This window comes from Cajanus cajan, chromosome 2 (assembly GCF_000230855.2).
Source record: "Cajanus cajan strain Asha chromosome 2, NIPB_CcT2T_4, whole genome shotgun sequence".
In the NCBI taxonomy this organism is placed as follows: Eukaryota; Viridiplantae; Streptophyta; class Magnoliopsida; order Fabales; family Fabaceae; genus Cajanus; species Cajanus cajan.
The window spans coordinates 45,054,999-45,121,245 of record NC_138518.1 but is presented as its reverse complement, the minus strand read 5'-3'; the positions used below and the strand labels follow the sequence as shown (position 1 = coordinate 45,121,245).

At 33.0% G+C, this 66,247-nt stretch overlaps 3 protein-coding genes and 1 long non-coding RNA gene across 8 annotated transcripts; all 4 read left to right on the top strand.

The window, feature by feature from the left end:
* The first annotated feature begins 13,328 nt into the window (after positions 1–13,328).
* Positions 13,329–15,526, top strand: LOC145954948 (LRR receptor-like serine/threonine-protein kinase ERL2). The gene is made up of 7 exons (XM_083069642.1): positions 13,329–13,385; positions 13,538–13,561; positions 13,671–13,863; positions 14,867–14,958; positions 15,136–15,201; positions 15,317–15,324; positions 15,511–15,526. Exons 1-7 carry the CDS (start codon positions 13,329–13,331, stop codon positions 15,524–15,526), a joined length of 456 nt encoding a protein of 151 aa, XP_082925768.1.
* A 6,943-nt stretch (positions 15,527–22,469) lies between these two features.
* On the top strand, positions 22,470–23,144 carry LOC109804930 (uncharacterized). Its single transcript, XM_020366857.1, has one exon. The coding sequence runs from the start codon at positions 22,470–22,472 to the stop codon at positions 23,142–23,144; it is 675 nt and encodes a 224-aa protein (XP_020222446.1).
* Positions 23,145–26,584: 3,440 nt separating this feature from the next.
* On the top strand, positions 26,585–54,619 carry LOC109804968 (uncharacterized). Of its 5 annotated transcripts, none has more exons than XR_014431480.1 (5): positions 26,585–29,580; positions 30,250–30,544; positions 30,935–31,165; positions 31,473–31,525; positions 33,587–33,757. It is a non-coding gene; the product is annotated as an uncharacterized LOC109804968 (long non-coding RNA). The 5 variants fall into 5 exon arrangements; XR_003804705.2 differs by having other exon boundaries at positions 30,230–30,544; XR_003804704.2 differs by having other exon boundaries at positions 26,586–29,580; positions 30,247–30,544.
* An 8,018-nt stretch (positions 54,620–62,637) lies between these two features.
* Positions 62,638–63,297, top strand: LOC109804929 (uncharacterized). The gene has a single exon (XM_020366856.2). It carries the CDS (start codon positions 62,638–62,640, stop codon positions 63,295–63,297), a length of 660 nt encoding a protein of 219 aa, XP_020222445.1.
* The last annotated feature ends 2,950 nt before the right edge of the window (positions 63,298–66,247 follow it).

Here is a 66,247-nt window from a genome sequence, read left to right as displayed (position 1 = left end):
ACGCCTTGAAAGATTCATCATTCTTTTTACTCAAGGCTTGAAGATCTGACCTATCGGGTGTTAGGTCGATGTTGTATTTGTAGCGCTTGAGAAAGGCGTCGGCCAACTGCCTCCATGTGTGTACTAGATTTCCATCTAGCTGCATATACCAGTTGAGCGCGGTATCAGCCAAGCTCTCTTGGAAGCAGTGGATCAAGAGCTTTTCGTTTGTGGCATATGCAGCCATCTTTCGGCAGTACATGGTGAGATGACTCTTAGGGCAAGTCGATCCCACATATTTTGGGAAATCTGGCACTTTAAATTTGGGAGGGAATTGGATGTCCCTCACCAAGCACATGTCGGCGGCATCTTTGATGTCAAAATCATGCCCCTCCATAACCCTTAGCCGATCCTCAAGAGCATGGAATTGTTCCTTTGAAACCTCGGGCTCTTTAATCATGATCCCCGCCCCAAGGGGTACAGCTCGTGGAGGTTCTTCCTCATGTTCCTCCTCCTCATGATGATGGGACTCATGGTCACTGTGGTGAGACCCATGTACATTATGGTGACGCATGAGTTCCATCATTTGCGCCATTTGTTCTTTGAGCTGTGAGAGCTCGGCTGTAAGCTTCTTATTTTGGTCCTCCAGCGCTTCCATCTTCTTGATTTTCTGCGCGCGTGTGAGGACAGAGAGATGACCAGCCACTTTCTAAAATGAATGTTTTATTCTAATTAGTTTATTCATGGTATGAATACGCTCTCGATGTGAGCTTGATAAGACTCCATCTTTAAGGCGCTGCCTTTTTAAGATGAAGGTTTATCACCCTCCCTAGCCTATGATCTCTCCCCAACGGAGAATCTCAATAGTCATGGGTCCCTTTTACTCATATCGAGAGGGTATTGGTGATCCTAAAATGAATAATTGATGAGGATGCATGAGGTATTATTGATAATGATGCCTATGCTCCTTACTTTTATTATATTTTCGCACATTGGTTTTTCCTCTCATGTCATGACATATTCATGCATGGGGATTATTCTTTAGACCTTATCACGAGGTTATTTATTAATGCACAAACAATTGCACATAAGCATTTACACAAACAATTCACTCATCCACGAACAGTCACGAGCGAATCACGAGGTAGGGGTTTCCTGCAGAAAGGTGCATATTCAAGGTGGTTCTAACTGTTCTCACCGGTCTGAGGCCCCCAAGGTGCCCCCATTATAGGGACCCAATTCCTCTCGTCGTAAGCCGATGGAAAGCTCCAACGCACTGTCGGACTCGAGTTCATGGTTATCACCTTGAGTGATGCTTTCCGACAACGGTCTACGGGCACCTATAGACCCATTCGACAACCGGCCGTACTAACATCCACTCCCTATGGCTTACCACTCATGCCCCCGGGTATAGAGGGAACTGTTGTGTGCAAAGGTTCGTGTGCAGTTTGTATTTCAAACAATTGCGGAAAATTAAACATACAACAGTTATTAAAGCCATATAAATAAAGCATGTTATCATACAAACAAGGGGTAATAAAGTAATTTTAACTATTATTTGTTAAAAATAATCTGTCACTAAATGGGACTGACTCTCGAAGCTTCCCCAGTGGAGTCGCCATCTGTCGCCACCGGCCCGAAACGGGCTTTCGGCATTCGCGAAGGATGGTTGGACTCTTTTATTTGTTTAAAAATATGGATTGCTAGAATGACTTATTCTCAAACTGAGACCTTGTCAAACGAGCAATTTTATTAAAAGGCTCACCAATCCATGTTAATCCCAAGCGGGACCCTCCATGGATTAGCGGTTTTCATAAAAGGAAGGGTTCATGGAGTCGCCACCAATGTTTTACTCAAAACATTGGAAAAAGAGGTTTAAGGCAATCGATTCAAAAATCGACTTCGGCCATTACAACCAGAGTCGGGTAAGGGAGTCGGTTACGCGTGGGGAAGGTGTTAGCACCCTACAGCGCCCCTTTCGGGTTCCCTATGACAGATTATTTAAAAATAATAGTACGAAATTACTAAATTACCCCTATTTATTCTAAGCAATTGTAAATTAACTATCTACATGATGACAATTTAAATATGTACACACAGAAAGCGGTAAAAGAAGGGACTTTAAAGAGATAAACCTTTGAAGCGTGCTTTCTTATATATCTTGACAGAAATTGGGAAGCGTTTTGGCGTTCCCTCCCTCTACAAAACCGCTCGCTCCCTCCTAAAAAATAATTTTTGACTTGGAAATCCGATGGATTTCCCTTCGACTTAGTTTGAGACTCAAGCAAAATGCTCAGAACTCAAAAACTTTGTCGGATCAACTCTCCGAGTGATTTCTAGGCAGAGCACTGCTCAAAAAAACCCAGAATACTCAAGAAGAGGGTTAAAACTCAGCCCAAAAGTGTAAAATGACGTCCCATTGATGTCATATTTATAGGGAAGAGGCTCAATACGGTTTATGAGGGTCAATACGGTCAACATTGAAATTTTGAACTAATACGGCCGTATTGAATTCAATACGGCCGTATTGAAGTTCAAAAAACCTCAATACGGCCGTATTGAAGTTCAGTGCGGCCGTATTGAAGTTCAGTGCAGCCGTATTGAATTCAATGCAGCCGTATTGAAGTCCAGAAACTTCAATACGGCCGTATTGAGTTCAGTGCGGCCGTATTGAAGTTCAAAATGTTCAATACGGCCGTACTGAACCTCTGGGAGGCCGTATTGGGCTTCATTCCTCCCACTTTTCTTATTTTAGCTATCCTAAGACCTCTAAACCTATAGAGAACCCTCCTTGGGCCTTCTGGAAGTCCTTCTGGCTGATCTTCCTTCAGTCTTCGAGAGTCTTCAAGCTTTATTTCCGACCCGGACAATTTTAGGGGTCTACATTGGGCACAGTTCTCAAGGCGGCCAGAGAAATTTCGAATAAGACTCCTTTGAGCACGAAAATTCTCTATCTCTCTCCCTTCTATTGTATTTCTTGAGATTTGTGTCGCAACTCTATTTTCTCTCTCCCTCCTATTGTATTTCTTGAGATCTGTGAGACATATTGTAGTGTGAAAGGTCGCCACAAAGCACCTTCTCCATATTTGAAGATTCAATAAAGCTCGTTCAAGAGGTATTTCAGTCAATCTTTTTCTCTCTCTTTTATTTTTCATCTTTACCTTTTTTTTGTCATAACAAACTTCATAATGTAGATATTTTGGGGTTAATCGTTTAATTTATATTTTAAATATGTAAATAAATATTAATAAAGGGGATTCAATATTTAATTTACTAATTTTTATCATATTAACTTCATCATAGGGTACCGATTGAGGGCGTTGTAGGGGTGCTTAATACCTTCCCTACACGTAACCGACCCCCGAACCCAATTTTGGTTATCAAGGCCATTATTGGATCTTTAAAAACCTTTTCTTTTTCCAATGTTTTGAGTAAAATATTGGTGGCGACTCCATGAACCTATTTTCAAAACCATTAATTAAGGATTAGTCTGGTGTCCGGGCATTCCTTAATTAATGAGACTTTTAAAAGGATGTCTAAACATAGGTCGCAAGATCAGAAATTTTCGGGTTACGACATACCTTAGTTGGATCCACCAAACTCCTTTTAGTAGAAATCATGCATGACCTAAAAACTTCACTTCACCTAACCAAAACTCACACTTTGACAACTTCATACAACTGTGTCTTTCTCAACACATCCATCACTAGCCTCAAGTGCTTACTATGCTCCGTTAGGGATAGGGGTAGATAAGGATGTCATCTATGAAAACAACAAAAAACTTATCTAAGAAGGATCTGAAAATCTTATTCATATATTCCATAAAAGTTGTAGAGGCACTTGTCATGCCAAAAGGTATCACAACATACCCATAATGATCATACCAAGTCCAAAGGTAGTATTTGGTATGTCATCATTTTTCACTCTCATTTGATGATACCCAAATCTCAAATCAATCTTGGAAAATACTGAAGCTTCCTTCAGTTGATCTATCAAGTCATCTACCCTAAGTAATGGATATTTATTCTTGATAGACAACTTATTTAATTGTTTGTAATCAACACATAGTCAAACACCATCATCCTTCTTTTTCACTAAAAACATCAGTGCACCCCACATAGACACACTTGACCTAATCATCTATTTCTGCAAGAGATCCTTAACTTATTTCTTCAACTCCATTTCTCTATTAGGAGCCATCTAATAAAGAGTTATTGACATTTTTCCACGTGGAACCATGTCAATACAAAACTCCACTTCTCTATTAAGAGGTAACATCAAAACTTCAACTAGAAACACCTTAGGGAAAACCCCTAACCACCTCAATTTCACTTATCAACTATTCACTCTCTACATTGAGAGAGAAGAAAACAACATAACACCAGGCTCCCTTCCTCAAGAGATCATCCACCTTATTAGTAGAAACCAACCTGTCTCTTTCATCTTTTGAAAATATCAACTCCTTCCTAGAACAATCTATAAGGATATAATTGGTAGATAGTCAATTCATACTTTAGATCACATAACTTAACCAAAGGCAAACAAATCATATTTTTCTTGTAACAATGCTATAAACCTTAACCAAACATCTCAACACCTCAAAAGTCATCACAAAAGTAGAAGCCAGAGTATATACAAACATCAACACATAGAGAACTAACAAGAAACTTCAACCTTTCTACAAAAGCAACATATATATATAAAAGAATCTGTAGCACCCAAGTCAAATAGGATAGAAACATTCTTACTAGCAACTTTTCCATTTCCCTTCACAAGATCAAAGAAAAATGGAACTCTCAACTCTTGTTAGAGCAAACACCCAACCTATAACAGTCGATCACTCCACCCTTGGTGCACCTCTACCTTGATTGGCCTTTTTCGAACAATCCCTTACCATGTGACCTAACTTTCCACATTGAAAACACTTGAACTCCGTAAAAGAACAATCCTTCATCAAATGGGCTCTTCTACCTTTGAACCATTAAACATTGGGAACTCCTCCCTAGGGTGTGATAGGAGGTCTTCTTGTAAGAAAAATCCCCTAATACTAAGGAGATTTGTCTTAAAGTTTCCTTTTTCAACCACCTTTCTCAAAACCAGTTGGCCTTTCACATCTCTTCCTAAATCAACATCAACAACACATGACATAATAAAATTACAAATTTCTCTTGCCTTAATTACTTCAAAAATGAAGAAACTCAATAGGAATTGGAGAACCACAAACTTTAGAACGACAACTTCTCTTCATGATTGCAAGCTTTGTATCTTGAAACACAACTCTTATAGCTTAAGCTAATAATCAGGGGAAGAAAATGAGCCTTGTAGTAGATTTGGTCGAAGATCAGACTCTGTCTACTACGAAGCATTTCTCTGTAGACTTTGAAGAAAAATGAACTTATAAAGTTTATGCTTTCCTAAAACCTTATATATTTGTCCAAATTTTTTCACTTTTATCAATTAAAACTTGGGGAGCCACCATATGGTTGGGGTGTTATTGAGTGGTACTGTAACACCCTATTTTTCAAAAAAAGTTATTATTATTATTATTATTATTATTATTATTATTATTATTATATGGTATTTGGTCAAAATTATTTTTATAATTATAGAAGAATATTATTTTGTACGTTTTAAATAATTATTATTTTGGATAATTATTTTATACGTATTAAATAAGTATTTTTTATTAACATTTTAAATAATTATTTATATGTTTTAAGGGATAATTCGGAAGTTGATAAATTATTATTTTATTATAAAATCTAAAAAGTTGATTTTATATAATATTTTAATATTGAAATTATATTATTATATTATTTTCAAAATAAGAATAATAATAATATTTTTATTATTATTATAGAGAAAAAATATTTTATATAGTATATGTATTTATTTTACTTAATTATTTTGAGGAAAAGGAGAAGTGGGTCAGGAAGGGTAATGAGTTGGGTTGACCCGGTCCGAGGGAATGTAAAGAAGGGGTTAGCATATTAACCCTCATTAGTCTCATTTAACATTTTCTGAAAGAGTAAGAAAAAAAGAAAGGAAAAACAAGAGCTCTGAGGAGGAGTACCCAGAAAGAGATCAGGAGCAACTTCCACTATATCAAGAGTATTTTGATTAATGCAACCAGGTACGGGGGAAAATGAGAGATTTATGTGTGTAGAGTCGCATGGGGGAATGAGTAGAGAAGAGTTCCCGTGAAATTTTTAATAATTTTATAATTGTTTATGTTTGAAGAATTGTTGGTATTATGATATTCTGTATGTGTTTATGATTATGAATATGTGAAGAATTGTTAAAATTGATGTTCTAAGAAAAATATTGAGTTGTTTGAAATGTGCCTGTGAGTTAGGATTCATGAGGGATTGGAGTTTTGATAATTGGTGGGTTGTTTTGTGAAATTGATGATTCAATCGAGTTTCATATTGATTTATAAATTTGGTTGTGATATTATTTGGTAAAATTGATGATTTAGAGGATTATTGGATTTATTGGGATGTGCTCTAAAAGTTAAGGTTCTTGTAGATTAATGAACACTCTTAATTATATGAATTGATGAGTATTTAGGAGATTTTTCCTTGTAGATGTACCTTAGTACTTTTGTGGTATTTTTTTGTGTGATTAACCAAATCAATTTTCGTTTATTGGGTTAGAAAGTAGACACTTGGGCCTATAATTTAGACTTTATAATTGTGTAAAAATGTTAAGAATTGGTTGAGTTATGCGAGTTATAAGTTCGGTCTCCATTCTAGTGCGCGAAAGATTAAGTTTCATTTTGTCAGCCATGCGAGGTGACCTTAACGACATTTTTAGGCTTCGTGTTCTTCCAAAAGTTGTAGCTTTGGGTGTTATATTTTTAATGGCTTTGGAATCACCCAAAAGAGGATGTCTAAAACTCTAGATATGGTTGTTTTAATGAATAGACATCAAGTTGTCAGCGTGAATTATATCTTTTCCGGTTTTTGACTTTTTTAGCTAAGTAGATGATTTTTTTTTAGAATTTCATGTCTTCATAAGTGTTATAGATTATCCTCTTATGTTTTTTTTTAGATAGGCTTGAGCTTATTTGGATGAGTATAACTCTTTGTGTGTTGTTTTCTTTGATAGATGCCAGAGAGAGACGTATGTTGTTTTGATATTCTAAGGTGTTATGGTTTAATTGATGATTTAATTATGATACTAGTATGTTGGTATGAATTGAATGTGATGTGGTTGTGGATATCCTCACACTTATGTCAGCGTGGCACGACCCTGGGCATGAGAAGCTACAGGGATGGCGGGAGCATGACATAGTGTGGGACGTGTGAGGCAATTAACACGTATGTCAGCGTGGCACGACCTTGGGCAAGATATGCTACAAGGGTGGCGTGAGCATGACATAGTGTCAATCGCAAGATTTGTGTGTGACAATTGGTATGAATTGAATGTGATGTGATTGTGGATATCCTCACACTTATGTCAATGTGGCACGACTCTGGGCATGAGAAGCTACAGGGGTAGCGTGAGCATGGCATGGTGTGGGACGTGTGAGGTAATTAACACGTATGTTAGTGTGGCACGACCTTGGACACAAGATGCTATAGGGGTGGCATGAGCTTAACATAGTACAAATTATTTGATGTGATGGATTGGTGTGATTGAGAATTATGATGTAAAGATGATGCATGATTGATAGAATTATGATATATAGAAATGGTTGTAAATATTTCATTATGTAATGAGTTATGATTAGATTACATTGTGGTGTGTCTGTGTGTTCTTTACATACAGATATTTTCTTTTCTCACTGTACAATTTGTGGATGTTTTAGGTGAGAAAGATTTGGCTAAGAATGACATCCAAAATGTCAACAGTTGAGTTATGGGTGTACTATGATATTGTGATATCGGGACAAAGGATTTTTAGGACATGGATTTTTTATATGTATTTGGAGTTATACTTATTCTTTTGAAAATAATTTGTAAACTCTTATGTTTTATTTCTCAAGTTTTATTTTTAATTATTTTAGACATTGAAGAACATTTATGAAGGTTTTTATGTGGACCCTTTTACCAATGTTGAAAATTTTATTTCTTTAGTTTATTTACATTATTACAATATATGTGTTGGGGTAGTAAGAGTGTCATAGGTACACATTTGAATATACTTTTTCGAATTTTCTCTCAATCTTATGAAAATTTTAAGGAAGAATTTTTTTTTAAAATATGACATGGTTGTGGTGATCTCGAATTAGACACCGTATTTCATCTAAATAGAAAGCCTAGATTCCTATGTTATTAGCAATCCCATCTTGTAAAGTTCATTGGTTATAAGGGTATTATTTCAACCCCCACCCCCCGCCATTTGAGAAAGAAGATATAAGTAAATTGCAATCATTATCTCATCCTCTAAAAAGTGAAGTTGTTCTTTCACTTTCTAAGTAAAAAAATCTTCACAATGATTTAGAAAATGAGTACTTGCAATTACAAGTTTTCTTTCTTTGTTGTTATGTTTTTTTTCCTAAAGGTATTTTTCTTTATTTGCAAATATCATGGGCCAAAGTAAATGGCATGAATTGAAGACCAAGTTTAACATGGAAGAAAAAGATATTCTAGATGATCATGAAGATTAGAGTAGTCTTCGTCCTCGTCAAAGGAGGAAAAGAAATAACAATACACATATAGTAGATGATAATGAAAAAAAATTGATATGGAAGTTTAAAATATTAAGCAAAATTTTGCTGACAACATTATGCATCAGGAGATAGCTAAATCAGTCGAACTTATGAAAAATGGAGATGTGATTGGTTCCCCTATTCAAACATCATTTCCTTTGGTTGATTAATCTATCCAACCATCAAGCTTTCAAGTGCCACCATCAAATCTTCAACTCTAACCATCAAGTTCTTAGGTTGGATCTACAATTTGACCAAGATGTATTTATAAAAAATTTGATACTAGTCATCCCTTGGCAAGGCTAGACCATGTAAGTATATATGCCTCTTGATGTGACATCATTGTGGAATTGTAACCTTACTACAAAAACTTTTTACAAGGAAGATCTAGCTTTCACCATTGATTAGGCAATCATTAAGAAGGTTGATCCAGTTGAAGGATTAGATTCTACATAAGTATTTTTACAATGATCCATTGTTATTGTGGATCATTGGGAGAAGAAATGGGAGAAAAATGATGTCCAAATGGATAAAATGAAGGCAAAGAATGCTGAATTCAAGAAATTGAATGTTGAGTTAAGTGAGACAAAGAAGAATTTGACAAAGACCAAAATCATTCAACGTTGCAGTTAAGGCTAACCAATCTGATTTTGCAAAGGTTGGAGAGTTGTTGAATAAGGTGAAAGTTTTAGAAAATGAAATAGAGACCAACTTTTTTCTCCTAGGAACAAATAGAGACATAATCACAATTAAAGCCAATCAAAAAGTTGCTCAGAAATATTACACTGAAAGTTCGAAAGTAACACCTGCCAAAGTTGTTGGCGAAATAACTCCTTAGATGATGGCTCATGTTGAGGTTGTTAACTTAGTTGACTTAGATCCTGACATGCAAGACCATAAACTGAATCCAATTGATGAACTTATTGAATTTCAAATTGAAAAACAACCAAACCAATGCACCAAAAATGGAAAACATTTAAACCCAGACCTCAAAGGTAAAATCATGGCAATTATTATTGACAATTTTGAGCTTTTTGCTTGGTGTAGTACAAATATGCTTGAAATTGATCCTAACTTCATCAATCATAAGTTGGCAATCAATAAAGAAATCAAACCAATAACTAAAAAAAGCAAGATAGGACGGGGATGTAGAGAAGTAGTGAAGGCAAAAAAAAATTGTTTAATGCCAACTTTATTGGGAAAGTTAAATATACAACTTGGTTAGCCAATGTTGTAATGGTAAAGAAGTCAAATGGGAAGTCGCGCGTGTGTGTTGATTACATAGATTTGAACAAAGCCTATCCTAAGAATGCATACTCACGTTCCAAAATCAACAAATTAGTAGATGGTGCTTTAGGCTATGCTATTTTAAGCTTTCTTGATACTTATTCTAGCTATAACCAAATTATGATGTATCCTCCAAATGAAGAATATAAAACATTTATCATTGATCAAACAACTTTTGCTATCGAGTCATGCCTTTTGGCCTTAAAAAAACTAGAGCTACTTACCAAAGGTTGATGGAAATGGTTTTCAATGATTAGAAAAATGGTTTATTCCTAAAATGGTAGAAAAAGTTAAACCAATTTTTAATTTATTAAAAAAAGCTTACAGGTTTTCATTGGGATGACCAATGTGAACAAGATTTTTATGTCTTCAAAAAATTTTGTCAAGTCCTTCAATTTTAACCAAGCCAAACCACCAAGTTGACCTTTTGTTATGTTTAGTCGTTGTTGAGAATGTTATTGGTGTCGTTTTAGTACAAAAATATGGTTAAAAAAAAGTCCTTATTTATTTTATGTCATATTTTGCAAGATACAAAAAGAAGATATCAAACCATTGAAAATCTTGCGTTAACATTGGTAACTTCATCTCGATGTCTTTGTCCTTATTTTCAAAGTCATCAAATTTTAGTCAAAGCTGACTACCCAATCAAGAAAATACTCAAAAAGTTATAAATAACAAGACGTATGATTGCCTAATTAATGGAGTTTTCTGAGTATGGAATAAGATATGAAAGTAGAGGATCACTAAATGCTCAATGTTTAGCCGACTTTGTTGTCAAGTTAACGCCAATGCTGGAACATAAGAAACAATGGTAAACTTTGCATGTTGATTTGAATTAAGGCCACAAATGATCAAACAGAATATGAAGCCTTATTGCAAGGATTAAGGTTAGCGAAAGATGTAGAGTCAAAAAGTTGAAATGTTATAGCGGAACAAGTTAAGGAACATATCAAACAAAGGAACTTGAACTTCAAAGGTATTGTCATCTATTCACTCAGTTAATTTCTTACTTTGATGACTTTAAAATTAAGCATATTTCCAAAAACAAAACTCTAGGGTTGATGTTTTTTTTAAGTTAGCTAGCATCAAGTGTCCTAGTCAGCACAAGACGATCTTCTAAGAAGTTGTTAAAACTCCAAGTTTTAAAGTCAAAACAATCTTGGTTGATGGGGTTGGGGATGGAGGTTGGATGACAAATATTTGGAATTATCTTAAAGAGGGACTACTGCCAGAAAACAAAGTAGAAGCAAAAAAGATCAAGTTTTTTTTAGCTATGTGTCCCCTCAGGTGATTTACTCTTTTTCCTACCTTAGTTTTTTTCCAATGTAAAGAAATAAGAGTTTTAACTGAGGATGTTTTAGTGAAGTACACCTTGAGTATAAATAGTAAAGGATTATATGAATACAATTGTTATATCTAGTAATGAAACATTTCTTTTACTATGACATGCTTGTTTCAATCAGCTTATTTTGAATCTAGCTTCATTTTTTAATTTGTACTTTACAACATGACTGAGTTCAACACCATCAATTTCTTTAAAATGATTGAGTTCGAAGCCACAATATAATTGGTTGTGTTCAAAGCCAACTAATGAAATTTCCCAACTTTAAAGATTGGTCGAGTTTAAAACCAACTTATAAAATTTTACCAAGTTAAAAGGTTGGCCGAGTTTGAAGCTAACTTATGAAATTTTACCAAATTTAAAAAATTGGCAAAGTTTGAAGCCAACTTATAAAATTTTACCAAGTTTAAAAGGTTGGCCGAGTTTGAAGCCAACTTATAAACTTTTACCAACTTTAAAGGTTAGTTGAGTTCAAAACTAACTTACGAAATTTTACCAAGTTAAAAAGTTGTCGAATTTGAAGCTAACTTACAAAATGTTACCATGTTTAAGAGATTGGTAGAATTCGAAAACAACTCCTACAATTAAGCCAACTTGTAAACTTTTTCCAAATTTAAAGGTTGGTTGGGTTGAAAACTAACTTATGAAATTTTACCAAATTTAAAGGTTGAACTAAATTGAGATCAACTTATAAATTTTTCCAAGTTCAAAATTGATCAACTTTGAAGCTAATAATTTATAATATTTCTAAATTTAGCCGAATTAGAAGCCAAGTATTAATTATGCAAAATACTAAAGAAAAATTTATAGAAGAGAAAGAAATCATCAAACTTTATGTTGTTCATAAAACATTACCAACCAAAATTGATTCAAATAATAACTAAATCTAATATTATTATTTAGTAGACTTTAAAAGACATTACAATGAACAGATAACAAAAATGAAATTAATAGTTAAAGTTATCTAATTGTCTTTCCCTTCTTTATCTTTAGTTTCATCTTCACTGGTATCATCAGGAAGCTCATTCTCATTAACCAACTATCATCAAATACATTTTTTCAATGTGAATATAATTGAGATCAACCCTTAGAACAAACAACTACTTTAGCTTGATGAATAACTCTGACAAAACATTTTCTGTATTTAATCACAACTTGACATTGTGTATAAAAAGTTCTTTACTCAAGTTTTCATCCATCAACTTGATTACTTTTGACTCGTTTTTCAACAATTTCTTTCACATTGGTAGCAACACCATAACATGCTTGATTAGATACTATATCACATTTTCATACTATCACTGATATATCAAGAGATAAATATCACATTCTCACTATAATTGCTAGAGATAAATATCACGTTCTCAAGTTAGATTACATCAGGGGGTTTATAGTAAGATCGGATATTTGTTGGGGGGTTTATTCTCTCTAGCGATTTCTCTTGGCATCGCTTCGTTTCTCACTCTCGAGGAATTCATCAATACTTTTGATTTCACTATAACTCATTGCAATGTATATTGATTTCAGTCATTCCTCTATAACATAGCAATTCCCTAACCATTTTCTACGAGGTGCTTAGTTTCTCTGTTGTTTTCTCTAACAAATTTTGCAGGAACAAATGTTTATTTCATCACAATGTCTAATGTGATCGTAGAGTTTAAATTTGTCTCAGATTTGCTCATGCAAATTTTTTTCTTCTGTTTCTACTTTTAATCTGCGATGAAAGGTTAAAGCACGCTTTGGATTCGGAATAGAATATAATCCAATTGAAAACGGCTACCTAATTAGAAAAAATTGAAACTGCTATGCAAAGGTTTTATTTTGAAATTTTGTTATTGAGCTTGCTTGCTTTAATTAATATTGATAGTATTGAAGATAAATTCTTACACATGGAATCTTCTAATCGTGCTCTTCATACACAAACTTTGAAGGTCATCAATCTAATTTTGGCACTGCAAAATGTATCTCAACCCATCAACTTTATAGGCTATATTGACTCTGAGTATGCTCGAACATCTAGGCCGAATGAAAAAAACAGATTTATATAGTTGTGGCATTGTTCTAATGGCGCTATTTATTGGGACAAAGGCAGCGGAGAACGATTTCGGTTTGCATCAATTGGTACATATGTTACTAGTATATGCATTAAATCTTTTTGGGGGGTTTATGACACTCATCAAACTTATCAATTTATGAAACATGTTTGATTTACTTGTGTTCTTGTCAATTCTTGGGGTTCACACTAATAGTTTAGTTGTTATGCTTGCATTTAGAATATTGAAGGTGTGCCATTCTGGGTAAGTCATAGACAGAATAATGCTAATGTACACAATTTCTTAGCTCTGCTGATGTAATGATGAGTCCCTTTCAGTTCTTTTCCTGACTCATTTTATCATGATTTTTTAGATATTATGTAAGGCAGATAACAACACTGTAATGGAGGTTGTGGATCCAGAGGTGTCTATAACCTGCAATGATCTGGCACATGCTAAGAAGACTTTTCAGCTTGCTTTGCTTAGCACGAAAAAGGACCCTTCTGAGAGGCCTACCATGCATGAAGTAGCCAGGGTGCTGGCATCCCTACTTCCTTCACCTCCAAGTATAATCCATTTACACATTTTCTTATATTTCATGTTTAGTTTCCCTATTTAATTAGGATTTGAAAGTCTAGTACAAGTGTAAATAGGGATTGAAGTTTTGTCTTTTGTAACATATCTGACACATTGCAAATAATATTTACATATACCTCTTCTCTGCCTAAATTCTTTTAATTTCAACTGTCTGGGGAGGGAATGAGTTGAATTTGAGAATAATGTAGAAAGACCTTTGCATTGTCCAGCCTTCAAGTCCAAAAAACTCCTACATGGGGCATGTTAAAGATGTAAAATAGTATGAAACTATTCACGTGCCTTCACATAATAGCTTAAGCTTTTGCAATACTTGGTTCATAAAAATGCAGAACATATTGAACTCATGATGTGGTACTCTGATATATCATGAATTTTGGGATGATGTGTAAATCAGGTTTTCATTTCCTCACAAGTCCATGTATGTATAATTCCTTGTACTACAAGTGATCCTTTTAACAACAATTTGGTGTTAAAACTCGATCCCCATCTTGAGGATTATTTTTTCAATAAGAAAAATGCTACAAGTGGGTTTGGCTTTATGGATTCTAGCATGTTTTATGTTGACTCTTGAATTATATATTCGAGAAGCCCTTTGTATTCCAATCCTTCTTAATAGTCTCTCATCATGTCAACCTCATGGAGCATTTTTACTTTATTTTATAATGTAACAAGACTTGTGTAACAATTTTTGGTCTTTGCCAGAGTTATCTATGATTGTTTCTGCTGATATACATAACTACTTAAGTTCAGGGTGATCTGTATCCTGAGGAGCCCCAAACTTCATAGTCTTTACCTTAGAGAATTCTTATACTCAGATATATGAAAAGGAATTGGTACACTGGAATTATTCGTATACTCTTAGAACATGTATCCTTTCCCTTTTCTTGACGTCTTAGGTTAAAGTATTTTTTGTTATTGTCTTTTTTTTTTTTTTTTTTTTTTTTTCCTTTTTCACCTAAATTATGCTTTAAGTGGCTGACAACTTGACTGTCATGGCTGAAGTTTCGGTCGTTTTCCCATCTTGGAAGCACCTACCAAAACCAACAAACTACTGTCTCTATCAGGTGTTGTTCCATTATTCGGTTGTATTATAAAGTGCATGATGCAGTGTCATTATTTTTACGGTCTTTGTGGAAGTAGCAGAAACAATAGTACAAAGGGTAATTCTAGATTCATTCTTTTTCCTTATCTGTCTATGGCAATTCATGTGTTTCTTCTCATTCATTTGTATTGAATGTTAGTTGCATCGTGAAAGAATTGCTGAAAGAATGAAGGCATTGCAGGAATTAGTTCCCAGCATCAACAAGGTTGGTGGTTTTCCTTATCTCTCTAATGAGTTTTTGTATGCTTATATTTTCAGTAAACAAATACAATTTCCATTTTCTGTTAACTTACAAATTATAATTTCTTTATGCTTCATAGTGCATAAGGTACTTTCATCTAGAAATGACCACTGAATTAAAACTTTCTAAAAGCATACGCATAGATTTTTATATATCTTTATGAATAAAACCTCAAAAGTCATATGTCTAGTACTTAAATAATAAGTATTCAAAATCAGTTAATATTATATACCGTTAAAATGTGAAACAATTTGTGCTTAATTGTGGTTGTAGATTGACAGAGCAGTGATACTTGATGAAAAATTAAATATGAATTAACTAGGATTTCTTTCCTAGTTAATCTGCTATCTATTGCATGCTAACACCAATTTTGTAGTAATTTCATAGCTAATTTATAACTAATTCTTTTAACTAAAGATTAGCTAATGTTTTTGTTGTAGCTATTTCTTGAATTTCTCGCTGTGATTATATATTTTAATCTATCAATTTTGTTATTTCTAATTTAAACTTTTAATATTTTAAAAAAATATTATCAATAGTTAAAATAATATTGTATCACAATATAAATTATTTATCATAATTATAAAACATAATTTACATAGTAAAAATATTTATTTAATATGAATTTTAATTACAATATGATTTATGTACTTAAAAAAATCAATTATTGATAATAAATTTTAGTTATATAAAATAAAAATATATATAGAAAAATATAATTAAAATTGATTTAAAGGAAACATTGATTTGGAGAATCTCATAGAACATGGACATCCACTGCGTCCTGGAATGGAGCACCCAAGTCCTTTGCAACCTTCCCCACCCACACTACCGTCTTCTCCCGCTCCTTCAAGCTTTGCAACGTCATAACAGACAACCTAGAAAATGTAGAACACATGCTCAGAACAAATTCGCAAACTACCTTAACGCTTCAAGACTTCCTCTGACACAGACCTCTAAAAGGTTCAACGCAAAAACACACGAAATTCCTACTAGTTCAGCACGAAGTTGCTAAGGAACCTAAGTCCAGTTCTTCAAAGCATAAGTGAAAATAGCAAACTAATGCATATAAGATGACTGCATGAGGACCAAAAGTGAGGATAATTGGTAGAAATCTCATATCGTCTAATAATAAAATCACAATAATAATGTATATGTATATACGTGAAGAGTTATACTCATTGTATTTCTCGATTTAATAAGATTAAATTAGCTTTAACAAATTTTTTTTTTTTTTTTGAGTTTTCCAAGCGTCTCTTCACTCCAAAAACACACAATAATCTTAAATGGAAGAAGAATATCAAAAGCTTTTCCACACAAAGATCCCACACTCTTAACATGCTCATGGCTCCTAGACCCCACCACCCCTCCACACCGGGAAAAAAATAAGTCGGGGTTGTGATTTGTGAGTTGTGAGAGTGAAATGTGTGTGCAATTTGGGCAACTAAATTCTAAATCGGATAAATTTTAACAAATTTAGAATATAATATACTAAATCAGTTATTGAATAAAAATTTAATAAGTCACACATTAACATGTTTGTCGTCATAAAAAAAAAAAAAGAGTTAGATCAATGGACAAATAATGATTCCTCAAAATCAATGTTTAAATGACAATAAACATACTTATTTTCATATAAGATAAAGTTTTATGAACGTCCATTTATTAGACCGAATGTATTGTCTATTATAGATGAATGTATTTATTATATTATTTATTATGCCTAATATTCTTATTATTTGTTTTTAATGTATACTTTAATAGATTGACAGAATAAAAATTTCTTAAATTCTTGGAACAACTTTAAAAGGATGAGATTAACTTTTAGTTAGAGAAATGACAAGAACAACCCTTGAAGTATGCAAAGTCAACTAAAAGTAATTTTGTATTGACATATACTATATTTTCTTACCTTTTGTATCATAAATGTAACGAGCCGGCTGGTTACTACACATAGCTCAACAAAACAACACCACACAGAAAGATAAAGTATATATATATATATATATATATATATATATATATATAAACATCTAGAATATATACACAAGGTCCAAATCTAGGGCTTGAGAAATAGAAATAGAACATACAAAATATCAGCCCAAATGCTACTCTAAGTAGCTAAAAACAACAAAAGAATAAAACTTCATCTGCCAGCTGCAGACCCACTTCAGAACACCAACTTATTCCTGCTCTACTCCCATACAGAGTATGATCATTGCAGTCCAAACCACATGGAACAACAAAGGGTAAGTTAGTGAAAAGAATCAACATACATATATAAATAATACATGAATGGTAAACAGCTACAGCTATCAGCACATCATCAGCATACAACTCATCAGATATACAACATAAACAACAATAAACACACAATGCATCGTTATGCATATCAGCTAGAATTGATCGCTTGTAAGCGGTATAACTCGACTTGGCCCCTATACCGTAGTCGCTTTGTACACGTGTGCCTCGACCTTGCCCACACACGGGACCACTAAGAACTTAGAGGAGAACAACAAGTTACCACTCCAAGAGTAAGCTTTCCAGGGAGGGTTTTTAACAAATTGGGCTCTAAGAGCACGATAGCCACTCAATCCACACAATGGGATGAGAAAATTTTGAAAACATCTCCTCTAGTCTTAGTGATCAACAGCTCAGCCTTACGGCCTACAACAGCTCAGCCTTATGGCCTACAACAGCTCAGTCTTACGGCCTACAACAATTTATATCAGCATGTAGCACAGCACAGCATAGCAGCAATAACAGCATACAGCACAGTTAAACATCTTACAGCACAACAATATACATCAACTACAACTCAACATCATAATTTAGCATTATTAACTAGTCAGCACAGCAATATTTAACATTTATAGCTCAACTCAGCATATAACAACATCTATCAGCAATTCCAGCATAATTCAACACATATCAGCATATAAGTACACATCATATCCGCGCCCGGTGCACTCATGGTCGCGTCCGGCATGGCACAACCAGAGAGCACCAGGGACTAGTGCGCCTAGCGCAATTCCTATTGCACCCGGCGCCACCTCTGGCAGAGACTCCCAAGGAGCCTCCATGCCCGGCGAGACGGGTCACGCCCAGTGTCACACCAGAACCACACAATACCAAGTCACTTCCTGATATCGCGTCCAGCACGGCCCCACCACGCCCGGCGTGGCCATCCAGAGGCTCACATTCTCAAGCTCGCTCGGCGCACACATCTTTGCACCCGGCGGGCTTGCCCAAATGGAGTCCTCTAGTAGTCACGCGCCCGGGGTGAAGAACTGCGCCCGGCATGATGCTCAACAACAACCTTCAAACTTTCAAAATTTTCTTCAAGACCTGCAAAATCAACCAGAAAACCAACTGCAAACCATCTAAAAGCTCACATTTTCATCAAACATCAGGAAAAACATCCCATTTTCAGTATGCAACCACAAAATCATTACAATCCCCAAAATTCACCCAAAACCCCGAAAACGAGTTTTCATCACAGCAGCTCAAAATCTTTGAAATCTCAGCAATCCGTGAGTCCTAGCTCACTACATCAAACAACCGGTAAGAAATCCTAACTTCCCTTACCTCGGTATGAAGAATCCGAGCTCCGGGAAGAAGGAGAACGAGAGAGAAGACGAAGACGAGCTTGAACGAAGAAGAGAAGAAAAGGAACGTCCACACCTCAGCAAGTCCAAACTCTAAGAATCAACACCTAGACCACCATAGCAACCAAAATCAGAGGATAAGGGGGAGAGAAGAGAATAGAGAGTTTGAGAGTTGAGAGGGAGAGAAGTGAGGAAAAACAAGCCACGAGTCTCACAATAAAGATGATAAACAATATCTTTAATCATATAAAAAGTGATTATTAGATGAAATGCAATAAATAATCATATTAAATACACCAATAGACACATCATTATAGATAAAAGAATGAAAAATAAAAACGTAGCAAGTCCACAAAGAGGATATGACATTTGTAATAATCACCAAGAATTAAACAATTGGTCTTGATGATTAAGATAAATCAATATAAAATCCTTTGTATTCATTGATTTGTCTCCATCCTTCGATATGTGTGTTTAATTCTCTTATGAAAAATTGTTGATGTTTTTTGGGAGATACAACTCAACCTCTTGCTTGTATTTCTCTTAGCTCTACAGGCATCTCACCATGCTTGGAGATGTTTCCCATACTTTGGCACTTATCACACCTGTTAGCATGATCATACGCAACTGTAAATAGAGTAGGACAAAAGAATACACATTAGAGTACTTCAGTTGTTGTCCTCTCCCTATTAAAATGGCAACCATAGAGAGAGTTGTGATAATGCCACATGATTTCCTTTGCCTTTTGATGTGCAACACACCTCTTCAATAAGTTGTTAGTTTCAACTTTCAACAGTGGAAAAACAATGTTCCACATTTCATTTTTTATGTTTGTTGTTGTTCAACCGACATCATGTAAGACATTGTGGCATGCTTGTATATAGTTGTCACCATTTTTAAATTTTAAGTTGTGCGTCTTGGTTTTTGTCACTTCTCTGCACCATTTGTTGCGTCTTTGCTTCTCAGCCTTTACGGCGTCGCGCTTTCTCTGATTTTCGTCATTCCCTTTGATCCATCTATTGGTTGTGCTACTCTACATTGTTCATGTTTATACAATAGTGTCACATGTAGGTTAAGGTTTTGATTCTTTCTTTTCTGCTGCAACATGTCTTCCCTTATCTTAACCCATTCAAGTTCACCAAAAGCCACATGTTCCTTTGATTTGAGAATTCAATAGCAAAGTAAAAATTATTTGCTCTTTCGCAAATTTAGGTCTTTTTGGGTGTTTCTTTATTTAATATTGATTAATTTGAATATTAAATTTACACATTTAAAATTTAAATTAACTTAAATTAAGGTAATTTATTTATTATTATTTTTTATTGGATTAATAATTAATATATATGTATTATTTTGATTATTTTTTTAAAAATATTTTTGTGTTATAATATTTTTATTCTTTTTTTTTAAATACTTAAAGTAAATTAAGAATAATTATATTATAATATAATAAATTTCATTTTTATACATCGCAATACATTTGAAATTCTTCAATAAGTTAAAAAAAACTTGTAAATTTATTAATTTAATTAATTTTTAACAATATATCAATTTAGTTAATATTGAAAAAATTATTTACTTAAAAAATTAAATATTTTTAAAAAAATCATTAAATATTTAATAAATCAAATTAAAATGACTCAACTGACATCGGATTAATTTAATTCAAATTTAAAAAAAAAAATCGTGAAATTCGAATCAATCCAAATTAATTGATTGAAATTGAATTTTTATTCAAACCCAATTAATACCTCTAGGCAAAGTAGATGGTGTGGTGTCACTGTAAATTTTATTTTACATATTTGTACATTGATTACTTTTTAACCGATGTAAAAAGCAATCAATTTTTACATCGAGCTCATTTATTTTGTCTGCATAACCAATGTAGAAAGCTTAAAATAATTGATTTCAATGGTTTGTCTCCCACTTGTGTTTTGAACAAGTTTTGGTTTTGTTCTGTGTTTTATATTTTATCTTTCTAAAATCTAAATTTGCTAATTTTGATTAGTCTCTAACAATCACTTTAAAATTATAAATAACATTTTTTTAAAGATTTATAACAAAATGTAAAGGTGTTACGCATTAACATTATACAAACTTTAAACAGTTGTGGATTATATGGCTGAGGATAATCAATTAATATCATAATACGCACAAGTAACGAGCAATTAATAAGGCTCGTATAATAGTAGGGATCAAACTAAATATAGTAATTACAAATTTTAGAGAGATAAAAAAATTATAGAAATTAAAATTAAAGTTTATAAATTTTGCATGAATTAATGATATATTTAACTCTAAAATTATTTAGAAATATATAAATATTATGAAATTTAAATTTAGGTGAAACAAAAAATGATCAAATGACAGATTAAAATTATATTTTAATATTTTTTTTGTCAACTCAATGCAGAACTTCAAATTTTCTACCAAATTTTTATCAGAAATCCTGCTCAAATTATAAATGAGAAAACGTAAATCAAATTTAAATAGAATCTAAATATACAGATACAAAAGTAAAATATTTAAAATCATCAGAAATTTGATTTAATATTTCAAACGTTCAAATTTAATTCTCAAGAACTACGTTGTCATGGACATCAATCCATATAATGATTAAAAAAAAGTTGGACATCCTAGGTCGTTTAAAATTTATACGATATGTAAATATTTTATGGGATAAGTAAGGTAATATTTTAATATGCTGTCAAAAAGAAAATCTATGCCTCCTTTTTTTTTCTTGGCCGTTAATTTGAGTACTTCTTGATCGATGCATCGCACGATATAAAATCTAATTATAAATTATATATTTTTTATTAAGTAAATGAATGACAATGAATTAAAAATATTTTAACATATATTTTAATTAAAAATATATTTCAAAGTTTTACAATAAATATTTTACAGTGCTACAAAGTTAAATACTCTAAATTATATATTTTAATATAATAGGAGGATGATAATATAATACTTAACATGAATTACCCTCCTCACTCTTAAAAGATGCAAATATTATTCTTTTATATATTAAAATATCAAATAAATGAATTGAATTGTATATTATAAAATAAGAAAAAAGAGAAATATAATATTCTTATCTCTCATGAAAGGATAATGTAATTTATCATATATTTTTATATTGGATAAAATAACTAATTTTAAATAAAATAAAAACTTAACACATAAATAAAAAATATTAACAATTTAAAAAAAAAAATTTACAAAAGAACTTTCAATTTAAAAAGATTTTTAAGTTAGAAAATGAGACAATTAATGATATAGAAAAATCATACTTGATAGGAGTACTCATATCATATACACTAGACACATATACCAAAAGAACCCAATATTTAAGATGTGAAATATGGAAAGTCATAATAAAATATGATCAATCATAAACTTCCATAAAGCAAAATAGCATCCACCCAAGGTCCCAATAAATTAAGGAAACAATGTAATGTAAAGATGGATTAAAATATATGATTCTTTAATTAACGAAAGAATCATATTTTTAACCGATCTACAAACATCACGTTTCCTTCTTTACATATATACTTGTGAAAAGTTCGCAGAGTACTATATTTTCACGTATGTTTGGTTTCCATAGCACATAATTGAGAAAGAATGGACTCACAGCACTACCACTCAGAGCACTACCACTATCGCGTTTCAAGGCTGAATGAGGAGCACACGACGCCTATGGCCGGTGACAGCTTCAAATTCAGCATAAGAGTTTCATCATACTCAATGGATGCAGACATGATGAATACAGGCACAGAACGGTTACTGTACTATTCTCCATCTCAATGCATTCCCTGCCATCACTTCTTTCAAGAGGGTCAACACTTCTTGAGCACACTCTTGTCACGGATACACTTCTCCATTAATGATTCTCTTGAGGAATTAGCACGAGGGGTCATGTCAGCTGTTCAAGATTTCTTCCAAGTTGATCAAGTTGCTTCCCCTTCTCCTTCTTTCCAATCTCAACACCGAGAGATCCCTTTACGCTTGGAAATCTTACAGTTGTATGATGGCATTAGTGCAGCAATGGAGGAGTCCATGCAGTGTTTCAAAATGATTCCGGCTTCCAACGAAGCCATCCAAACGTTGTTGAAGAAATCCACGGTTGTGATGGGGAGTGAGGGTTGTCCTATATGCCTTGAGGAGTTGGATGTTAATGCTGAATGCTGCACAATGCCATGCCATCATGTCTTTCATTTACAATGCATTGTCACTTGGCTTAAAACCAGCCATGTGTGTCCCTTGTGTCGTTACCCTTTACCTACCCTCAAGAACTAGCAAAGCATTTCAGTTATGTTCATGTAATTTTGGTTCAACAAGACTTGCATTGTAATGTATTTCTTTGTTGACTATGTATCAAGACCATGCAATACATTTTTGGTTATTCTATTGAATGGATTATTTTGGTTGTTATTCGTCTTGGTTTTTTGTTTTTTCCTGTGCATTTTACGGTTTGACTTTATCTTTTAAGTTTTCTGCAGGAAAATAAAGAGGAAATCATATTTTTCAATATGTACTTGTATATACTATATGTTGACACGGAAAATTTCCTTAGACTTGTGCATAATCTGATATAAGAACGTTTTAAGCCTTCATCTCAATCTTGTTTACTCGTGTAAATGTATGGCCTCTAACTATTGTTGTAGTGGCTGTTGTGTGTACGTGCGTTTAGATATTGTCTATGTACGATAATCCTTGTGTTTCATGTTTGATTTTGTGTGCGTGGTGTGTTTATAAAATAACTGAGGACATTGAAAATGTGTTTCATAAGGGGGCAAAATTTGAAAGAAACTCAAATTTGTTAAGTTGTTATAAAAGTGGCAAAGCATATCATAAAATGTCAAGGTAGGTGTGCACTTAATTACTTGACAGAGAAACCCGCTTTAAGGAGCTTGGAAACAATGCATATACAAAAGCTACAAGGGGACAACGAGGTTATTACCTCTGTTTCACATTGAAGTATTCAAAACTCTATGGGTGCTTGTTGCTAAGGTAATGCAATAAATATGTTTTGGCTCTAATATCTCTCACTTATCCAAAACATATGCAATTGCAAGTGTAATCTCCCAAGTGTTATTAGCTTGATGGATTAGCATTTTTGTTTTTTTAAGGGTGGATAGAAAATGAGAGGTAGATGTCACTTACACTATAATTGAATTGACTTATATTCTTCACTTGTGACAAACATGTGCTTCCCAGGTCATTTTACTCCTACTTATAATTGTTTTAGTTCAAACTTCTTATCAAATAGTATTTACTGATTTACTAATTCCCAGTCTAACTATTTTACTTCCACTCTTAAGATTTAACAATTCTTTTAAGTCACCAAATGGCTTATCACTTAGTTTCCTTTAAAGGTGATACAAAAGCATGAAACTCCACTGGTTTTAGCTCTGTTATGCAGAACTGATATGGTTTTGCTGCATAATGACCCATTTGTGACTTAAAAACTATTATATCAAAAGTTATAGACAGTATAAGATTTGGTGTAAGGTTTAAACTTACACTTGGTGTCAATGGATCCTAACTCATTATAAAATGTCAAGGTTGATGTAATTAAGAAGGTTGATGTGTACTTAATTACATGACATAGAAACCTCTTTTAATGAGATTGGTGATTGTGCTTGAGAGTCTTAATTAGAATCTGTTTGAATATAATTTAAAAGGGATTTTGAGAACCCTCCAATCCTCCTAGGATCTCTTAAGCTTGTGACCTTAAACTCGAGTAGTTGAGATAGCTTCTTGCCTTTAATAGAGTTCATGTTGCAAATGTAATGATTGAGATAAGGTAGTTCTACCTATATGTTTTGGCCAACTATTAGTATTAAAGAAGTCTTGGAAGCTTTTGGAACTTCTTAACACTCCTAACATTTAAGCAATAAAAATAAAGACTAGAAAATGAAACAATAATTACAAAGGGTGGAAGTCTTAAGTAAACACTTAAAAGCTATTAAGACCACTTCCACAAAGAAAGGTCAATTTCCAACAAATTAAAGCAATCAAAAGTAAAATCTTATAGTCTCCCAAGTGTTTCTCTCTTTCCTTGGAGTTTACTATCAAACTCTTCTCAACCTCCAAGTATCATCAAATGAGTAGATTCTCTTAGAATTTCATCAACAATTCAAGACACTACCATGTGATAAGTGTTATTGATTATCCCTTCTCTTGAAAGTTAGCATACAAATGGACTAAAGGAAATTTGAAAGACAAACAAGAAAAGATACAATTAGAAATGGTTAAACTCAAGAAGAAATAAAATGAAAAACTCAAATTTAACAAAATAACAAACTAGAATTATAGGTATTTTTAAAGCTTACACACAAAAGAAAGTCAAAGATTGTTCCTAGATTGGATATTACAAAAAATGGTAATAAGACTCAAAAGAATTCAAGTATTTGTAATTGCAATTTCAAATCATATTTTGTGGGACAAATATTAGAATGAATTGTATTTTTTTTTTTTAATTTCAACCTCCACTAATTTCTTTTCTACTCAAATTGAAATATTTTTCTTGTAGCTTTTCTTACACCTTGATTTCTTTTTCATTTAGAGTTAGTTGTGACTTTTTTTAATCCAAATTTTGTCTCAAAATATTTTCAAAATAATTTGAAATTAAAAATTGTAATTAATTGAAAAACAATTAAAATTCAAATCGAATCATTTGGTAATTTTTACTCTAGATTGGCATGTACAGGGAGTATTAGGCAACTAGGTTCAATGTATCATATACATGCATGCACTACACTTTTGAATTTTAAATTTCAAATTAAAATCACCAAAGATTGAATTCAAATTTTGAATGCAAACATTTTTAAGTTCTCAAAAATATTTTTAGACAACTATGAAGACACAACAAAAAATTAACTCTAAGAATTTGATATTGATCTAAGAATATTTTTGGTGTGTGTATTTTTTTTTACCCTTTTACTCTTTAATTTGTTTAATTACCTTTTATTCTTTATTTAATTTATTTAACTAATACACTGTTTCAAAGCTAATTGCACAATTTCTTAATTTTATTATTTTTATTTTATTTTATTTTTTCATCTTTTATGACAAGATACTAAGGACCTCACTTTCACTAGTTAGTAATAAAATAAATAAGGCTTAAATATCCTTTTGTACATGTTTTTCGATCCTATAATTTTTTACTTAATTTTTAGTTATTGTAATATTTTCTGTTGCTGTGTCTTTTTTTTAATTTTTTTATATTTTGAATAACATGTTAAACATTTAAAAATTGTTTCAAGTGAATTTAAGTCATTTTATGTTTAACGCATCATTCAAAATAATGAAAAATGTCACAATAAGAATTATAATAAAAAAAATGTGTACATGGATCAAAAGTTAAGTAAAATATTTTTTGGAACCAAAAGAAAAAAAAAGTTATATTTTAGAGATAAAAATATATTTAAACTTATATTATTTTTTAAAATTGTCTTTTAAAAAAAAAAGTATAATCTACTCTAATTTCTTTTCTTTTTTCATATACAAAAACTACATACCAAATTATCCACACACACCACAAAAATGATAATACACATTAATACTTTATTTGTTTAAAGAGAAATAGATAAAAAGTAAGACAAAAAAAATAAAAATAAGTGAGATTATTTATTTAAAAAAATAAAGAATAAAAAATTAAAAAGTGATTATTTTCTTATTTATTTATTTTTCTATCTCTTCTTTTATATATATATATATATTATTTATCTTTAATTAAACAATCAAATTTTTATTTTATTTTATTTTTATTTATTTCTACTTTTTTTTTATACTTTATTTCTCATCTACTTTTTTTTTCTTTTCATTTTTATCAAACATGCATCAAGATCTTCTTCAAGCAATACTGGCACCAAGTGAGGAAAGTTGTCATGGGTATGAAAACCTTCACAACACCTGGTCCTGATGGCTTCCCGTCGTTCCTCTTCAAGCAATACTGGCACTTGATTGGCAAAGATCTTTGGGGCATGGTGCGAGATGCATTCAGTAATGGTAATGCTGATCCAAGGCTATTAGACACTCTAATCACCTTAATCCCTAAAGTGACAACCCAACAACGTTGAAGGAGTTTCGCCCCATCAACTTATGCAATGTTGCTTATAAAGTGATCTCGAAAGTCCTCGTGAACAGAATGAGACCACTCCTACAAGATATTATTAGCCCCTTCCAAGGTAGCTTCCTACCTGGCCGAGGTACGAAAGGCAACTCCATTCTTGCTCAGGAAGTCCTTCATCACGTCAATCGCAACACCAGCAAGGTGGGGTTGGTCGCAATCAAAGTGGACCTAGAAAAAGCGTACGATCGTGTCAATTGGGAATTCCTACGTCAAACCCTGCTAGATTTCAGATTTCCCGTTAGAATCATTAATCTGATTATGTGGGGAGTCCGTGAGACTTCTCTAACTATCCTTTGGAATGGTTCAAAGCTAGACCACTTTCACCCATCTCGAGGTCTTCGTCAGGGCGATCCTCTGTCGCCATATTTGTTTGTGCTATGCATGGAAAAGCTGAGTTTACAGATTAATCATAGGGTCATGAAGGGGGAGTGGCTCCCGATCACTCTTTCACGTGGTGGTCCTCCCCTCTCTCATTTACTATTTGCAGACGATGTCCTTTTGTTTGGAAAAGCATCCACTGATCAAATGTAGATAATAGCAGCTACTCTACAGGCGTTTTGCATGGAATCGGGCCTCAAGATCAATTTGGGTAAGTCTAGGTTCCTTTGCTCGAAGGGAGTCAGCCATGGACGAAAGGAGGATCTAAAGGTGAGCTTAGGTATATGCCACACCAACAACCTTGGCTTGTACCTAGGGTTTCGAACACCACGGGGAAGAGTGACATCCACAGAGTTCAACCACTTGGTGACACAAATACAGGGTCGGCTAGCATCTAGGAAAGGTAAGCTTCTAAAGAAAGTTGGTCGCCTTTGCTTAGCAAAATCCGTATTAGCTGCTATCCCGAAGTATACAATGCAACTTTTCTGGTTGCCACAAAATATATGTGATACCATTGATAGATTGTGCAAAGCCTTGCTTTGGTCAACGTCGGGATCTACCAGGTGTGGAACATCTTTAGTTGGAAAGAAATTATAAAACCAAAATCCGAGGGTGGCTTAGGCATGAGAGATACTAGAGCTGCGAATATATCCTTACTGGGAAGCCTTGTTTGGGATCTTTTGCAGACTACTGATAAGCCTTGGGTGCAGGTTCTTACACATAAATATCTCCAACAAGGCTCCATTTTGAATCACTCCCCTCCCCCTGGAGCTTCCTATGTGTGGCGCAGCATTAACAAAGCTGCTTTGGCCTTACAGGCATCTTTTGGGCCTCGCCTAGGCACGGGACAATCACAATTTTGGTACGCAAATTGGCTTGGGACCGGCCCTCTATGCCAACAGGTGTCTTTTATGGATATACACGATTCCCAGCTACGATTACTCGAGCTTTAGGACCCAGATGGTTGGCAACTACAACGTCTACACACGTGCTTGCCTCAACATCTTGTGGAGCGAATTCAACAAATCACAATCCTTGAGAATCAGGTGGGCGACGATAGAATTGCTTGGTTTGGAAGTAACAATGGAGTGTTTTCTGCATTGTCAGGTTACCATTATATCCTAGGCCACGGTAATCCTACAGATAGGATTTGGAGAAAGCTTTGGAAGCTACCAATCCCTGAAAAACTAAAGTTTTTTCTTTGGCAAGTTTTGCAAGATGCTCTTCCCACGAACCACAAAAGATTTACGTGCCAACTGGCTCTGTCTCCAGCTTGCACGCGTTGCTCTGCGATTGAAGAGACCACCCTTCACGTGCTCCGCGATTGCCCACATTCGAGGGAACTATGGTATCGGATGGGCATTGCTTCTACGACAATGATGTCAACTCTCAACCTACATCCTTGGCTTTGGCATATTTTCAATCATGAAAAGCGACTTTTGATCTTATCTACACTTTGGTGCAACTGGAAATGGCGAAATACCCAGGTAATCGCCAACACCTCCTGGAGTGTCACGTATGTTAGTCAACTAGTTCGACGACAGAAGCTTGAGTGTCATCTTTATTGCTCAAAAACACCCCAGGAGCAAGATGGTTACTGGGCCCCTCCTGGCCAGGGAGACGTGAAACTTAATGTGGATGGCTCTTGCTCTAACCAAAAGTCAATGGGTGGCGGAGGTGTTCTCCGGGGTGGCCGTGGAGATTGGCAATTTGGATTCTCCACATGCTATGGCCAAGGCAGTCCTTTTCTCGCAGAAATTCTGGCAATAAGGGATGGACTGATGCATGCTTGGAGGTTGGGGTATAGAAATATAACCTGAGACAATGACTATATGGAAGCAGTAGATGCAATCAATATTTCTTATATGAGAGAGCTATCACTGCATGCGCATAAGGATAAACTTTTGCAAATACAAAATATTTTAAAGAAGCACTGGAGAGTGAAAATCGTGCATATCCCTCGGGAGTGGAATACAGTGTCGGATTGCTTGGCTCATGAAGGGGCCAATGGTTTGATTAAAGAATTCATTACTCCTCCACCCCTAGCCCTTGAAGCTTTCCTTCAAGATCTAGCGAATGTAGGCTAGTTAGTTACATACTGTTTTTTTTCTTATTTTCCTTTCTCTACCAAAAAAAAAAACATGCACAAAGAAAGTTTGCCCTTTATGACATGGGATTGTGCTGGTTCTCTCTTTTGCGTCTACAACAACGATGCCAGTAAGCTCCACTCTCTGCTCTGTTCTGCGTTTTGGACTTTTGCAACCTAACCTTCCCCATTGTTACCAGTTGGAAATTTTGGATCAAATACCGACCCAACATCATTGATCATTCTAATCTTTATATTGTAGTGTTACTTTGAGTGCGTTCTTCGTGTTAAAATATGTGAAACTCCATCTTTCTCGTGCTACATTGTGTAATTCTTCCCATCGCTCTTCATTTTAGTTTTTCGTTATTTTAAATCCCTCTGAAAATGGCACCATATTAGGGTTCTCTGTTTTGGGGACATATCCTCTAGTTTTCAAAAAAATTCATTCAATACTTATAGCTATATGAAAATCATTTGATTTGATTTTGCTCGTGCTTTTGTTTTGTAAAAATTTAAGAGTAAAATTGTCTAAAAAAAAATGTGAAGATGAAAAAGTAGTTATAATCTTGTATTTCCTTTATATAGTGATATAGATGAATTTTTAAAACTTCACATTCTGCAGTTCTAGTGACTCACTAGATAAATTTGTTGACTCCTTAGTTGGGCTTCCAAAGTCCCACTCAACATTTCCTTTAAAGTTGACACATGTATCAGATGAGTTCAATGCTTTGTTGCATTAATATGCTCTAACATAATTGTAACTTTTATTGTTTACTTCAGATGCTTTTTTTATGCAGAAGACATTTTTATGTCACTGTAGATAACATCGTTAGAAGAGTCTTTGTAAATCTAGTATGAGAAAAGCACAAGCTTTAAGCCTCCAATTTCAATTGTCATTGGTGATGAAAGCTGCCACCCCATGGCTCTCGGACATGCTTTGGCAAAGGAGCTGTTGAGTATGAGAGATCACTTTAAATTGGTGACCCCGAATTCAAGTGGAAACCTCCTCAAGATGAGTGGCAGAGCATTACTTTGGGTTGCACATCTAGTACTACTGCTAGTCCTGATGGTGTGGTGTTATACTACCGTTTGGGGGTATGAATGAAAGTGTTGTGTATCATGTTTCATTGCAATGACTAGTGTCTAGTGCTATCCTTGGATACTTGCAGCTCTTTGCGTGACTAACATTTGTCCTCGGGTTGTGTTCATGCTCCGCAAGGGAGTGATTGAGACTAATTTTGTTAAGTAACATGATGTTCATGCCTTATGGATGTTTTCTAAATCTACCTTGAAGTTTGATGCTATAGTTAATGTTTGTAGAAGAAATAGATATGGCCTCATTGACCACAAGTTAATCGGTCTCTTAAATAATAGTGAAATAGTTGAAAACTTAAATTAGTTTACACCAACTTAAATAATTGTTGTTTTTACTAGCTTAGTTTTTTAAGTTATCTTCAAGATTTTTGATTAACCTAGTGATTTCAGGTCTGCGTACACGTGTTCGCTTTGGGTTTTCTAAACCAAATGGCAAATGGTCTTGTAAAAGACAACATCTACGTGTGTGGAAGGTGTTGCTGTAGTTTCTGATCATTGGATATGATGCTTCTGCAACATACAAAAAGGAACAAGAAGGTTTTTCCCAAGAGGAATTGCTCGAGAGAAATGCTTTAACAGCTAAAAAGTTCACTCAATTATCAAATGGAAAGAGGTCTTATGGTGAGTCCTTGAGCTCAAATTATAGTTTCTCTGTATTTAGCTGGAGCTTTGGTGTTAGGACCATAACCTATTGATTGTGAGTCTGTGATGACAAGTCAGAAGCAAATTATGTTAAAAATTTTGGTAAAATGTGAATTCAGTTAGATGAATTCATGTTTTGGATTAAAAAGTTGTTTTGAGAGTAATAGAACTTTCAAGTCTTATAAATAAAGAATTATTGAAGAAGTTAATTTCGTTATACTATGAATATTCATAATTTAAATATTATTATATCTTATATTACTTGTTTTCTTTTGTTAATGGCCAGATCAGGGAGGGTGACATGGACACATTGCAGGGAACACATGTACAAACTAAAAGGTAACATCTTCTCTGATCTATTAATTTTGTTGTAGTTGATTGTTACCGTGAATACAAAGGGAAAAGGAAAACATGCATTTTTCTTGTATTGACGTTTAGATTCCTATATATACATGTTTCATTTGACATTTACTTTAAGAAAATGTTATCAAGTGCTGTTATAATACTTTAACATTCAGGAATGCATATAGAAAATATATAAGAAAACTAGAAAAGTATTAAAAACTAAAGAAATTTTATTATAAATAATTATATTATTATAACTTAATTATATTCTAATTAAATTTAAAGAATACAAACTTAATTAACATTATTATAATAAATAAAAATGAACGATAAATATTAACGAAATAGGAAAAAGAAATCACCTTGCAAACGGGCCTATAATCTAGTTATACTAATTAAGAAATTGGCTTGTGCTTTTAGTCCTCCAACTTTAGACTATATATTCTTTTGGTCTCCCAAATTTTGAATTTGTGTTTTTAGTTCTAAAAATATAAAAAATATTATTTGGTCCCTCAAATTTATTTATTTTTTATTTCTTTTAACTTTAAATAATATTGTTATTACTCACTAACATAACTAATAGTGATAAATTGAAAGGAACTAGAAATCAAGGTTGTCAAACTTGAGAGTCTACACAAACTCGTGGAGCTCTCGTAGACTCGTAAGAGTCTACCTAATATTAAAAGATATTAAAAAATACGAACACACATAATATGATATCACTAATTCAACATTCTAAGTCTGAAATAAGTCAAATAACAACAATAAAATGTCATAATACAAATCTTAACCATACATGAACAACCGAAAGTCCAACATACGTGACGAACAACTCATCGAAAATTGCAGGGACGACGCCAGAAGCTACAACGACAGCACTGGGCGGATAGAACGAAGTCAGACGGTGTTGTTTTCGTAAGCGGCTGATGGAGAGAGACCGAAGAACGCAGCGGAGGCAAAGTGTTGTTTTTGTATGTGGCGGAGGGAGAGAGATCGAAGAAAATAGAGAGGGGCTTAGAAACCCTCTCTGAAACGACGTCGTTTTGGGTATTTAGAGGGCAAAAAATTAACCTAAAGTTGACTCGCAGACTCGCCCTCAAACTCGTGATTCTGAGCGAGTCTACCCGAGTCCACCCGAGTCTATCAAAAACCGATTCTATTCGTGAGTTAACCAGTTTTGCTACCCTAGACTCGTAAACTCGTACGAGTCTGAGTTAACTTGCGAGTTTGACAACCATGCTAGAAACATAAGTTTTAAATTTGAGTGATTAAAATAATATTTTTAAAAAATTTAGAGACTTAAAGCACATGTTTTAAATTTGAAATATATATATATATATATATATATATATATATTCCAAATTTAAAGAACTAAAAACATATTTAACAATATAGATAATATAATTTAAATATTGAAAATATTTTTGAACTTTAATTATATAAAAAATTATCATCTATAATTTATAATTAAAATATTAATTGATATATTATTATGTATTTTCATCGTTATGTATTTCTTAAAAGTTTATGTGATTGCCATTGTTTTCAAATTAAATAATTATTTTGCATTCTCAAATTTTCATTGTTCAATTTTTCAGAAATTGAAAAAAAAATAATTTTAAATGATTTTTTAGAATTAATATTTAAATATGCAATAATGCTAAAAAATGATTTTATAAATTTATAGGTATCATTATAATCAAGTCAAAATTAAAAATACAAAATTATGAGTTTTATTTTATTTTAATTTTTTAGAATTTCTCCTATTAAAATAAAATTAAGTATGAATTGTTTAACGATAACATCATACAGGAAGAATCACCATTCACACCTTTAGGCTTTAGATTTACTAAGCAACTATGTGGGTTTCTCCAATTGAAAATGTTCTAAGCAAGCTCAGAGAACTGAATGTTGTTATCTATATTGTTAGGGATAAACCCACTCCTAAATCCAATATTTGTCATCTCATTATGTTTTAGCTTGAGTCTTTTTTAGAACTGAAATTATTATTATTGCGCGTGAAGAACATGACGTTTCTTTAATTGATGATTGTAGCTGCAAATGCTAAGGGAATCTGTTTAAGGCGATCTAGGCAAAGGAGGATTATGACACACAGGACCATGTTGCTGCATTTTTGGTACAATTTTTTTTTTTTTTTCATTATGAACATTTGGAATTTGGAATGCCTTTAATGAAAAGAAGATATCTTCTTTAGTTTAGGGAAAACAGTGATTAATCATTTTAAACTTTACCTTTTTTACAAATAGGCACCATAAAATAAAATTTTATTTTATCTTAATTAATTTTTAAATTTTATCTTATTTGTAAACAGATATCATGAAATTTAATTTTGTTTCAATTAATCTCTAAACTTTATTTTTTTTATCTATAAACACTTTCAACTTTAATTTCATTCTAATTGATTTTGACATTTGATCATTTATTATTTTTACAAAGTTTTTATATTATCAATTTAGAGTTAAATTATTTATCTTAAATATTAATCATTCACTAATCTTTTTCTTTTTATGTTACAATTTTTTTTTGAAATACAATAAAAATATGAGTTTAAAAAAAAGAATGATAAAATCAATAAAAAAAGCCTTTATTTGATTTTTTCTTCTTCTAAATTATATGGTATTTTAATATATATCAAAATAAAACCAATATATGTGTATCAAAAAATTAGTAAATAAGTGTGATTTAAAATAAATAAACGATTGATATTTTTTTTATCTTATCAATTTACTCTCAATGTAATACAAGAGACTTGCAAAAAAAATTTTTAATCAAGACAAAATTGCAATCAAGGTGTTTATTTGTAAAAATGCTAAAATTTAAGGATAAATTATAATAAAATAAAAGTTCATAGTGTCTATTTGCTAACAAGACAAAATTTAAGGATCAATTAAAATAAACTTAAAATTTGTGGTATCTATTTACAAAAGAGGTGAAGTTTAAAGGTGCTAAATACTTTTTACCCTTTAGTTTATGAGTAATTTTGTAGCATTATATTTCATGCGAGTAGTAATTACATATAAAGAGGAGCATAAAAATGTATTAACCCGTAATGGTTCCTACATTTAATGGTTCAACTACAAGTTGTGAAAAGACATACAATTTTCTACCTAAGGTTGACATGCACATAAATCCTGGATATACAAGTGATAACTTATATACATAAATGTGTAAAGAAGGTTATCAATAACAGATAATGGTCTATGGTGGTAAGCCAAAAATCCGCCATAAACATATGGCGGATGGCGTGGTGGCTTATGGCAGACAAAATTTATATATATATATATATATTAAAAACAAAACCATAAAAAAACAAACTTTTTGGATGCATGACTTTAGTGTTGGGTGCTTACTGCATACCATTGTGCTATAAGTAAAACAAAATTGGGAACAACGTTATAGGTTTAATATAGAAAACAACATAACAGAACATGATAATGAAATTCTAAAATATAGATAACTAAATTCCAAAATTTTAAAAAACTGAAAACAAAAACATTGAACAGATGAAGAACAAGAATCACATAAAATAAGAGAGACAGAGAGAGATGATGATGAACATATGAAGAAATGAAAAATAGATGGAAAAAAAACAAAGAAAAATAAAGAAATAGAAGGAAAAAGAAAAAACAAGCAGAAAACAAAAAGAACTCTTATGGGTCACCGGATTTGTTGGCCGAAAAACTTTATGGAGCTTACGCCCCTATGGTTCAGGTCGCTGGAGGCTGGTGGTCTAAGAAGGCTCACCATAGTTGTTTGTTCGCAATTTAGGAGCTTCACAAGAGAAAAGATGAGAAAAAAAAAGAGGATGAGGAGGAATTCGGCCATGAGCACCATGAAGCCATGGCCATGGCGGATATAGCGGGCGCCATGGTGAATATGGCGGGTTCCATGGCAGATATGGCGGACGCTGCTATATAATGGGAAATAACAGATAGCGAATGGTGGAGGGGTTCAAAAACTCCACGTTATACCTTTATGGCGGCACCATAACGGTTATTTGATAACATTGGCATCGACAACTGAAATTCTATACAAGACTATGTGTATGTATAGTAATTCGAAAACTATAATGTATAAACCTTGGTTGTTGGTTAAGCAACACTACAAAACTATTAATAAGGTAGCACCAAGCTACATTGCCAACAACATGGCTCACAAAATGCCTCCAACCTAACCTTGCCTTGTTCCCTTGTAAACATAATCATCGTAGTTCAACCACAAGGAAACATACAAGGGTAAGTTAGATTACAAAAATAAATATCATATAGCAAGTTGGGGTTCTTCATCATCTCTCCCTTCCTCATCTCCAGTGTCTTCATCTCCATCTCCTTCTTCTTGCTCAAACTGCTCCTCATCTCCTTCAGCTTCTTCCTCTTGCTCAGACTGCTCCTCCTCCCTTGGAAAGTTGGGGTTGTCCCCAAGCCATTGGAACTGCTGCTAAAACATCTCAGGGAATGGCCATTGAAAAGGAAGGCCCCATAAAATTGTTGTTGATGTGCATGGTACATATTACTATTAAAGGATAGAAGTGCCAAGTGATTTGCCAAATTTTGTTGCTCAATATGTTGAAAGTGAGCAATCATGAAAGTTTGTGTGGCAGTCTGAGGAGGTGGTGGTACTTGCCAATGCTTGTGGGTCCTCACTCTAGAGGTTTCAGGCTGATTGTCGCTCTTGCAATGAATTTTGATATAAGCAACATTAATTGGAGGGCGGATGGATTTGCTTAAGTGACTAGGAATCCGGGAACTAGCAGCTTGGCACAATCCCATGATAAGTCCCGGAAATCCCAAAGGCTTTGAGACACAAGTAAGAGGTGGTGTAGACAGAACAACCCGGTGAATCTCATCTGAAATAATAGTCGCCACATCCACTCCAGTCTTACTCAAAATAGAGTACAACAACGTTGCTCTTGGCATATTCGAGTCTTAAATATGAGACATGGGATAGATGTTGCAATACAAAAATTTTTGCCATATGTGAGCAAGAGTGGTCAAGTTCTTACGGAGTATCTTGACTTGGTTTCCTAAGACACCTAAAGTGTAAGTGCAACCAGGTAAACAAAGGAGCTTTGCCACTTCATCTGCTTTGAAACTGCAGGTCTTTTTCAATCTGCCATATCCATCCAGCCCATCACCTCCTAAGGAGTAAGGATTGTTTAGAAAATCATTAATAGCATCCCTATGATAGCTGACTTGAGCCCCTTTTAACCAACTTTAGAGCATTGACATAAAAATCCTTAATGATCTCCTCACTATATTTTTTTCTCCAGAGTTTCCAATTTAGTCCATTTTCTCCCTTTTAATTTATTGCTAAACTCATCATATTTCCCTGCATTCAGCTCCACCCTTCTTTCAGTAACTATCTGCCTAAACTCCAGCTCTAAGTACCTTTGTTGTTTAGACTTGGTGAGAAAACACTGCCTATCCATTTTGATTGTAGCTGTAGGTTGTGGAGGCGTCTGCTCATTTGACTCTGAGTCGCTAGGGGGTGGATTGGATGATGCCTGACCCTTTCTTTTCTTCCTTGCAGGGGTTTCATGGGTGTGAGAGGTAGTCTTGGTCCTTGCCATCTGCATTAGGTGACCAAAAGTAAGATAAATAACCATGAAAGCAACCATTACTACAAAATAAAAGTGTAGCATAAAAGGCCAAATAAAACAAAGGTATTTTTCCAAGCCCATGTTAAAAAGAGTCTACTCTCTTCTCACACTTTTCACATTCAACTTCTTTCTCTTATACCCAACTTCATCTCAACCGTCCTTCACAACACGTTCACTTAGTCTCCTTGTTTTCTTCTTTTCCACACACCATCACTCTTCTAGATTCAAGGTAAGTTTTCAAGTTTTCTCTCTCTCTACTCTCTCTTGATTTCTTTTGTGCTTCCATGCAAATATTGATATGCATGCCCTAGTTAGGGTTCTTTGCTGTCTATCTCACTCTCAATCACATTCTCATTTTCACTCTTATCACCATCAACGAATTTCAATGCATGCCCTAGGTTTCAAGGATCAATTTTTATTATTAGGGGTTTATGGGTGAATGATATGATTGATATAAAAAATTTGTTGTTTGTGCTTCATTAATACCAAATTGTTTGTTGTTGAGCAAATTACTTTTGGTACTACAGTGGATAAACTTGGAAAATCATTGTATGACTTGCAAGGAATAATTATGAGAAAAAGAGAAAAATTTTAGCCCTTGCACTCAAAGGGCTCAGCCGTTTTTTGGCCAAAGCGCTTAGCCCTTTTAAAGGGCTGAGCCATTCATGTGTTGCTCTGTTTTCATTGGCTTTTATACTACACTTTTATTTTGTATTAATGAACACTCTCCTGGATTAATTATTCTATTTCTGGTCACTTAATGCAAATGGAAAGGACTAAGACTACCTCTCACACCCATGAAATCCCTGCAAGGAAGAAAAGAAAGGGTCAGGCATCATCCAATTCACCCCCTAGCGGCTTAGAGTTAGATGAGCAAACGCCTCCATAACCTACAGCTACAATCAGATTGGATAGGCAAGTTTTCTCACCAAGTCCAAACAATAAAGGTACTTGGAGTTGGAGTCTGGGCAGATAGTTACTGAAAGAAGGGAGGAGCTGAATGCAGGGAAATATGATGAGTTTAGCAATGAATTAAAAAGGAGAAAATGGACTAAATTGGCAACTCTGGAGAAGACATATGGTGAGGAGATCATTAAGGAGTGTTACATCAATGCTCTCCCCTTACAGAGTCAGGATCAAACACGAAAAAGTTGGATAAAAGGGGCTCAAGTTAGCTATCATAGGGATGTTATTAATGATTTTCTAGACAATCCTTACTCCTTAGGAGGTGATGGGCTGGATGGATATGGCAGATTGAAAAAGGCCTACAGTTTCAAAGTAGATGAAGTGGTAGAGCTCCTTTGTTTACCTGGTTTCACTTACACTTTAGGTGTCTTAGGAAACCTAGTCAAGATACTCCGCAAGAACTTGACCACTATTGCTCGCATATGGCAGAATTTTTGGTATTGCAACGTCTATCCCATGTCTCATATTTCAGACTTGAATATGCTAAGAGCGACGCTATTGTACTCTATTTTGAGTAAGACTGTAGTGGATGTGGCCACTATTATTTCAAATGAGATTCACCAGGCTATTCTGTCTACACCATCTCCTACTGGTGTCTCAAAGCCTTTGGGATTTCCGGGACTTATCATGGGATTGTGCCAAGCTGCTAGTTCCTGAATTCCTAGTCACTTAAGCAAATCCATCCGCCCTCCAATTAATGCTACTTATATCAAAATCCATTGCAAGAGCGACAATCAGGCTAAGACCTCTAGAGTGAGGACCCGCAAGCATTGGTAGGTACCACCACCTCCTCAGACTGCCACACAGACTTTCATGGCTGCTCACTTTCAGCATATTGAGCAACAAAATTTGGAAAATCACTTGGCACTTCTATCCCTCAATATTATTATGTACCATGCACATCAACAACAATTTTACGGGGGCCCTCCTTTTCAATGGCCATCCACTGAGATGTGTCAACAGCAATTCCAATGGCCTGGGGACAACCCCAACTTTCCAAGGGAGGAGGAACAGCCTGAGCAAGAGGGAGAAGCTGAAGGAGATGAGGACCAGTCTGAGCAAGAAGAAGGAGATGGAGATGAAGAGGCTGGAGATGAGGAAGGGAGTGATGATGGAGGAGAAGATGATTGAAGGATCTTCTGAAAAGTTTGCTTTATTTCACTTAAGTACTTTAAATTCCAGTTTTTACTTCTTTTGCAGCACTTTACTTTTCAATCTTTTGGTTATTTTCTTATCCGCTATTTGGTAAGTAATTTTGGTGGTTTTGTTAATTAGTTTACTTGGATACCTTTTTGTGGTTGAACTTGTGTTTGGTTCATGGTCTTGAAGTAAGGTTTTGTTGGACTTGAATTGATAATCTTTCTAAATTGAGCGTTTTCATGGTTCAAGTTTTCAATGAGCATTGTTTTCTAATATGGAAGTCTACATTATTGCACAAGTGGTTGTACATTTTTTACTTAAAGTGTGTGCTTTAAGTATGTTCAAGTGAAATTGAAACAAGTCTGAAGTTGTTGAGATCTAGAGCACTTAACCAAGCCATGTGAGTGAGTGGGCCAAATAATTAAATTTAGTGTTTGAGAGTCATCATTGATTCATGCGTTCAGTTTTGTTTGAGTCTTCTATGAGTTACAGTTGGGTTATGCATGGAATTGACTAAGGAAATTGTTCATTATATTTAGCTCAGTAACCAAAAAGTTAACCCATGGATTGTGTGACACCTTCTACCCAACATTAATACACAAAATATTGTTTCTTTTTCCTTTTTGAGTAAATAAAATCTTTCATAGTTAACATCTTTCATGGATAAAAGAATTGTCTCAAATATCATAAGGTAGAAGATTCATATTCGTAACTCATAAATCATAACAAGTCAACATGTAAGTATTAAAATTCAAGAAATCATATAAAAAAAATATAGATTAATTCCAACAAAGGTGGCAGTGCCTCCTAGTTAGGAATTAATTTATAACTTTCAATTCATGTAATAAAAATAATATAACGAAGATGTACATTTTGGTCTTTTCTCAAGAACGTTCAAAATTACAAAAGAAGAGAAAATTAAAGCTTTTTAAAATAATAACATCCAAAAAACAAGCCTAGCTATGCTCGAGGTCACATCCTATCAGAGCATACCCAACTGAAGCCTTAAGCCTCATCACCAACATCTTCATGATGCTGATCTCCTGCAACATAATTTAAAACAGATACAAGAACAACAAGGGAGTGAGAAACATCTCACTCAGTTTCAGGTGAAGAAATAAAGGTTAGATAGCACATACACGTACAACATATATAAGTCACATGTACACAATACACATAAATAATCAATATCACATATATACCCATTTATCATGCTATGCTGTCATGAACTCAACTCAAATGCATGCATGTGGCGCCATAAGGAAGTTTCACAATTCATCACTGGTGACCCTGAGGCACACTTGTACAACTGTCGGTGACCCTAAGGTACACCTTGTTAGCATGTTACAACTGTCGGTGACCCTAAGGTACACCTTGTTAGCATATCACAACTGTCGGTGACCCTAAGGTACACCTAGTTAGCATATCACAACTTTCGGTGACCCTGAGGTACACCTTGTTAGCATATCACAACTGTCGGTGACCCTAAGGTACACCTTGTTAGCATATCATAACTTGTCTCAATAGTCCATTCTTAGGTCCCATGTCATTTTTCCATATTTCACATGGTCATGTCATAAATACTCCTCATAAGGTCCGCATAGGAATTCACAGAGAACATTCTTTTTCATATTAAAACTTATTTAATTTTAGCATTAATTCCATATTCATTTATTACTTTCAAGGAACAAAGTAACAAGGAACAAAGTAACAAGGAACAAAGTAATAAAGAACAAAGTAACAAGGAACAAAGTAACAAGGAACAAAGTAGCACAGAACAAAGTAACAAGGAACAAAGTAGAGCAAACAGAAAAATAGAACAACAGGCAAGGGATTGGGGGCCAATCCGACAATCAAACTATCCAACATTTATCCCCACACCCCCGAGCGAGGTTTCTCACGCCCCCCCTTACCTGGATAAGCGGAGTTGAAACTTGGGTAGGGCCTCCTCCTCTGGATTCCCTCTTTTTCTTCCCCCCTCTCTCTCTCTCTCTCTCTTCCTCTCTCTAAGATTTCACTTTCTCACTCAGTATAAAATTTTCACCCCCCATGCCCCTATTTATAGGCATCCTGGCGCACCCGGAACGACCCGTTCCGGAGCCTTCAAATATACGTAAAATTTTAAACTGGAACGACCAGTTCCAAAATCGGAACGGTCCGTTTCCAAAAAGCAGAACGACCCATTCTGAAATCAGAACGGCCTGTTATGGGGTTCGTGTTAACCTTGATTGACCATAAGCAGAACGGCCCGTTTCTACCTTAACTTTCTAGGCATTTTTATTACTCTAGAACGGGCCGTTTCACTTTGGGAACGACCCGTTCTGGAAAAACCCAATTAGGCGTTTTTACAAATTTGGAACGGCCCGTTCCACCATTTGAAATGGCCCGTTCTGGTCCTTCAAAATAGATCACTTTCATCCTTTGGAACGGCCCGTTCCACTTTTTGGAACAGCCCGTTCCGCTTTTTAGGAACAGCCCGTTTCGCTTTTCGGAACAGACCGTTTTGGGCCTAAAAAAAATCAGAATTAACTTTATATAAAATTTTCATAAATAATTTAAAATTAATACAAACCTCTATAAAACCCCTTTAATTAACAAAAATAACTATATAAAAATAATAATATTCAACATTGTATTAGTAGAAAATTCGGGGTGTTACAGATTGCATTGTCCCTTAATCAGCCATTCCTAAACATAAAAGAAAATTTTGTTTCTTCTTCAAAACCCTTGAGCCTATATAGAAAAACCATGAATGCCCTTAAGCCTTGATTGGTAAGAGACATTTTCATGAAACAAGTAGGTTTGCGCCAAGTTGGGGGTAAATGTACATAATGTTCATGTCGCTAGACTTGTACAAACAAAGTACTGTTCTTAGTGTCAAAAAGAAAAACCAAAAAAAAAGAGAAAAGAAAAAAAGAAGTTTACATTTAAAGTTCCTTGTCACCATTCCTTTGATCAAATGTAAGATCCTAAGAGAAGGGAACCAGTAAATATAGTCAAGAAGGATGAAATAGAAGGAGTAAGAGAATTCAAGCAAATACAAGGATTTGATAGAAACCTATATGAGTGAAAATGTTCTCTTGCCAAACAGGCCTCTTAATTCCTAAAGAAAAACCAAGTTCTCTTATAGCCAGGCCACACTACAACCCTTTCAAAGTCCTTAGTGACCCATGTTTAGCTCTAACAATAGATTTATGGGAGACATGTAACAAAGCAGAATTAGTGTGTTTTAGTGTATGAAAAGAGAGAAACACTCACCTTTCATAGTATATTAATGAGAGATACACAGTTGTGAGGAAATTCTTAGTGCTCTTGATTGAAAACAATGGAAGATGAATGGATATTTCCCTTGAGTATGCTTGATGTTCATAATTTTTGTTATCATGTGGGCACCATCTATAGTAACTTGCATGTAAGCACACTAGATTTTGCAAACAGTTCTCATTGGACTCTTGGAAACCATGTAAATGCATTAACATATTTTTTGGGTGAAACTTAAATTGATTCACTGGGTATATAAGCTAATATACTTTTGTTTAGTTTAATCAAACCTTTTTGTTTGAGGAAAAACAAATTTCTGAGTTGGGGGTAGCTTGATAAGTGTCTAGTTGGTCTAATGAAAATATTAATTTAAGACACTTATCTAGCACAAATTTCTTGGATATAATGGTAAAATTATGGCAACTACATATGGAATCAAAAAGAAGCTCTTAATTGAAGTCATTATATGGAGTGCTGATTTTTTAATAAAAAATTCCCTTTATTTTGTAGATTTTGAAGATTGGAACAAGAAAGAGTTTTTGGAAGTAAATGGCTTTTTAAAGGGCTGAGCGCTTTTAAGGTCGCAAGCAATTAATGGAGTAGAGGAAAAAGGGCTCAGCGGATTTAAAGGGATCAACCCTTTGGATTACTTAAGGGTGAAGGAGTCTCCCAAGCGCTCAGCGAATAAAAAGGGCTTAGCCCTTCAGATTTCTTCATGAAGAAGGATTCTCCAATCTGCTCAACCATTTCCAAGCGTTGAGTGATTCCTTCTCTTTCTTGCCTACTCTGTTTTGACTCCAGCAACTATAAAAGGGCAAAGGAGAGAGAAAATCCATATGATAAGTGGCACGAAAGAAGAACATAGAGGAGAGACGAAACAGAGCACCTTGGAGCTTGTGGGAACCACTAGTACAAAAATGACTTTTAAAATCGGGGTTCTAATATCAGTCATAAGGTAGCCGATTTTAAAAGTGACGTGATGGTAATTTTGTAAATAATGGCATTACTTTTAAAATCGGCTACGTTATGATCGATTTTAAAAGTCTCTCACGCTACTTTTAAAATCGGCTCTTGAAGAGCCGATTTTAAAAGTCAACTTTTAAAATCGGTTATTGAACAGCCGATTTTAAAAGTAGCATCAGAGACTTAATCTATACTATCTCCGCTCCCATTCTCTCCCTAGCTCCATTCTCTACTCTTTGCTTCAATAGTTCATATATTCTTCTCTATACTCTCTCGGGCTCTCATCTGAAGTGTGCAGCTTATCATTTTCTCGGAAGAATACAACATCAAGATAACATTCTCTTCTCATGTCTCTTATTTTGTTTTAGCTGGGCGAATTTGAGTTTGGAACGGCCCCAGAACGGCCCGTGCTGCAAGTAGAATGACCTGTATTGCAAGTAGAAAGGCCCGTGCTGCAAGCAGAACGGCCCGTGCTGCAAGCAGAACGGCCTGTACTGCTTGCAGAACGGGCCGTACTACAAGCAGTACAGGCCATCCTGCAAGTAGTACAGACCGTTCTGCTTGCAGAACGGGCTGCACTACAAGCAATACAGGCCGTTCTACTTGTAGAACGTGCCGTTCTACTTGCAAAACGGGTCGTTCTGGTGCCGTTCCAGACTAAAGCTTTAGGCATTTTTCCAATTCCGAAACAGGCTGTTACAGTTTAGGAACGGCCTGTTCCAAAATGGAAAAAACACTTTTAACATCGGTCACTGTTGACCGATTTTAAAAGTGAGACTTTTAACATCACTCACTGTTGACCGATTTTAAAAGTTCCACTTTTTAAAATTGGCTCTTTTAAAATCGGTCAGAGAACCGATTTTAAAAGTCAAAAATGACCGATTTTAAAAATGTTTTTTCCACTAGTGAACGCGGTTCTTAGGATCAATGTCTCTTCTTCTACCTTTCTTCTAGCTATTTCCATCTTGTGATTTCTTCTATGGAGAGCTAAAGCTCTTGGATTAGAATTGATGTAATCATCGAACTCTTGTGTATTCCCTTTTGATTCACACACACACACACACACACACACACACACACACACACACACATATATATATATATATATATATATATATATATATATATATATATTACATCTATTATTCAGTGCCAGTGATTTGTATTCTGTTCTTAATTCTTTGATAAACTGATCATTTATCTTTGATCTCGGATTTAGAATTTGGTTGGAAAACGTTTTCTGAATCTAGATTTGAAACAAATCACCTATTAGTTTTGAAAGCCAGGAATGGTTTTGAAATTAATTGATGGAGTTTAGGTTGAAGCAATGGAGTGATTCTTGCTTCTTGTGACCTTCTCCGAAATTTGAAGACCTTTTCCTTGAGCTTTCCACGGATTGAATGATGGAGGAAGATGAATGGAATGATAGGAGAATCCCTAAGCTAAGGATGGAAGCATCCAAGCTAAAGATCCAAATGAAAGCTCACTTTCAAGCTTAGGAATGGAGGTTTTCCTAAGACTAGGTTTAGTGAGATTTTGGTGACTCTTGGAGAGAATATGGCTGAAGTAAAATTCAGAATTCTCATTCATTCAAAAGTGTTTACAATAGTGAAGGAGTCAAGCATTTAAAGCCACGGATCATAGGAGTCTTTGGAGCCATCACATGTGCACTCAAAAGTGGCGCCAATTTGAATTCAAATTTGAATTTGAATTCAAATTGGACGTCCACTTATCCTAACCCATGTGCAGCCCTTCCTTCTAGATTCTTAATTGCATTTAGAGGTAATTTAGGGTTCATTTGAGTGTACACATGTGCAGCCACCTTTGGCACAAAACATGTGACTCAAATGAAACTCTAATTACTCCTAAATGTAATTAACATTCTATGATTCATGCTTTATTACTTAATCCTTCTAAATTCCTATTCTAATGGCCTAAATACAATGGCCAAGCAAATACAATGGAAAGGAAAAATTACAAGAATGAAAATGAGCCCAATATTGGGTACCAAAAGCCCAAAGGCCCATGAAGCCCAAAACTAGGCCCAATAAGCCTATATCCTAAAATGCTATCCTAAATGGTCCAAAATACAAGACCTAAAATATAGGAATCCTATACTAACATGATATATACAAGACATAAGAAAATAGCTAAAACAAGATATGGCCCATGAGAAGTTCAACTTGGGCCTTCCAAGCCCATCGGGCCCATTGGACCTCGACTGGCCCAAATCTTCATATCTAGCCCATTCCTCTTGGCTCTTTCAATGTGTCACCCCTTACTTTCCTAGGCATGATTCCATCATCCCCTCCCTCTTGAAAAGGATTTGTCCTCAAATCTCGAGGATCCATGGAATAAGAATCATTACCCACATGCATATTATACCAAGTATAAGAGGTGAAATGTGAAGAAAATGGACTATGGATCCTAAGAAGAATCCTTCCATCTATCCTAACAAAGAAACTAAACTTTTGAAATTAACATTCCTACAAATGGAAAAAGGATCCTCTTCTAAGCATAACCTAGAAGGAAATCCTAAACAATTTTGAAACATATTGTTTGGTAGATAAAAAGATAATGTCTTGTGAAATCCTGAAAACTCATATAAACTATTTTTGTCTTGTAGGGAAGGAGGCAAATTAAGTTCAAATAAAGAGGAACTTCCCATAAGATAAAAAATAGAATATGAAATATAACAAGATGTATCCATCAATAAATATATTCCAAAATTTGGGTGCTTTATTAGAACAACTATGGTAGAAGGAGTCCTAAAGAGAGGAAGGCTATCTTCCTTGGGCACCTCCAAGGAAGTAGCACAAGAAGTAGAACTAAGTGTAGTCCACTCCTTCTTCACTACATCTTGAAGTTGAGATTCATTTTTCTTTAAAATATTTTGTTTTAGAATCTCCACTTCATGACTAGTGGTAGCATAAGGGTAAGAGTTAAGGTTTTTATGTATGAAGAGAGTATTTTGCAAATGGTTTTTAGAACAACTCTCTTCACTCACAAGTCCTTTAGAGGAAATGTTTTCCTTCTTACTCGTCCCTAAGAGAAATGCCTTTTTTCTTTCTTTTTCTCTTGTTTTTCTCAATTTTTCTTTGGCTAAAAGTTTTTCTTCCTTTTGTTTAAGAATGTGAATTTCTTCCTCTAAAATTGCAAGTTGTGCTTCTCTTTCAAGTTTTTCTTTTTCTCTTTTTAACACTTATTGCTTTGTCCAAGGTGTTAGTGATTTAAGCCTTTGAGTAGGATGTGAAAATTTTTTTGGAGAGCTTGAATCACTACCACTTGAGGAATATTTTCTCATGATTAAACAAAAAAAAAAAAAAAGAATTTTTATATGCTATGCAAAAAGAAAATATTTTTGGTCTTTTCTAGGAACAAGACTAACACTTGGAAGTCTAAGTGTACAAATTGCACTATCAAGGGAGGTGAGCTACTAAGAGCCACTTAATAACCAAGCCTTTTCAAGTGGAAATCACTAAACTTCCTTGTGATATTCTCAATTCCACAAAATTTTTCACAAAATTTTTTTAATGTTGGATGATTTTCTCAAGTGTTTTTGATTACAACTAAACGTGAGAAATTTAAATTCTACACATGCTAGTCGAATTAATAAAGCAAAGTAAACAAACTAAGAACAAACAAATCAAAGGAAACAATATTAATCAACTAGTCGAATTTTCCCTAAGTGGAAGCTTGAAACATATGAAATTTCCAAGCCACTTCCACTAGTACTACACGTGAGTGACTATAAGGGATTAGATATACCTGACCAGCTTCTTAATACTCCCTCCAAGCTATTACAAATTGATTGAATTTACAAGAAAAATGCAAGAACTTAAACTAGTCCTAAAAAACAAAGTTGTGACGGTTTTGTGACCACTTTAGTGATGGATTTTCAGCCACATTTTTCCATCACTTGTTTGAATGCTTTAATCCACCTCCAACCTTGGTCCTTTGATGCTCCTTGAACCTGCACAGTGAACACAACAAATAGGTGAAAGAAGGCTGCTCACAAGATGAAAGGATTGATCACTCTTGTGAAGGAAAAATTTAGGAGTTTAGGTCACTAGTTTAGGTCAAATTTTAATGTCCTTGTTTCAAAACTCCTTTCCTATCCTTGTTGAGTCAATGTTTGGTTCTTTAGCAAGGATTTGATGCAACTTCCAGCACATAATTTTAACAAAGAAAACTTAGACAAGCAACAAAAGCACAATTTATCAAAGCTTATACCAAAATTGAAGGAATAAGTGTGTATGACAAGACTCAAAGAAAGCCAAGGAAGTAAAACAAAAATTAAGACTCAAAAACAAGTTAGCACTCAATTAGGAAAGTCTTAGATTGGCACTAGAATAGATTAAGACACAAAAACAAAATTTGGAAGCAATCAAAGAAGAGAAACCAAACTAGTAGTTCAAAGCATTTGATGAAATTTGATTTTTCTTCAATTGTTTTTCCTTCTCGACTTTTTCTTTTATTTTATGTTAGATTATTTTTTTTTTCTTTGTTTTGCTGAATTTCAACTTGCTTTTCCAGAGAAGATATATTGCCTTTTACATCAAGAATTTCACAAATCAAATGGACATGAACCGAAACTACTAGAATGATTAATTTCAAGTGAAAATTCAAATTCTAGTGTAGTTTAAGATGAAAATGTTTTGGATCCTTTTTGATCTTTGTGTGCTTTTCTTTTTCAATCTCTTTTGTGTCAATATTCTCTGTTTTCTCTCTGTTTTCCAACAATCAAACTTGTCAAATTCGGATCCAATACAATCAATACACTAAAACACAAAGTATCACTTAAAATTTCAAGATACAAAAGATTGATTCAAGATTGATATGGAAAGTAAATTTGAAAACTCAAGTACACAATGGAAACCTAACACTAAGAGTTCACCAATGATCTAGTGATGAACATGAACTCAAATATGCAAATAGAAAAGCAAACAAGCAAGGCACATATGAATAGAAATGAATCTCGGCCGAATTCCAAAAGACTCAAAAATTTTCAACAAATGAGCATACAAGCACATCTTGAATATTTTGACATTTTTAAAGGACTAACATGACTTGACAAACTAAGATTCAAAAAAATAAAAATCAAAACACATGCAACTCAAAGAGATAGCCGAATCAAAACAAAGAGAATAAGAAATGACTCAAACAAAACAAAAACAAGCACAAGTAGAATTCCTAATTTGTAGTAATTGCCGGATTGAACACAAGTGACAATCACTAACTTGGATCCATCAAATTTAAGCCAAAAATTTAGATCCAAACAGCACAACCAAGATGAGACATGAGAGAACACAAAAACACAAAAAAAATTCGGTGGAAAAGGATTACTTAGCTCAAGGAAGCAACCTTGCTCTTGATACCACTTGATGGAGTTTAGGTTGAAGCAATGGAGTGATTCTTGCTTCTTGTGACCTTCTCCGAAATTTGAAGACCTTTTCCTTGAGCTTTCCACGGATTGAATGATGGAGGAAGATGAATGGAATGATAGGAGAATCCCTAAGCTAAGGATGGAAGCATCCAAGCTAAAGATCCAAATGAAAGCTCATTTTCAAGCTTAGGAATGGAGGTTTTCCTAAGACTAGGTTTAGTGAGATTTTGGTGACTCTTGGAGAGAATATGGCTGAAGTAAAATTCAGAATTCTCATTCATTCAAAAGTGTTTACAATAGTGAAGGAGTCAAGCATTTAAAACCACGGATCATAGGAGTCTTTGGAGCCATCACATGTGCACTCAAAAGTGGTGCCAATTTGAATTCAAATTTGAATTTGAATTCAAATTGGACGTCCACTTATCCTAACCCATGTGCAGCCCTTCCTTCTAGATTCTTAATTGCATTTAGAGGTAATTTAGGGTTCATTTGAGTGTACACATGTGCAGCCACCTTTGGCACAAAACATGTGACTCAAATGAAACTCTAATTACTCCTAAATGTAATTAACATTCTATGATTCATGCTTTATTACTTAATCCTTCTAAATTCCTATTCTAATGGCCTAAATACAATGGCCAAGCAAATACAATGGAAAGGAAATTACAAGAATGAAAATGAGCCCAATATTGGGTACCAAAAGCCCAAAGGCCCATGAAGCCCAAAACTAGGCCCAATAAGCCTATATCCTAAAATGCTATCCTAAATGGTCCAAAATACAAGACCTAAAATATAGGAATCCTATACTAACATGATATATACAAGACATAAGAAAATAGCTAAAACAAGATATGGCCCATGAGAAGTTCAACTTGGGCCTTCCAAGCCCATCGGGCCCATTGGACCTCGACTGGCCCAAATCTTCATATCTAGCCCATTCCTCTTGGCTCTTTCAATGTGTCACCCCTTACTTTCCTAGGCATGATTCCATCATTTATAGTTGTAACAAGTTCCGGTTCTTAATGTAAGATGTTTAACTGAATGAAGTGAGGAATCATTCATTGAGTTAAATATCTTAGAATTTCTTATGTCAAGGAATTGACTCTAAATGAATATAGAGAACTCAATGGCAATGAGTAATGGAATCATTTGCAAGAATCATTAGGAATACATAGGAGAGAGATTGATGAAATTTAATCCCAACTATTTTTAATATCTTCTTTCCTTAAATTTGATCTGATTTTGGTTACTTAAGTTTAAATCATTGCTCACATTAAATATTTAACATGTGTGAATATTCAAATTCTGAATTTACAAGTAGCAATTAGGTAATAGAAATCAAGATCTACTTCACAAGTTCTTGGGGATCGACAACCTTTTTACTATAATACAAAGACTTGGGTGCACTTGCTCGGAGAACTAACAAGTTGCTTGAAATTTTTGCTGATATGAGGGGCTGAGCCCTTTTCCTCTAGGAGGAAAATTTAGCTAACAATTATAGGCAGTAGCCAAAGGGCTGAGGCTTTTTCTCAGTTTTATGAACATACCTGAAAGAAGTACATTTTGTTCTCCTTTCACACTCCCACTTCTAGTTACTTTCAATAACCTATAAAAAGCATAACACAAGAGAGGAGAATGTTGAAGGAACAAAACATTTGATAGAATGCACAATCAAAACATCAAATCACAAATTCAAATCTCTAAAAGCGTAAGTACATATGAAAAGGATTAAACTTAAAATGAAAAAGAGAATTCAAACCAAAATGGCTGGGTTGCCTCCTAGTAAGCGCTTCTTTATTGTCATTAGCTTGACACTTCACTCAATTATGGGTCATTAAGATGAATGACAATGGTAAGTTTCTCAACTTCACCACCCGGATATGGCTTAATCCTCTGACCATTAACCATCCAAGATCTTCCAAAATTTGGCTCTTCCAACTTCACTGCCCCATAAGGTTTGACCGATTTGATCACAAAGAGACCTGACCATTTGAATTTGAGCTTCCTAGGAAATAATCTCAAGCTGGAATTGAACAATAACACTTGTTGTCCTGGTTGGAAGTTTCTCAACACAATTTTTCTTTCATGGTAAGACTTCACTTTATTTTTATAAATCTGGGAAGATTCATAGGCTTGTAAGCACATTTCTTCATGTTCATGTAACTGAAGTTTCCTCTTTTTACCTGTAGCTTTCATATCAAAGTTTAATGCTTTCAGAGCCCAATAAGCCTTGTGTTCCAACTCAGTTGGGAGATGACAAGTTTTTCCATACACCAATTGAAATGGAGGAAGTCTAATGGGAGTCTTGAAAGTTGTCCTATAAGCCCATAATGTATCATCCAATTTTAAGGCCCAATCTTTCCTTGAGCTAGCTACAATTTTTTCCAGGATTTTCTTTAACTCTCTATTAGAAACTTCTGCTTGTCCATTTGTCTGAGGATGATAAGGTGTTGCCACTTTATGCCTTACACTATAATTCTTTAACACCTTCTTCAGTTGTGCATTGCAGAAATGTGAACCACCATCATTGATGAGCACTCTAGTTGTTCCAAATCTTGTGAATATATTCTTCTTCAAGAACTTAATCATTGTTCGTGCATTAGCTTTCTAAGTAGCAATGGCTTCCACCCATTTAGAAACATAGTCCACAGCAACAAGAATGTACTCATTAGCATAGGAGGATGGAAGTGGACCTACAAAATCAATTCTCCAACAATAAAAAACTTCAACTTCAAGAATATTTTGTAGAGGAAGCTCATGCCTTTTGGATATTCCCCCAGTCCTCTAACACTTGTCACAATTTTTGCAATGTTCATGAGAGTCCTTCCTATTCTTGCCTTTCTTGTTCAAGCTTCCTTTGCCGCCTTCTTTTACTATTATTTTTCCTAGCTGTTTTCTCAATATATGGATCAAATAGCAAATGCTCAACAGAAATTTTACCTTGCATACAAAGAGTAACTTAAATAGAAAAGTTAGAACAACCAGGTAAAAAATAGTTTAACAAAAAGAAAATAAACAAATATATATAAACAAGCTACAACAAGAATAATAGAAGTCACAAATTATCTTGACACAAGTCCTCGGCAACGGTGCCAAGAAACTTGTTGGTTCTCCGAGCAAGCGCACCCAAGTCTCTGTAGTATAGTAAAAAGGTTGTCAATCCTCAGGGACTTGTGTAGTAGATCTTGATTTCTATTACCTAATTGCTACATGTAAATTCAAAGTTTGAATATTCACACATGTTAAATATTTAATGTGAGCAGTGATTTAAACTTAAGTAACCAAAATCATATTAAATTTAAGGAAAGCATATATGAAAAACAGTTGGGATTAAATTTCATCAATCTCCCTCCTATGTATTCCTAATGATTCTTACAAATGACTCCATTACTCATTATCATTGAGTTCTCTATATTCATTCAGAGTTAATTCCTTGACATAAGAAATTCTAAGATATTTAACTCAATGAATGATTCCTCACTTCATTCAGTTAAACATCTTGCGTTAAGAACCAGAACTTGTTACAACTATTAATTTCAAAATCATTCCTAGCTTTCAAAACTAATAGGTGATTTGTTTCAACTAGATTCAGAAAACATTTTCCAACCAAATTGTAAATCTGAGATCAAAGATAAATGATCAATTTATCAAAGCATTAAGAACAGAATACAAATCACTGGCACTGAATAATAGATGTAATATATATATATATATATATATATATATATATATATATATATATATATGAATCAAAAGGGAATACACAGGAGTTTGATGATTACATCAATCCCAACCTAAGAGCTTTAGCTCTCCATAGAAGAAATCACAGGATGGAAATAGCTAGAAGAAAGGTAGAAGAAGAGAAATTCATCCTAAGAACCACGTTCCCACGAGCTCCAAGGTGCTCTGTTTCGTCTCTCCTATCTGTTCTTCTTTTGTGCCACTTATCATATGGATTTTCTCTCTCCTCTATCCTTTTATAGTTGTTGGAATCAAAATAGAGTAGACAAGAAAGAGAAGGAACTGCTCAACGCTTGGAAACGGTTGAGCAGATTGGAGAATCCTTCATCATGAAGAAATCTGAAGGGCTGAGCCCTTTTTATCTACTAAGCGCTTGGGAGACTCATTCACCCTTAAGTAATCCAAAGGGCTGAGCCCTTTAAATCCGTTGAGCCCTTTTTCCTCTACTCCATTAATTGCTTGTGGCTATAAAAGTGCTTAGCCCTTTAAAGGGCTGAGCCATTTTCTTCCAACAACTCTTTCTTGTTCCAATCTACAAAATAAAAAGGGAATTTTTTATTAGAAAAATCACCACTCTATATAATGACTTCAATTAAGAGCCCCTTTTTGATTCCATATGTATTTGCCATAATTTTACCATTATATCCAAGAAATTTGTGCTAGATAAGTGTGTTAAATTAATATTTTCATTAGACCAATTAGACACTTATCAGTATACTCTCGATGCCATACGCCTTATGCTTGACGCCATTGAGGCAGGGAATTCTTTGCTTTGTCCATGTTTTACAACATTCAACCTGCGTCTAATGTGGTTGAGGTAGGGAACCCTTAGACTCTCACGCTTAGTGTGACAAAGCTCACTATTGGCCCCATTTCAGATAATGTCTCTACCTGATTCATGTTTGATGTCATTCCATTACTGTCCAATGTCAATTCTGACAAAAACAATTCTCTCACCTCACTCCTGACGCCATCAATCTTGTGCCTAGTGCTAGTAAGATAGGGGACCCTTGATCTGGGCCACGTCAACAATGAGTTTTACACTTGGTAGACTCTCAAATTTGCTCAATTCACTTGAAACTTAGAAAATCTCCAACATGCAACATATCACAACATATATAGGCATTCCAAACAACTCAAATCTGACTAGAATTACAACATGTAATCATAGTATGATCAACACATCGTAATTCACCTTCAACTTTATCATGAACACTTCATGCCTCAACATTCAAATTTTCATCCTAATCAACATCACAATAATGCATTGGCACAATTCAATCAATAGGCAATTCAAACAACCCAACAAGGATCAAAGTTGTAGCTTCCTTTATCTCAGATTTAAAGAGAACAAGGAAAAAGAAGTAGAGACGAGTTCTAAGCAACACTAGAAGCTTCACACCACTCAAAATTCGATGTTAATCCTTAGCTAAAGGCCTCAAATCACCACTGTCACCCAACTACGATCTTCTACAACTCTAAGGAAGCTGGGGAGAAACAAAAGATAGCTTCAAAATCCAGAGTCTCTTTAAATGCATACATTTCTTGTGTTAAAATAAACACTTTCCTTCCTTAAAAAACAAATATTTCCCTTTAACAATTTATCTTTTGATTTATTTATTTAATTATAATTTTTTTACAACATATTTAATTAGTATTGAAAAATAATTTTGATTTTTGCTAAAATTAATTTTGTTTAAAAGAAATATTTTCATTTTTATTTTAACAAAATAATTTTAATATTATCAAAATATAAATAATATATATATAAGTATAATAAAATTATACGCAAATATTAACATAGTATTTAATCAATGTAGTTAATATTATAATTTTATAAAAATTTAAATAAAATTGTATTTTCAGTGCATAATATTAAATTTATATATATTAAAGGTAATATATAAGTATTAGAGTATTATGTAATTGATGTTACTAATAAAGTATTTTAATTTTAATAAGTATCTAAATAAATTAGTGTTTTGTGATAAAATATTATTTATTATATTTAATTATTATAATGTTAAAATATGTATATTAAATATATTATTTTTAAATGAATATATTATATTAAAATACATTATTAATGAAATATAATTATTACAAAAATTAATACTTATATATATATATATATATATATATATGCATGTTATATTGTGTTATATTATATTATATTATATTATATTATATTATATATATATATATATATATATATTATTTTTTTTAACGTGTAGATATGTAATTTATTTATATTTATTATTATCATAAAATATTTTAAAATGAGAGGGAAAGATAGTATAATACTCTTATTTCTTAGAGAAAAAAATAATGTAATTTACTCATATATTTTTATATTAAAAAATATAACTAATTTTAAATAAAATAATAACTTAACGCATAAATAAAAAATAAAAACATTTTTTTTTCTGAAAAAACTTTCAATTTAAAAAGATTTTTAAGTTAGAAAATGAGATAAAAGCCTTAATGATATAGAAAATCATATCCTATACCTCTTGAACCTAATATAATATTTATATAATATGTGAAATATAGAAAGCCATAACAAAATCTGATCAATCGCAATTCCATAAAATCGTCCACCCAAGATGCACAATATATTAAGGAAACAATGTAATGTAAAAGATTGGATTAAATTATCAATCCAAGGTTAAAATATGATTCTTTAAGTAACGAAAGAATCACATTTTAAACCGATCTACGAACATCTCGTTTCCTTCTTTGTATCTATAGTTGTGAAAAGTTTGCAGAGTAGTATATTTTCATGCAAGTTTGGTTTCCATAGCACATAATTGAGAAAGAATGGAATCACAGCACTACCACTCAGAGCACTACCACTATCGCGTTTCAAGGTTGAATGAGGAGCACACGACGCTTATGGCCGGTGATAGCTTCAAATTCAGCATTAGAGTTTCATCTTACTCAATGGATGCAGATATGATGAATACAGGCACAGAACGCTTACTATACTATTCATCGCAATGCATACCCTGCCATCACTTCTTTCAAGATGGTCAACACTTCTTGAGCACACTCTTGTCGCGGATACACTTGTCCAATGATTCTCTTCGGGAATTAACACAAGGGGTCATATCCGCTGTTCAAGATTTCTTCCAAGTTGATCAAGTTTCTTCCCCTTGTCCTTCTTTCCAACCTCAACACCGAGAGATCCCTTTACGCGTGGAAATTTTACAGTTGTATGATGGCGTTCGTGCAGCAATGGAGGAGTCCTTGCAGTCTTTCAAAATGATTCCGGCTTCCAACGAAGCCATCCAGACGTTGTTGAAGAAATCCATGGTTATGATAGGGAGTGAGGGTTGTCCTATATGCCTTGAGGAGTTGGATGCCAATGCTGAATGCTACACAATGCCATGCCATCACGTTTTTCATCTACAATGTATCGTGACCTGGCTCCAAACCAGTCATGTGTGTCCCTTGTGTCGATACCCTTTGCCAACCCTCAAGAACTAGCAAACTAATTCAGTTATATTCATGTAATTTTGCCTCAACAAATCTAGCATTGTAATATATTTGTTTGGTCACTATGTTATCAAGATTATATATGCGATACGTTCTTGGTTATTCTTTTGAATGAATTATTTTTGTTGTTTCTAGTCTTGTTTTATTCTTTCCTGTGCAGTTTACAGTTTGACTTGATCTTTTAAGTTTTCTGCAAATTCAGTATCTGCTAAATTTGTTGGTGTTGCTGCCTTCTGAAGTTTTCTGCGGGAAAATAAGGAGGAAACCTTACTATACGCTGGCATGGAAAATTTGCTTAGACTTGTGCATGTCTATATGTTTAAGAGTAATTATAAAATATATATCTTTCACAATTCACAACATCAGGATTGTAAGTATATAAATTAATAAGTCATACTGAGAAGACCCCTCACAGGATGAATCTCATACTGAATGGACAACATGAAACAATTCCAAGTTCCAACATTCAATTATATGTAATTTTTCCCTAATTAAATCATGTCTTAATGTTCACAAGTAGGAGAAAATTAGGAGGTACAAACTTGGTGTTGCACTCGGCCAAGCTTGGAAATGTATGGCCATATGTGTAAAATTAAGTATATCATGATCGATGTGTTCCAGAGAGTTTAAGTCACAAATGGGTCATTATGCAGCAAAACCATATCTTCTGCATAACAGAGCTCAAACCGGTGGAATTTCATGTTTCTGTATCATCTTTAAAGGAAACTCAACAATTTGTACAACTTACTATTATAGTTTAATATAAAGAAGTTAAAAATGATACCAAATTTCTAAGTGATGACCAAATTATATATTTATTGATGAATAAGATGGCTCTCTATTTAAATGGCACCAAGCGCCAAATAGACTGTTAGGCCCCAATTGATGTTGTGTTTAGATAAGTTGGTTGTTAAGACAGAATTTTCATAGTGTCAGGTACAAAAATGCCTTGACAAGAGCGACAATGACTAAATTAGGATTTTTAGCTTTCATAAGAATTGTAGCTTTAAATGTTAGTTAACTAATAACTTTGAATCACTTAAGAAGGATGTTATGAACTTAAGTTATGATCAATTTTGTGGTTGATTACAATTGAATACAAGCGATGCAATGAATGAATAACAATTGAGATAATTTTGTATGTGACAATACATTGAGTATTGATTGTGGGACATGTACTAAGTGATAAGCCATTTGGTGAGTTAAAACAATTGTTAAACCTTAAGTGTGGAAGTAAAATAGTTAGACTAAATTAGTAAATACAATTTCATAAGGAGTTTGAACTAAAGCAAATTTCAGTGCGAGTAAAATGACTTAGGAATCACATGTTTGTCACAAGTGTAGGATATAAGTCGGTTCAATTAAGGTGTAAGTGAAATCTACCTATCATTTTCTATCCATCCCTAAAAAATTGCTACTCCATCAAGCTAATAACACTTGGGAGATTACACTTGCAATTCACTAGTGCAAAAAATAGTTTTAAAATCAAGGATTTAAAATCGGTTAATAGAAAACTAATTTTAAAAGTTACGTGGTGACATTTTTGTAAATAATGATATCAACTACTAGCTACCACCATTTGCTACTGCCTCCACTCGCATTCGTCGCCATTCCCAACCTGTGTATTAGCTCCCATTCTCTATTTTGTGTTGTTGTATTCCCCATCGTTGGTCTTGTTCTCCTTTATCTTCTTCATTCACTACATTGATGTTCCTATTTCCTGCTATCACTCTTGTTTGTCATCGTTGTCACTCCTGATCTCATTTGTGCGTTGTCGTCTCTCACATTTGTCTTCATAAAGTATGTGCTCTATTACCTTATTATGTTACTATTTTTGTTGTTTCTAATCAATTTTGTAGTTTTATTGTTTATGCTTTTTTTTTATATGTATTGGACGTGCCATTATGGTTATGTTTTTTGGATATGTAAAATCCCTAAACCCTAAACATGCTACTTTGGGCATGTTTTCTAAATCTGTATTTTCATTCTTCACGGCATGATAATAATTTTTGTTTGATTTTTTAACCCCTTAATGGCGTGTAGTACCTTGGTTTGGAAGGATGCCACCAGAATCAGATAAACAGGGGTGGAAGCTTGTTAGTGTGTTTGGTGGGTTTGATAAGGGAAGTGGTACAAAAAGATGGAAATGTAATAACATATTTGATTTCATAGGGAGAGTTGTTTATCTAAATTGTATAACATTGTTTTAACTACTCATAATTGTTGTAGATGAATTTTTCCAGATGAATAATTAAGTTAGGAATCATAACTAATTAATTAATGTAATTGGGGTTCCTTTTTGTTTGGGTGGATTTAAGGAAACACAGGACACCTCTCTTTGGGATATATGCTTCGATTCATACCTATGTTTCTTGCTGGTTTGACTATTCTGATGGCCTTATACGAGTATGATTTAGGGAGAAGTGAACAAAGATTTTAAGCTTGGGTGTTAGTGTAGTTGAAAAGTTCTTGGTTGTTGGATAAGTGAGAGATATTAGAGCCAAAACATATTTATTACATTACCTTAGCAACAAGCACCCATAGAGTTTTGAATGCTTCAGTTTGAAATAGAGATAATAACCTCGTTGTCCCCTTATAGCCTTGTGCATTGTTACCAAGCACCTTGTGAGTTTTCGAGCAACAATTATGTTTTTGAATGACACCACATACATATAGGACTAAATTAAATTATTGCATATTACATTTGATATTTATCTACTAGATATTAATATGAATTAATTTTTATAATTTATATGTATATATGTGCTTATGATTTATTGGGGTTACTTGATTTTATCTCACATTGAAGGATGATTGAGATATATCTCACTTCCTTTTTTATTGTTTCATATTTTTGTTTTTGTTGAAAGTTACTTGCAAGAGATGATCATCTAAATATTAGTGTTGATTATGAGACTTAAATCATTTATTTATATTTTAGGATTATGCTCTGATAAGGATTTAAAATTGGGGTTAAAGCGGACTTCTTGTTTACATTATAAATTATTTGTTTTATTTATAGATTTATACATATGATTTTTGGAGTGTCAAGTAATTTTGCCTTAATGTTCAAGTTTAATATTTTTATTTGTATTTTATTTGAATGAAAATTTCAATAGTATTGTGGAAGGGTCGAAATGAGAGCATTTTCAAAGACAAACTCTTTAAGGTGGATGGGATCGTGTTTATGGCACAGTTGAGATCGTGGGAGTGGTGTACAGCTGTTAGAATGGTGTCTTCTTCTTTTTCAGAATGGTTGATGAACCCATTATCCTGTGCAAGTGTCCCTTGAATTTGTTTTTTCTTATTTTTAGGTCATCTTGTTTTTAATTATGACTTGCATTTCTTGTACACAATTTTCTTGAAATTAATAAATTCTTGGCTTATAAAAAAAAAATTCAATAGTATTTAGTTTATATGGTTTATTTGAATGTGAATCCTCAACTACGTTTTAATTTATTATATTACGTTGTTTTCCTTAACATATAATTGGAAAATTATTTATTATATTATATTATATTACCTGGAGGAGTAGAAGGTGTGACGTTTAATGGTTTCAAAGTTTGGTTGGTTCATCCGTATGTGTACTCTGAGTTGGATTTTGTTGATTTGTTTGGTTGACTTGTTATTTGATGTGGTTTACTTTTTTGTGAATCAGAATAGTAATGATTGGTATAATAAAATTGATATAGTATGGATATTTTACGGGCCTTAGCAAAGGTTGTAGACAATCAATATTTTATAATAATTGATATAATAAAAAAATTTATTATTAAATTTAACTATAATATCAATTCATATACATTACAGATAAACACAAAAGTATTTTTAAAAACTATTTTTTCACAAGAGTGTTTGTAGGATTTATCAAATTTAATTTTTTATTTATCATTTATAAATTAAATCAACTTTAATTTTTATATATTAAACATAAATGACTATCTTATTTATGTGTATTTGCAGAAATTATTATTCTACCGAAGTGTTTTTTTAAAGATTATTCTAACACAATTAAGTTTTTATATATTATATTTATTTATGAATTAAATTTTAATATTTTAAAAATAAATTATCACTAATTAAAAATAATCATATCAGCTATTTTAATAGGTTTCGAACATTTTTTATTGGATAAAATAATATTTAAAATATAAATTGAATCTCGTATAAATTGACATCAAAGGTTAATTTTTTTTAATATTCCTTTTTCTTCTATTTTACAAACTTAATATACAACTCCTAATCAATAACCCAATTTTGATCCAGTAATCTTGTTCATACTATAAAAGAATAGAATCCCTATAAACACTAGAAGAAAAACCCAATTTTTAGTATTATAAATGAGATAACATATATAAAATTTCAACAGAATCTAGAAATATGAATTATAAAATTTAAATATTTAAATACAAAAAATTTGATTATCAGCATATTTGATTTTAAGGATTTTGGGTATTTTAAGCGTTCATCATATTTTCACGAAGTTTCCATATGCATATTCTAAATCGTTTACTTGAATTTTCTTCTATTTTGAACAAAATTTGTGTATCACTAGTAAAAAAGTCGATCACAATATATAAAATACGAATAATTATAATGCATTGAGAATAATTTTAAAGATCTTTTCTCGGTCAAATTTTTTTTACAATTAATTATTTTATTTTATATATAATTTATATTTTATTTATTATAATTATTTATCAATTATATTTTAATTTTAGTTTTTAAAAAATAAATTATTAATAAATAAAAATCATATTGCACCAAAATATAAATTATTTATCATAAATTTAAAATATAATTTATATTAATTTCTAAATATAAAACATGAATAACTATCTTGCACCAGAATAATTTTAGAAATTTTTCTTCTACAAGAGGAATTCTTTCAATTTCATATTTAATTTGATTTTTATTAATCATAATTATTTATAAATCAAATTTTGATATTTTTAAAATAAATATTGATAAAAATAATCTTATGTTACAATATAAATTATTTATCACAAATCTAAAATGTAATTTATATATTTAAAAATATCTACTCATTAAATTTTTTAATATAATTTATATATTCAAAAGGAATTATTTAATACTAGAGTAAAAAAGATATTTCATATCTCCACGTAATTTTTATAAAAAATAAAATAATTGTAGTTATATATGTGTGAATGCTTAACAACATATAACTTAGGAAAGAGTAGAGAAAGAAAAAATAAATAAAAATTTTGAAAGAGAAAAACTGTTTTGACTGTCAAGCCACAAAATGCATAAAAAAGTGTCTTTATTAATATTAATCAACTTCTATATATTAAATACAAACTTTTATTTTAAACAAAAATATTTTATGAACTTTTCTTTGATAAATGGATTTTTGAATATTTTTTAAAATTTTTTATTTAATTTAAGTTTTATTGTATCACAGTATAAGTTTTTAAAAATTTTCAATAAATAAAAATAATATTATACTATATTATAAATTAATTATCATAAATCTAAAATATAATTTATATTTTAAAATATCTATTTATATAAAATTAAATATAATATTCATTTATATATATATATATATTATTGAAAATTTTAATTATATAATAAATATTTATCTTGTATACATTACACATAAAATACTAGTTTATAGGATTTGTATATCTTTTATGAAATAATTAGTATTTTAGTTTGTATAATGTACATGTTAAATATTTAATATATAATTAAAATTTGTAATATATATATATATATATATATATATATATTATCTTTGAATATAGATTTTTTGAAGATATAAATTATATTTTAGATTTATAATAAATAATTTAAATTGTAGCACAATATTATTTTTACTTTGATAATTTATTTTAAAATATTAAATTTAATTAATAAATAATCATGATAAATAAGAAATGAATTAGATAAGAGATTAAAAATATCTTTAAAAATATTTGAAGGAAAAATATCTAAAAATATACAAGATAGGGATTTTTATTTAATATATAAGAGATCGATAATTTATTTTATTGTAATAGAATATTTTTTTATTTATTTTAAAATATTAAAATTTAATTTATAAAAAATTATGATAAAATTTCTTAAAAATTTCTTTAAAAAATTTCGGTTGAATAAAAGCCCTTGCAATCACTCGGAAGTCGCAATGCAATTCCTATTCAATATACAAGAGCTAATATTATAAAAATAATTGTAATTAATACAGCTTAAAATCATCCAAGGTTTAATGGATTCATTATTTTATTTTTATCTAAAAAAAAATTAACTGCTCCCCGTATATTTGATTACTTGATTGTGGATTACACATAAAATATATATGTAATTAAATAAATCATTAGGCAAATCTTGATCTAAAAAGATATCGATGTGATCGATTAAATTAATTAATTATCTTTCCATATATCCATCAATCTCATAGAAACCGACGACAAACATCTCGTTCTTTATATAAAGAGAGGCACTGGTTGAAAGTTTTCAGATACTAAATTTTCAAGTTTGTTTTGCGTATCATCACGTTGAGAAGGAATGGAATCAGAGCACTACCACTATGGCGTGCAAAGTTTTAATGCTGAGGACACGACCCTTATGGCTGGTGACACCTTCAACTTCAGCGTTAGAGTTTCATCTTACTCAATGGACTCACATGCAGAACGTTTACTATACCAATCTCCATCTCAATGCATACCTTGCCACAGCTTTTTCCATGAGGGTCAACATTTGTTAAGAACACTTTTGTCACCCTTGCACTTGTCCAATGAAACTCTTGGGGAAATAACACAAGGGGCTATAGCCCTTGTTCAAGAAATGTTCCAAGTTGATCGTGAAGTTGTTCTTCCTCCTCCTCCTTTGGAATCTCAACACCGAGAGATCTCTTTATGCTTGGAAATTCTACGAATAGATGATGATGATGATGGTGATGATGTTGGTGCAGTGTTGGAGGAGTCCATGCAGTGTTTCAGAATGGTTCCTGCGTCCAACGAAGCCATTAAGACATCGTTGAAGAAATCCACGGTTATGGTTGAGGGTGAGGGTTGTTCTATATGCCTTGAAGAGATGGATGTCAATGATGAATGCTACACAATGCCATGCCATCATGGCTTTCATCCACAGTGTATTGTCACTTGGCTTAAAACTAGTCATATGTGTCCCTTGTGTCGCTTCCCTTTGCCAACCCTCAAGAACTAGCATAGAAATTCGATTATATTCCATGTGTAAATTTGGTTCAAAACTTGCGTCGTAATAATGATGGCTTATATTTGATTGGTGACTATATGTTAATATTGTTATCAATATTACGTAATGCAGTTTTGGTTATTTTGTTGAATGGGTTATTTTGGTTGTTATTAGCGTTAGGAATTTCAGAAAGGTGTAATCTGTGTGCAGAAAGTCTCTTTTTTGAGTTTTGTATGTTCATTTAAAACTCATTTAAATTTGCTCGTTTGAAAATTTGATGGCTTTTATATTGTATAAGAATAACCACATGGCTATTGAAAACTGGTAATATTTGTTTGGTACCTTTGGATGCCGAAAGAACCCCTTGAATTCCAAGATACCTGTTTGGCACCTTCAGGCACCAAAGTACTCACAAACTCAACCACACTCGGTATCTCCTATAGTACATCTATTTGGTGTCTTTGGAAAAAAAGGTGCCGAACGGGATAAGTAATCCTTCATTCACTCAAGTGTAATTAAAATGATTAAGCCTAATCACAATATGGAGGAGATTATCAATGTATTACCTAGTTGATCTTAAGTTGAGATTCATTCGAATTTGAACTCATCACAATTAGTATAAATAGTATCGTATATTAATGTAAATAAACTCTTTATAATATATTCGCATTTATTACACCAATTAAATTACTTACTTGAACGTGAAAGTATTTTTTACAAGTATATTTCTTTTGGCTTAACAAAGCAATCAGCTCAGAGAATGAGGAAAAGAGAAGGCATCAAAGAGAAAGAAGACGAGGTATATCTCGGTACAAGTACAATTTTGATCAATACTTTTTTCCAAACTTAAGGACATAACAACATATATATAATAATAATGGAATGAAACTCAAACATTAGTCTTAGTTTTCCTGTGCAATTGATTTCTCATGTTTTTTTTTTCACATCCAGTAATTGTAAAATTTGTTAATGTTACTGCCTTATGAAAGTTTCTGCAGGAAAATAAAGAGTAGACCTTATGTTTCAATTTGTACTTATTATTATACTATACTCTGACATGGTAAATTTTCTTGGACTTTGTGCGAAAACAGATATAACAATGTTTTAAGCTTTCATTTCAATCTTGTTTACTCGTGAATATCATATATATGCATGCCCTCCAACTATTGTTGATATAGTGGCTGTTGTTTGTACGTGAGTTTAAATATTCTCTATGTATATGATGATCCTTGTATTTCTTGTGTTGTTTGATTTTGTCTGTATGTGGTGTGTTTATATATAGACGACTGAATACATTGAAAATGTGTTTCAAAAGGGAGGTAAATTTGAATGAAACTCAATTGTATTATGTTTTTATTGAAGTGGGAAAGCATATCATAAAATGTAAAGGTAGATGTGCACTTAATTACTTGACATAGAAACCCCATTTAGGAGCTTGGTAACAACAATTACGAGTCTTAGCTTTTGTGAGTGCTTAAACTTATTGAGCCGAAATTGGGTTTAAGAATCATTATGGGATATGGGAGTCTTTCCAATAATAAATGTCCTTGAGTTCTAATGTAGTTTTATGTGCCCTCAATGCTGTTGTAAAATATAGAACTGTAGTTTCTAAAGATGTTCACATTTTGCTTAAATACAATTAGCTAAAGAGTATGTGTTTATATACTAAAGTGTTTCTATCACTTTTTAAAGGAAATGGATGGGTCATGGGCTCTTGCGCATGAGTATGGCATTGTGGGCATATCACAATGTAAATTTGTTGATTTACCTCATTGAGTGGAATGAGACTTAAGCCACTTGAAAGTAAATAAGGGATGGTAACTCAATCTTTGTAATTAGAGGTTTTATGAATAAGTTTTACATGGATAAGAAAATGTCACTTGCCAAGTCTACTAGCACTAAATTAATTTTAATCAATATTTAGTCTCTTTCTATGATGTGAAAAAGTGTTAAGAGTTGCATTAATGAAGTTAGGTTTTATAGTTTAACTTTAAAAGAGAGCTTGACATTTTACAAAATTTTTAATAATTTTCATTTCTCTTTTGGATGGTGAGTGATTTACGACGTATATTTGATAAAATCATCTATATGAGTGTTAAATGGGATCACTTGTATGAGATCTTAGTTAGATCATTAAAGTACTCATGAATATTAGGCAAACGTATGGTCTAGTAACGCAAAACAAGGATAATGGCAAAAAAAATGTGGGGGTTTAATGTGATTGGTAGATCGCTATTGTATATAGTGTTTTTGGTTCATATAGTTTTGTTATATCAATCTCACTAGCTATATGTTAACTCTAAGGGCAGTTCATATAGTTTGGTACACTAATGTATTACAACTTATATAAGAATCGATTATTCTTCTATCTTTTCTTTTATTTAATAAAAAAAGTAAATTATACTTGCACCCCTATGCTTTTTTGAAATTACACTCAACATCCTTTCGTTGCTTGGACATATAGTGAGACTTCTTAAAAGTTAAAAAAATGTTATATTGTCCCTAACTCACAATCAAGTATATTAATATATTTGTGTCATGTGTCTTGCACACGACTTATAATAATTTTTTATTTTAAAAATGACATTCACCTTCTACATTAAAAAGGGCATTTTGGAAGAAAAAATCATTAAAAATCATGTACTAATCACATGACACGAATATGTTAATAGACTTGATATTATTTGTGAATCAAAGGATATTACAACATGTTTTCAATTTTAAAGAAATTTCACAATAAATGCAAATAATAAGAATATCGGATGTAATATTGAAAAAACATAAGGAGTATCAAATGCAATTTCTAAAAAAATTAGAAAAATAATGTAGCATCTTTTTAGTTTTTAAGGAATTTCACTATCCATGCAAATAACATAAAAAGTATCGGATACAATTTAAAAAAAAAATAAATAAAGATTTTGCGAGTGTATAATTTATTTTATAAAATAATTTTCTTATCCTT

Coding starts and splice junctions, on each gene's coding strand:
- LOC109804930 (XM_020366857.1), top strand. CDS start 22,470: ATGGACTCACAGCACTACCACTCAGAGCACTACCACTATCGCGTTTCA.
- LOC109804929 (XM_020366856.2), top strand. CDS start 62,638: ATGGAATCAGAGCACTACCACTATGGCGTGCAAAGTTTTAATGCTGAG.
- LOC145954948 (XM_083069642.1), top strand. CDS start 13,329: ATGGCGCTATTTATTGGGACAAAGGCAGCGGAGAACGATTTCGGTTTG. Junction 13,386..13,537: donor ATTTCGGTTTGCATCAATTG/GTACATATGTTA, acceptor GCTTGCATTTAG/AATATTGAAGGTGTGCCATT. Junction 14,959..15,135: donor CAAACTACTGTCTCTATCAG/GTGTTGTTCCAT, acceptor ATTGAATGTTAG/TTGCATCGTGAAAGAATTGC.